Raw genomic sequence first — 71,790 nt, 5'->3', positions numbered from 1 at the left:
TACTGCACATGGCTTATTTTTCATCAATGCATACATGCCGTAAATACATATGAACTCTCTTTTTATTATTTAGAAAGTGCTTCAGAAATCAATAACATAAATGTCTTGACATTCATTTATAAACCAAAATAAATGAATTGTATGTCTAGCCTCCCTATATCTGTGTGTGAAGTTGTTCCATCCTCAAAAACAAAAAAATAATGCTTCTGCAGTCTAGCTGCAGCTTCTAGCAACAGTCTTCTGTTAAAAAAAGGACACTGAATGTCCTGAATGTGGCATCACACACAGCAGACAACAGGAGTATTTACAATAGCATACAAACAAAAATACTGCATGTGGGTGCACACTTACATTCTCTGTCTTACTGTTACATAAATCCCATGAATGTATGAGATTAAGTTAGCTTAATTATATTTCAGTAATTAAGTGAATAATAAAGTTTCTATCGGGTCACAATCAGCCTGTCACTCATTATTTTCAGGGAGGGGGCGGGGTTTGGAGGAATTAATAGAGGACATTCATACTCTGCAATCCAAGACTTAATTAAATCCACCAAAAACCTGACATGATTGTAACGCGATTATTTTTGAAAAACATAAATCCCTGAGCCGCAGCGACACGGAGTGATTCAGAGCGGGTCCTTCTGCTGTTAGTTCTGGACTGGCAACCCAGTCTCACGGCATTTCGTGTTCACCAACACGATTTTTAATCTATTGATTCGTGTTCCCCAACACGATTTGCCCCTTTTTTTCGTGTTGCACAGCACGATTTCTTTTCGTGTTGCACAGCACGATTTTAAAAGCAATGTATTTCTATTGCCTGCAGCACGTCTTTTTCTCCGGTCGGGTCGAGGAAGACCTGAAGCTGTGTGGTTCATAAAAACATGTTCTTACTCAATATCAAGCCACAATTATTGCTTTTATTTTAAATCGTATAATTTCGGACTTTTGTTGCCGTCTGTGAGGAAAATAAATGGGGCTCAGAGCCTCAGAATACTGAAATCTGTATTTTTTAAATATGTTTTTCCTTCTAATTTGTTATTTTTTTCAAAAATAACACACTGTTATTTACTCACCAATAACACACAATTATCCTTGCTTTTATTTATTGTTTTAATTCCATAATCTCGGGCTTTTTTGGCGTCCGTCAGGGACTGAATTTCAAAATAAAATATCCGGAAACAGATGTAGGACTATAAGGGACATTTCGAGCGTCATTGCGATTGTCAACCTTTCTGAGTTTAGGATGGCCGAAGACACTACACTACCCATAATCCCCAGCTATCGTTTAGGACTACAGTCCCCCGTAAGGTTACGCAGAGCGTCAAACAGCTGTGTGAAATGGAACGAAACCACGCCAGACTATCCAAAACTGGAATCGAACGCCCCCCCCAGAACTACACATGCTGGATGCTGGCTATTGTGTTTCGCCAAATGTTCTATGGGACGTCTCTACTGAACGTTTTCGTTTTTCCCACAATTAGAAGTTGCCAGTATTAAACACATTGGCGTTATCAAATGTAAAACTATTATATATTATTTATTATAATTAATAAATGGGTGAAAATCGCTATATATACCCACATGACAGCTCATTGTTACTTTGTAATTCTACTCCACTACAATTCAGAGGTTAACCTGGTATTTTTACTCCACTGCATTTATTTGAGTTACTTTGCAGATTCTGATTAATTATGTGAAATATAAACAACCCTTAAATCAGACTTTAGTTACACCTGAGTAAAATTCAGGGAAGGTGATTGTCAAGTGCCAACAATCAGGAGAGATATTTGATAGTTGGTGCTTGAGCAGACTAAACATGTATCTGCAATTGACATGAATGGAAACGAGTAATAAAGTATATTCATTACTCGTTATTCTCTACTAATAGTTCATTAAAGACTGTATATTATGGCTATTTTGCACATCCCTTTCAAGATTTTCAAAGGTTTATTGACATATCATATACACAACTACGGTGTAGTTATGCAATGAATGAAACACTTGGGTCACAGGTTCCTCAACAGTGCATTACAAGACACCTATCAATATGTGTGTACCTCCACCATTAAACTGTCATATTCTGCACATTTCTTATTCTATCTACATACATACGAGTATAATTCATATGTATAATATCAGTTAAAATAAGTGCTTCAACATAGTTAACATTGCAGGAAAGCAATATATTAGACGTTAAGTACTTTGTCAGGCTTAATATTTATCTGTAGATAGATACCCCCAACGTTTTTTTCTTATTTAAAAGAAGACCTTAATCTGTTATTTAATGTTTAAATAAAGGTTAATTCGTTTTTCTGTTTTGCACCTCCTCCTATTAATATCTTTGTACATCCTGCACTAAACTGTTTTATTGTAGAGATCACTTATAGTATCTTCTTGCTTTTTTATATTCTATATTTCTATATTTATACTTTCCCCCTATGAAAGTATGTACTCTTAATATTTTTTTAATCAAACACAATAATTCAATAACGTGCTTTAACCACACAAGGTACACAAATGTGTACAAATGTTTTCCGGATTTCATATCATATAAACACCAAATCCCAGCATGCATTGCGGCTAAAACATCCAATAAACGAGCTTAAAACCATAGCTGAGGATCTTGGGTAATGCCTATGTCCGGTTATTTTTATTTTTGAAATTCAGTCCCTGACGGAGGCCAAAAAAGCCCGAGATTATGGAATTAAACCAATAAATAAAATCAAGGATAATTGTGTATTATTGGTGAGTAAATAACAGTGTGTTATTTTGAAAAGAATAACAAATTAGAAGGAAAAACATATAAAAAAATACATATTTCAGTATTCTGAGGCTCTGAGCCCCATTTCTTTTCCTCACAGACGGCAACAAAAGTCCGAAATTATACGATTTAAAATAAAAGCAATAATTGTGGCTTGATATTGAGTAAGAACATGTTTTTATGAACCACACAGCTTCAGGTCTTCCTCGACCCGACCGGAGAAAAAGACGTGCTGCAAGCAGTAGAAATACATAATAAAATCGTGCTGTGCAACACGAAAAAAAATCGTGCTGTGCAACACGAAAAAAAGGGGCAAATCGTGTTGGGGAACACGAATCAATAGATTAAAAATCGTGTTGGTGAACACGAAATGCCGTGAGACTGGGTTGGGACTGGTGGTGTTGTGTTGGTGGATAAAGCAGACTGCTCCGTGTTTGGTGTTGCTGTGCCGATGTGCCGCTGTCACGTCTGTTCCCTGATCTCTGTGTCACCGACCGATTTGATATTAAAGTGACAGAAAAAAAAATGTTATAGTAAAGCCGCGGCCGGAAAATCAGGAAGCAACGTTACTACGCTATAACCGATTATCTTCCGTCACTGCATCGAGACCGAATCGTCCACGTCCGCATCGCAATGCATCGTAGAAACGATTATTTTCAACACCCCTAGCGTCTACCCATTTTAGTCCTGTGGTCAACATTGTTTTAGTGAGTTTCTCCTTTATAGTCAAGTTCATTCTCTCAACCTGGCCTGAGCTCTGTGGATGATAGGGAACATGCAATTGCCATTTGAACCCTAACACTGTAGCTAGACTCTGGGTTATCTTAGAAATGAATGCTGGACCTCTGTCACTGTTAATCCCTGTTGGAACACCAAATCCAGGGATAACATCTTTGAGAAGACACTTTACAACTGTTCTAGCGTCTTCTTTTCTGGTAGGGTAGGCCTCTACCCATTTGGAGAACTGGCACACTATTACCAAAAGATATTTGAATGTGCGAAAAGTCAATTTGCATATTTACAAAGGGCCCCGAGGGGGGCGGTAAGTGTTCATGCTGAACTGGACCATTTCTTCTTCTTGTCTGCTGGCATATCATGCATCTATCTACAAGGGTCTGTGTAGCTAGTGTGATGCCTGGAGCAAACCATTGTGACTTTATAATCCCATTCATCCCTCCTTTTCCTACATGTGATTTGCCATGTGCAACATGTGCCAAAACATGGAGGAACGAACAGGGACAAACCATCCGGCCGTCTGGGTGGAGCCACAAGCTGGACTCAGCGTCAAGTGTACAACCTCGTCTTAGCCATAAATCTTTCTCTCTAACATCAGCGCGGGCTTGCATGTCCGCGACATCATTAAAGGAAGGCAAACAAATGGTTTCTGCGGGTTGTGTCGAGGGGCATTGGAGCACCATAGAAGAGCAGGAAACTGCTGCTTGTTTAGCCGCGGTGTCGGCTAACGCATTTCCACGCGAAATAGGATCATCAGAATTTGTGTGAGCAGCACATTTAACTACTGCTAGCTGTGCAGGGAGCAGGATAGCGTCTAATAGCTCAGCTACTAACGCATGATGTTGAATAGGCTTACCAGCCGATGTTAAGAAACCGCATTTTCCACAAGACACCAAAATCATGGCACAAACCAAATGCATACCTGGAGTCTGTGAAAATGGTTGCAACTCTACCTTCAGCCAAAATACACGCCCTAAGCAGAGCATACAACTCTGCAGCCTGAGCTGACGTGCCATTTGGCAAGGCCCGGCTTTCTAAAACTTCCCAGTCATTCACAACAGCATAGCCTGCTAAGTGTACTGTGTCAGACGGCCTGCTCGCCGACCCGTCTGTGTATAGAATCATATCTGAATTAGGGATAGGGGTTTGCAACATATCAGCTCTGGGGGAAGAAGACATGTCAATCGTTGTGACGCAGTCATGTGTTATTTCAAAATCTGGAATTAGCACCAGCATAGCTGGGTTTAGGGGGGGGGAACGTTTAAGAGTGATGTGTGGACTTGAAAGAATTACCGCTTCATAACCAGATCGCCTTGCTGCCGTCATATGCTGAGTAGCAGAGGTGTTCAGAATATGCAAAACTGCATGTGGGACATGTACTACACAGTCACTGGCCAGTACAATGGGAGAGGATTGTTTTACAACTATCGCAACTGCGGCTACAGCCCGCAGGCATGAAGGCATACCAAGTACCACAGGGGAGAGTCGAGATGAGTAGTACCCAACAGGCCGGAAATTAGAGCCATGCTTCTGCACCAAGATGCCCGTTGCAAAGACCCCCTTCTCATGGACGTGCAGGTGAAACGGCTGATGGTAGTCAGGTAGACCTAGGACCGGAGCCGATGTGAGGGCTCGCTTTAAGTCCTGAAAGGCAGTGTGCATGTCCTCAGACCACTGAACAATGTTAGGGGCAGCCTGTAGAGTGGCAGCACGCAGGACAGAATCCATCGCAGCATACTCAAAAATCCAGTGTCTGCAATGATTTGCCATGCCCAAGAAGGAAAGCATGTCCTTCTTTGTGCGAGGTGGTGGTACTTTGTTCAACAGACAAATCCTTGCTGGCGAGAGGAGACGGTGTCCATCCCTCAGAATGTGACCCAAATACGTGACCTCAGTCTGGCAGTATTGCAACTTGGCCAGGGATGCTCTGTGTCCGCATTCAGAAAGTCTTTTCATGAGCAGAATGGAGTCGATGCGACAGGCGTCTTTATTGGGAGAAGCTAACAACAGGTCATCTGCGTACTGAAGCAAGGTACTACCTCCTGTCAGGACCAAAGTGTCCAGATCTCTCTTAACAGCTGCTGCATACACCGTAGGAGATTCAACAAACCCCTGTGGGAGGCGCGTGTATGTGATTTGTTTACCTTTAAAAGTAAATGCAAACAGATACTGGCTGTCTGGATGCAGAGGAACAGAGAAAAACGCTGAATACAAATCAATCCCTATGTAGTACTTAGAGTCTGGGGGCAGAGAAGCAAGGATATAATTAGTGTCCGGCACAATTGGAGCTGTCGGAATGACAATAGCGTTAATAGCTTGCAAATCTTGGACAAAGCGCCACTCATCAGGGCGATTGTGTTTAGGTATGGGTAGAATTGGAGTATTACACGGGCTGGTTGTGTAGATCAATACGCCCTGATCGAGCAAAGATTGGATGACTCCTTCAATTCCCAAACTGGCTCTATGGGGTAAATTGTACTGTCTGATAGCTGGCAATCTGGCGTTGGCTTTAAGTGTTACCCGATGTGGAGGGGCTGATCTGACAAACCCAACATGGTTTTTGTGTTTGGCCCATAATGTAGCCGGGACTTCTGAAAAATCTGAGGGGGGGCCATACTCTGTGGGGGGGGTTTGGTTGTAAGTGGAGGAATGTGCTTTGAGGGAGAGCTATTGGCTCAGCGAGATGCAGCAAAAAATGCTCCTCTCCAAAGTTAATTACTTTAGGTGTGTGTGTGTGTGGGGGGGGGGGGGGGAACTTTTGCAGCTTCCAGCCAAGCCTGGCAGCGGGCTGCCATAGCCCCCACCTCCTTTGGGTTACTCCCTGGGGTAACAGCCAGCATGACGTGAGGTATCGTTTTTTCAACATGGAGGACCTGCTGGGGTGTTGTGAGTCTGATGGGTAAAGCACAGCCGTGTGGTCCCAGAAACAGGAACTGCTCGCATTTCAACAAATCTGAACTCTTGCAAAAACCCCTTACTGATCGCGCATAGTCATCTGACGGGTTAAAAGCAGCTGTGCAGTGACAATTCAACACAGGTCGCATAAGAGACATTAAAGACGCACACACCGGAGAAATTTTAGCAATTTTCTGAATCCCTGTTGTAGAGAAAACAGAAATCATGTTGAAATCTGGAAATGACCAACAATAAAGGTTGTCTCGCGATGATTGAATTAATTGGACTGCCTGATAGACTTTACTGTCAGGAATTGTCAAAAACAATCCATCTGAAGTGCAATGTATTGTTGCCTGTAACTTACATAGTAAGTCCCTGCCCATTAGATTGATCGGGCTTCCATCTGAAATAATGAAAGAGTGTTGCACGTTTGATCCATTAATTGAAACATTAGTGCTCTCTGAAATGGGTTCGGACATAGAAATTCCAGCAACTCCCATTGTTGTAACAAACTTATTGGTTGCTTCACACACTTTCTCCTTAGTACGCACGGCAGACAATGTGGCACCGCTGTCAATCAAAATATCTACAGCCGTACCACTAAAATCAACGGGCATAATCGGATCTTCACGCGGGTTATTGGAAAGGCGAATTGTTGCTGCTTGAATGGGGAAATGCTGTGAATCTGATCCTATTTCTTCCTGGCACCCCTATCTTCTATTAGATCCACTTTGTTGACCGTTTTGCTCCTGGATCTGTCTGTCATACCGTGGGGGCTGCATTAATGCCGGATGTCTGGGCTGCTGGGGAAGGGGGGGCTGAGGAAGGGCGGGCTGAGAAAAGGAGGGCTGGGGCTGTGTGTGCTGCTGGACCCCCCACCGCTTATCACACTGTCCTGCCCAGTGGTCCGTTGCTCCGCAAACATGACACGGCATCAACTTTTTTGAATTTTTATTCTGCTGCTGTCTGCTCTTATTTTGATAATCCTGTGATCTTCCCTGATTTTGATAATGCTGTGTGTGGTTTTGTCCCTGAAACTGTTGTGTGTTTTCTGCAGTCTGATAAGCCTGCGTATTTTGAGGCACTTGTTGCAGCAGCTGTGCAATTCTGGGGGTAAGAAATATCTGGCTCCTATGCAGGGCCCGCATTGTGGCGATCGTCAGTTTCCAGGTTTTAACTTGCCATTCAGGAGTCGCCATCATGTAGGCTTGAGCTGTCTCTGGGATTAAATTATGTAACAAGGTCTGTATGGCAAACAAATCATTACCCTCTCTTTTAATGCCCGCATTATTATCCCACGCTGGATAAATTCTGGGACATTTTCTGTTGGGTTTTGTACACAAGCCGTCACTTGGGAAACATCTGTGTGAGTCTTAGCGCATGCTCTGATAGGCCGTACACTCAGGAAATGTAAACTCGTCTCTGCACGTGGGCCAATCTGCTTTGTATGTTAAGATTATCAGCTGTTTAACATCATGAACCAAACAGTTATAAACTGAGCAGACATTAGTCAACCATGACAGATACTCATCTGGACTTTTAGTGGGACTGGGAGCGTGGTTAGTGACATCAATGACCTCAGCGGGTGTCCAGGGCTTAAAAACTGGAACCTCTCCTATCAGAATTTTCGGGGCGGTCACAATTTCAGCAGAATTATTATTCTGAGATGTTTGCATTCTCGTGATAATTGTACGCTGGACATTTTTTGGAAAACTGCTGCCGTAGGGTGATCCTGGGTAATCGTGTAAACGGAGTGGCGGAATACGAGGAGGGGAGTTTCGCAACGGGCTGTCGTCTGAAAAATCCCCTTCACCCTCCGCTGCACTCTGCTCCTCTTGTCCTGAATCTAATTCTCTATATTGTCCTGTCTGATATCTCAACCCATTTTCATTCATGATAGTTGCAGCTGTCATTAACAGATCATCATCGGAGTTTCTCACAACGGGATTTGAGAGTTCTGTCGCGGGGATGTCCCCCCCCCCAATGTATATGGTGAATACGGCCTTGGTATATATATTAATGCTACCCATTATGGATACAAGAGATTTTCACCCATTTAGTAATTACATATTTTAAATGTGTACACACCAATGTGTTTCTTATCGCCTAAACCTCCAGGGGCCTGTACTACGAAGCTGGTTCAACCTAACCAGGATATGTTTGAGTTAGCCGGTTGGCCTAATCCAAAACATACGCGCTCTCGCTAAACGGACTACGACGCGGGTTATCAAGTGGATCGCTCAAGCCAGCCGTGTCCTATCTAGTTAGGTGCGCGTTCACATGAAAGGGGTGGTATTTGGAGCATTCGACCAATCACAAACATGGAGAAGCATACTGACAGCGCAGCGTCATACTTCCTGAATGAAAAGTCAACTATAATATAATATATATACATATGAAGAAGTTACACTTTAAACATCCATGACTTAAACACTTTATCCAGGATAAAAGCCACATAGCTGCACCTGCAAGGTGAATACAGCTGGCAAAAGAACAAGTGTTTGAATGCATACATTAACAGGTTTATGATATCACTGCCCCGTCTAAAACACGAGTGGATCTGACTTTAATTACATTTTTCTCGAGTGTTTCGTCAACTTAATGTGTTGCTTAAAATAATACTTCTGCATACAGTATGTGACACTGTGAGTGTTGCACGGCCAGATACGGCTCAGCTGACTCAGATAAGAAAATATATGATACATTATGAAGTGATATGCCGCGGACTGTACTTAGGCCCAATCCCAAACCACTCCCTCGACCCTCCCCCTCCGTGACGGAGTGAACTCCGTCTGTAGGCATACTCACAGCTGAATGAAGTTCCCTCCATTAAGGGTTAAGCGTATAAATACAGCGGCAAGCTTTGGGACGGCCTCCCCTCTCTCCGTAGGAAACGGAAACGGACGTCATGGTGTCCAACCCACATCTGTCGGCTGCATTGACCTGCGTTGCTATCCGTCGCCTGTTAGCGGGTGCAATGGCAAGATCCAACAGAAGGCGCAGAAGGTTGAGGCGCATTTTAGCGATGTGCCAGTGGCAGGTAAACATTTCAATATTGCTACTGCAACAATTATCTTCACTTTATTTCTTATATAGTAGCCTATGAACTTTGTATGTGTAATACAAATAGATATTTAGATATATTGTGATATACATTCATTTAGTCTTTCCTTATAAGCTATACGTGTATATCTGTATAGTGTCTGTAGAATTCCAACACAGATAAATGTTGTCAGTAGTTTATAGAATAAAAAAGGAAAGGTTAATTTGACTTGGTCTCAGAAGAATTGTGTGTGTGTGTGTGTGTGTGTGTGTGTGTGTGTGTGTGTGTGTGTGTGGGTGTGTGTGTGTGTGTGTGTGTGTGTGTGTGTGTGTGTGTGTGTGTGTGGTGTGTGTGTGTGTGTGTGTGTGTGTGTGTGTGTGTGTGTGTGTGTGTGTGTGTGTGTGTGTGTGTGTGTGTGTGTGTGTGTGTGTGTGTGTGTGTGTGTGTGTGTGTGTGTGTGTGTGTGTGTGTGTGTGTGTGTGTGTGTGTGTGTGTGTGTGTGTGTGTGTGTGTGTGTGTGTGTGTGTGTGTGTGTGTGTGTGTGTGTGTGTGTGTGTGTGTGTGTGTGTTTTTACAGGGGGGCCAAAGGTCTTTACATGCAGCTCAATGCTACTGCCCCAATTCTCGCCGTGTATGCCAACCCTGAAGCCTGTCTAAAGAAGGACTTTAGAGTTAAGCGATCTAGTGTGGTGTATTTAGTGCAGATGCTTTCCTCCCCAAAGGACCACGGATGGGGACAAGACATCGAGGTGCTTGTTCTCCTCTACAGCTTGGCCCATGGACTATCGCTCTCTGTGGTGGGTTCAGCATTCGGGATTCCCAAATCGACGGTCCACAGGATCATCAAACACGTCACCGAGAAGATAAAGGCCAACCTGAAGACCCTCATTTCCCTGCCAACCGCAGATGAGCTGCCAGAGATTGCAGATGGCTTCTGTCAGCTTGCAAAGAGTCCTGCATTTCACCGTGCTGCTGGTGCGATTGATGGATGCCATATTCGCATCAAACCTCCAGGAAACGAGTACCACAAGGAGTACATCAATTACAAGCTGTTTCCTTCCATCCAGATGCAGGCCATCTGTGACTCAACTGGGAGATTCCTGGATGTCTTCATCGGCTATCCAGGCTCCGTTCATGATGCCAGAGTACTGCGAAACAGCCCCATCTTCTGCCAGGCACTGTTTCCCCCAGCTGGTTGGTTCCTCCTTGGGGACGGTGGTTATCCCTGCCTGGAAAAACCAGTGGGATTACTCACACCCTACAAGGTCCCTCGCGGCCAGGTGCAGGCCAGATTCAACAGGCATCATGCCAGGGCTCGGTCTGTGGTGGAAAGAGCATTTGGAAGGATGAAGGCTCGCTGGAGGGACACCCTTTTCAAAGCGCTGGAGGTCAGTCCAAGCTTTGCCCCTGACATCATTGCATGTTGTGCATTTCTGCACAATCTGTGCATAGACATGAACGATGTCCTTGACGATGCTGAAGCCTTCCCCCCTGAAGATGGGGACCAGAGTCCTCCCCCTGCCGCAGCATGTGGACAGGAAAGTCCTGGACACCACCTAAGGAACAGGATTGCTGCACAACTCTCTGCTCCTGTCCAAATGGCACCACACCTGAGAGCACGATTACATCTAATGAACTTTGTTTTTTTGTGGTTTTTTTTGGCAAAACGTGGTTGTCTGTTAACTTGTGTTTTTGAAATTATGTGCACACATACCTGATTTAATTTTGTTTGTTTTAGTGAGCTCCACTTCTCACTTTAGAGAAAAGAGGTGAAATAAAATAAACCTGTGCACCGTTGATTTCAAACTTGGTTTTCCTCAATTGTCTTTCTGCATAATCCCAAATTGGAGACAAATGTCCTTACCTCTTGGATCATTCAATCACGAGCACAGAGCAAAGGTTCAGAAAATAAACACAGGTCTTCTAATACAATCACTTTTGTTTTTGAGTGTTTGACATGAGCAATTAAGACCGTAAATGTCATGTATATTTTAATGCCTTATACCTATGAAGCGCACAGACATATCTTTATTTAAAATGATGATATTCAGGGTTAATCTTCAGACTTTGGAAAAAACACTTTAGTTCCGTGCACAACATTACTTTGTGCAAAACCTTTCCTTCTACATTATGAAACCCACACAGAACAATGTAGCCATCTAACAATCAAGCAAACGCAATGTCACCTTCATCACCCGTCTACCTGTATTTACTATATCCTATACACTATTGAAGACATGAAGGACAGTACGTTAAATTAGGTTTATTGTCTTCCAAATAATAATACAAGCGAACAAAACAAGTCTTTTAAGTAACATCAATAATCAACATAGAAATGGCCAATGGTGGGGGGGAAAAAATAAATCACATTTTGACAACCATTTTTTCGAACAGGGTTAGAAATGTCTCTGAGTGCTGCATTATTTCTCTGTGGCGTTCGTCCTCTTTTTCTGCCTCGCGTTCTAGGCACTCCAGCACTCCCATAGCACCTTTTCTTTTTTGGGGGGGGGGCTGCTGGGTGGTTCCAGCCTCAGACAGTGATGAGGGTGGTGAGGTGTCTGGATCATCAGCCACATTTGGGGGGGGGGAAGGAAGAGGAGCAGGAAGCAGCCTCCGGATCAAAGAGGATTGTGGGGTTTGCCAAGGCTGAGGCAACAAGGACAGGAGGACTAATTGAAGGCCTTGCACCTATGGCCTCATCCATGGCCATGAAGAAGGGCCATATTGCAGGGGTTTCTTCCCCCTGATCAGTCCCTGTTCCAGTCCTTGGCCTTTTAAGTTCCTATTGCAAACAAATGCATGTTAGAAATCTTTGTTCAGCTTTTTCAAAAACAAACATGTTTTACAATAACAATACACCATTTACCTTGTATTTCTTTTTTAGGTTCTCCCATTTCTTGGAGGCCTGTTTGTGAGACACATGTTGCCCAAGGTCCAGTTCCTTAATGATTGACCTGTTATCATAGAATATTTAAACAATATATATTGGTGTTAAGGCAATGACCCACAGTGCACATTCATTACTTTCATTGCACAAAATATGAATTGAGTGCATAACTCACTCCCATGCTTCTTTGGCAGCATTGCGTTTTTTGCAGAACAGGTCATCCTTTTCCATTCTTAAAGCAATAAGTGCCTTGGTTTTTACCACAGTCCCTGAAATTACAAATCACACTTAAGTTTAAACCGATTTCGTAAGTGAATGGATACATGAATTGACACATGTGTTGTTAGTTTGATTCCGATTTAGATTTGTACATCTTCAAAATAAAAATCTAATGTAATCTTGGCAAATCAAATTAACACGTGTAGATTAATAAATACATGTTCACAAAGGCATGTTTTAGTTAAGGCAACGTATTATTTATCGTTTAAAAAAAGAACCACATGGAACTCACATTTGTATGACGTTGTTTCCTCCATGCCCGAAAAACGGTTGCACACCTGTGGAGTGAGATTATCAAGCCTGCATCCATGGAAACTCGCTGTCGGAGGCTTTTATAACCCACTACGCCTCCGCCCTGATTGCTTTGGACCAGCCCTCAATATGGCGGACCCTTCGCGTGAACGCGCAAACGGAGGGGTAGGGTGTAGGGGGCGGTTTGGGAATGGGCCTTAATGTTACTCTGATCCGGTTACTTATGTTGTGGCAGATATTTAAGTAAGCTTTCTTAACGCTAATGTTATAATAGTCAGATTGCTCTGAAGATGGGAGGTGATATTATATTAATGTTCACGTTCACACAGTCGGTGATTTTTGCCGGCCGTCTTTCCTGCGACGGCAGCTTTTCTGTATTTCCTCCGCACACTGAGCTCTGATTGGTCAGCAGGCGTGGTGCTTTCGCTGAGTAGATTTTAAAAACGTTTTATATAATAAAAGCTCACTGCTGGACGTTGTAGAAATGCGTGTGTGCACCACGACAAAGGAGCCTCATTCACTTTACATTGGGGTTGTTTGCGTGGTGCAGACACGTAAATGTAGCAAAGTTCGTGACTCCACCACGCAATGCAGTGTTAAGGAGTCGTGGTGGAGTCACGCATTCTGGTGAGATCAGGTTGCTCAGAGAGGTGACCAAGAACCTGATGGTCACTCTGATAGAGCTCCAGTGTTCCTCTGTGGAGATTCTAGATCTAGAAGGACAACCATCTGTGCAGCACTCCACCAATCAGGCCTTTATGGTAGAGTGGCCAGAAGGAAGCCACTCCTCAGTAAAAGGCACATGAAAGCCCCCATGGAGCACCGAGAGGACTCTCAGACCATGAGAAACCAAATTGTCTGGTCTGATGAAACCAAATTTGGCATCATGTCTGGAGGAACTCAGGCACCGCTCATCACCTGGCCAACACCATCCCTACAGTGAAGCATGGTGGTGGCAGCTTCATGCTGTGGGATGTTTTTCAGCAGCAGGAACTAGGAGACTAGTCAGGATCAAGGGAAAGATGAATGCAGCAATGTACAAGGAGATCCTTGATGAAAACCTGCTCCAGACCTCAGACTGGGGCGAAGGTTCACCTTTCAACAGGACAACAACCCTAAGCACACCGCCACGAGTGGCCCAGCCAGAGCCCAGACTTGAACCGGATTGAATATCTCTGGAGAGATCTGAAAATGGCTGTGCACCGACGCTCCCCATCCAAGCTGATGGAGCTTGAGACGATCTGCAAAGAAGAATGGGAGAAACTGCCCAAAGATAGGTGTGCCAAGCGTGTAGCATCATACTCAAGAAGACTTGAGGCTGTAATTGCTGCCAAAGGTGCTTCAACAACGTATTGAGTAAAGGGTGTGAATACTTATGCACATGTGATATTTGAGTGTTTTATTTTTAATTAATTTGCAAAAATCATTTACAAACTTTTTTCACTTTGTCATTATGGGGTATTGTGTGTAGAATGTTGAGAAAACAAATTAATTTAATCAATTTTGAAATATGACTGTAACATAACAAAATGTGGAAAAGGTGAAGGGGTATGAATACTTTCCGGATGCACTGTACATGTCCCTCTGTGAGGGAAACTAGAAAACAATAAAAAGTTATTCAGAAAAGAAGAAACCCACTAACTTAACTCCCTGGGATCCAAGCCCTTCTTCAAAGAGGTCAGCGTGCACACTGATCCCCGCTGAGGTTGGCTGATTTTGTTGAAAAAAGCCAGCTCAGAGTCGCTGCTTCACCTTCACTCTGAACAGAGGGGAAGTTCCCTCCTAGTACATAACGTAAACTTGGCTCCAATAAAGGCATCCGTTGGCACCTCGGTGGACAACAGGAAATCTTTGTTTATCGCAAAACATCCCGTTGTTGGCCTCAGGGTGTATGACCCTTCATGCTGTACGGCGGCAGAGCGTCATATAGCAGCCGCAGTGTTTACTGAACAAAGCTGCCGTATCCTTAAGATAAACAATGAAGGCATGAAGTATGTAGTTCTGCGTCAGACCCGCAGGACCCCGTCTGTTTGTCAAAGTGCCTTTTGGTATGTATTGTTTAAAATAACTGTGGACTTCGTGTCTGACTCCCCTATGTTCAGGGGCCACAACACCTAAAGATAGAAGTAGGCAAAACAAATATAATTCATTGTATAGTACCATATTCACTCCAGGAGCTGTCAAAACTGTCACATTATGAAGACAATACTTGAACACAACGTCAGAGCTCTTGAATCTGTTTAGTCTACCCAGTCAATGGGTTTTTATTATGTTTCCAGCAACAGATCCATTTCATTCACAGTGAGAGTTCAACACATTTCCATTTCCATACACGACTACATCCTTACATACATTAGGGCTATATACCAGAGAATGGGTATATGGTTGGGTAAATACATGTTAAACAGCAGAACATCCTAGATCTCTTTTATTGCATCTGCTATCAGTTGATTCTACAATGATTTGGGGGAATACAAGGCTAAGAAAGACTAAAGAAGTTACATTTTGAGAATATTTAATAGACTATCACTTTTCTTTACTTCTGTAGATCGACATAAAAATACTAGAAACCATGGTGATTATTATGGTACAGTCAGTTTCACATTTCCATTAAAAATGCACATCTGGAGATGGAGAAAGTCAGTGAGCCTGTACAGTACGAGCAGTACCTGAGGTCAAGTTTTTGGTATCAATATTTGGTACAATCAGTTTTTGGTCAAGGTGCATGTACATCTCATCACTATTTTCACATTATATCTGTGAATGCTCTCCTAACATAAACACCAACAGCTAGTCTTCTCTGTGAAGTTTAGTTATGTCTTCTATATTCTTGGGAGGTTGAGGTGTTGCATTTCTGACACTTGTCCTGCGGATTCGCCTCGGGCGGTGCTCTGAGAACCAGTTGGAGACGGTCATGGCAAGGCGGAGGAATCCCAGGCTGATGCAGTGCACCTCTGAGGTGAGTGGGATGTCAGAAAAGAGGGCCTGGTCCCTGCACATGAGGGCATTGCTGCATTCAAAGTCTTTGACAATGTTGAGGATCTCCTGGCGCTCTGCCTGGCGCATCATCCCTCTGATATTCAGCAGGGTGGAGACGTGCTTCTTCCTGTAGGGAGGAAGGATACAGGGAGGAAGGGGGGTAGACGGGTGTTAATGGAAATTGGGTCTGTTTGGTGTTGCCAAAGGCTGTCATCAGTTTGAGCAACAGTCACATTGCTCTAAGTAATAGCATCTGTTTCTGGGAAGTAACAGAACATTTGGTACCACTTTGGTACAAGAACATCTAATTGATCTATTCACCTCATGTACCCCCGCCCCTTTACCCACTTGCGGTTCAAATGCTTTCATATATGTTCTTCCAGTTTAGCATTATCAGCATTGTTTAAAATTATTTTTATTTGGACACATTTACAGCTACTGTGGCAACGGAATGGTTTTTACCTCCATATTCTGTAAGCGGCTGGCAGAATTATCATTTAACACCCTATGGTTAGACTTGCAGTGCAGACCTGTGTCTGACGTTACGGCAGTGAGTAAATATAAAAACCGTTGTTTTTATAGCCGCTCTGCTTATCTGCTCTGATACAGCTAGCAGCTCCTAACAGCTCCAACCTGTAAATTCTCGAAGATGCGTTTTTTATGATATGATAAAAAATGGTTAGTGTCTCGTCTGAATAAGTGTTTTTACTTAAAGGTCCCATGTCATGCTTTTCTGGTAATTACCCGTCCCCTTGTGTGTTATGTAGCTTTTTATGCATGTAAACGGTCTGCAGAGTCAAAGACCCTCAAAGTACACCCTGTAGGGAGTACAACTCTAACACAGAGAAGACCTGTCTATGCTGCCCCAGAACGCCTCGTTGGGGATTTCTCTTGCTCCCATTGTTTTCTTCTTGGGTATAGTGACGTATTTGGGTATAGTGACGCAATGTAACGTCCGCGGAGCCGTTAAGTTTGGACCAATCCGCGGACTTCCTTACACACACACACACACTCGGCGCGACGTTGCGAGGCTCGCTGCTGCGAGACAGCGAGACACCGCGGAACTCAGCCTGGGCACACACACAAACTCCCAGCCAGGCTGCGGGTGTGTGTGTGTTTCAGGCTGGGTTTAGCTGTGTCTCGCTGTCTCGCAGACGGCCACTGGGCTCACAGGGAGGGGGGGGGGGCAGGAGCTCCAACAAGCCGTTTAGGACAGAGAGTGAATGCACATACTATACAGAGATGCTGTATGAGAAACCAATGTGAGTTTGGAAAATTGCACAATATAAATCTATTTTAGTAGACCTCAACAATGGAATTATGATCAGTAGAAATGGCAATGACATGGGACCTTTAATAACAATTAATTCAAAAGCCAAAAAACTGGTTCTTTGGCAAGTAAAGGTTGATAAAGCTGGCAACGGCATAACAAAGTAATAGCACTTACGCTCTAACAGGGAGTACCAACACATATTAAGGCAGTGTGTAAGCGCCCTAGCACTAGCAGGCAAAGCATTAAGTAAATAAAGCATTTGTAAATTGTTTTGAAGATAAATCTATTGGCATTTAAGTACATGTTTGGATACGTAGGATCTCTGTTTAGAGGATTCAATTGTATGCCCATGTGTATGCGCACATGTGCATGAATGGAGGCTGGCAGTCTTTGATCTCCTAAAATACCAGCAGGGGATGCCATACAGTAAACAGAAGGGGTGAGTCAAGCAGTGAGTTAGCATGTCCGTTCTGAACTTCTATGTTTTTCTCTCCTCTTCCACACCTCTCCCTCTTTGTGGCACCAGTCTGTCTCCTGCAGGGTGGCAGGAACAGGAAGTACTCGGCAGCAGCTTCCTGTCTGCTCTGTGGAGAGTTATGCGTCACACGCGGCCGTAGGTTGACAACGGTCACCTTAATCTGTGCACAAACAGCCCCCCTGCCCCCTCACTCCCAAAGGCCTCCCGGCCACATCCATTCTCAAAACAGACCCACTCTCGTCTCCAAATATAGCAACGTTAATGTACGCTAGATATGTTTCCACGCTCCTTTTCCTTGTTTTGATCCTTTGTGACCAAAAAAAAACTAAAAACAAAACATACCTAATCTGACTTTTTTCCTTGCTTTGGCTAAGTGCCAAGAACAGCGAACTGTGAAAATGCAGCAATAAGCATAAAAGAAAATAGGACCTTCGGGGGTACAGTAGAGAGAATATCTGTTTTTATAGATGCTTCCTGGTTGCAAAATAATAGTTCCAACACTGTCACTTTGTTAGTCTTTACCGTATATCTGGAAACTCTTTCACTAGGACAGCGACTTCCATCTGGATGGAGGGAGTGTCTTCCAGGAGGATGATGTCAGCAAGGTGGCAGATGACGCTGTCTAACCAGGATGAACTTGATTCCTGAAGCAGAGTTGTAGACAAGCAGAGGACAAACTGTTTTATTATTGTGCAACAGATTTTAAGGAAACTTAAAATGTATCGATAAATTGAAATCTGTTTGGAAACTATACTCAGTGTTTCTCACAGATCTGACATATACTTGGGGGGGTGGTGGTAGTGGGGGGGGGGGGTTGAGGTGCCGTGCCTTTGTGACGTGCAACAACATTAACATTAACCTTTCTGTTGGTCGCTTGTTAGCAGACCCTTCACGCGATGGCAGAGCGAACAGGTACAGGCAGGGCCCATAGTGATAGCCCTATAGTTTAAATCTACTACCCACAAATAAACATATGGACATGGGTTACCATTTTAAAAAAATGGTAAATGTATTTAGGAACCTATCAATGTCATTTTAAGTGGGGGTGGACCTCAAATCCTCTTGGGGAGTCCGGGGGCATGCTCCCCCGGTAAGATTTGTTTTTAAATGTTGGAGTTAAATGCATCAATCTGGTGCACTTTGAGGGGAAAATAAAGAGACTAGATCTATGGAAACACCTATATGAAACAGAACTGTATACATTTCAATAATCTTAAAATCATGGCCATAACCAATAACATACAATATGAAAAAACACTGAAACTTGTTTATTTATTTATTTTTGGTTCATTTATAGTTGTGAGTGTGTCTGTGCTCCTGAATCAGCCTCCCCCTCTCCATCCTCTCCCCCTGCTCCTCTTTGAGGCAGCAGCAAAGACTAGTTTTAGCTCTCAACAAGTTTTAACCAGTTTAGCCCTGAGCCTGTTTTTCAGGTCTCAGGCTCGAAAATGACATTCCCAGAACAAATGACCATATCTTCCCTTCTAAAAGGGTTAAATTAATAATATTTGTTCTCAAAGTAAGGATAAACCTGTGAGTTGTATGTAGAAAAGTCAGAATCAATATAGATTTTTTTTATTTTAAAGAAAATTCAGATTGAACACAGTAAAAAACTGTAAATTATAGTGTCCGTCCAAAAATTATTTTTTACTTACAGTGAAAATTACCCTTGGATGATGGTAAGGTAGACTAAAAGCTTTAGGAATCCAAAGTACAACATATAATAAGTACCCTGTATCAAGATTGATGCAAAACAAGTGAAATTTGACCTTTTTAGAGAGGTTTAGCAAAAACAACTCCACCTCTGAGGTGATTTGGGTAGAAATGGGGGCTTTACCGTTTCTCTGGAACCCATTGGTCGATTTTGGGGATTGACATCTCTTTCTGACCGTTAGAGGCAATAGAATGGAAGGGGAATCTCCCCACTCACACAAAGTCTAAAACAAAAAGGTGTGGGCTTTGCGCACATAGTTTTGCACCAGAGTGAAGCTGTCTCTAGGTCTGACTTCTAGAAACGGAAACGCAGGTTTATTGCTAATGGATTATCAGAAATCATTTCAAAGGGACACAGACACATTGGATTAACCTATGGATTAACTTCAGCAGCGTTGTTATTGTTTTAATGCCATTGAAGACCACTTTTGACCAGACTACCACACAGGTGAGCCATGTTAGCGTTTTTAGCTACCTAGCGCCATATGTTTTGATGTATTTTCTTGTTATCTCCGCGAGTTCGTATAATTGAGTGGTAATGAGGGTACCCTTCGATTCTGTGTCTCCTCACGATGTGAAACGGTGGGTTGGATGTGCAGCAAAGGTAAATAATAAGGTTTTGTGAGTGAATTTCGGTGCAGTCATCTGTTAGCATTTTTTGCTCGTTGCTAATTCAGAGGCTCAGCGTTAGCATTGTGGGTGTTTTTGTTGAAAAAAATGATCAGTTAGATGAGTTTCTTCCTGTTACATGAATATAAAACATTCATAGTTTATTAAATGAACATGCCCTCAGACACTGTTTCCTGCAAGATGTTGCGGCAGTGCCCCGGTACCGGGGTCTCTCGGTGTAAGTGTATCTTACCTTTTTTCACCTAGTTAACTTTTTTATTTTTTATTCATGCATATTTTACTAATCACTACCCTCTCAAATGGAAATATGTGTTTACATAAATGGTGACCAAACCGTTTGAGACCCACTGAGAACTATCTAAGTTAACTATCTAAACACTCGAGAGTCCTTTACCTCACCTGAGCTGAGGTTATCCCGAGCTTGAATGACACACAGATACCAATCAAGGGCTTTGATTTATGATCTGTATGACAGTGGACATGTCGGCAGGCCACATCATGTAGACAGCAAGTCACCCTGTGTGAGGCAGGCCACTTAACAGGCCGGGACTGGGTACAGGAGGCGTAGAGCGAGGGATCAGTGTCCACAAGTTAATCGATCGCAGATGGTGTCGTGGTCGCAGACAAAAAAAAAAGAATCGTTTGAAAAAAAAAGGATATATATATATATATATACTTGGGCGGCCGTTAATATACCTGGGCGGCCCGCCCAAGTATAGTCTATGTGTAGGAAACCCTGGTACTGCATTCGTAAACGCTGTTCATCAAAACGTTTCTTTTAAAGATAAGGCATGTCTACCCGTGAACAATCAACCCGTCAGGGGAAACGCAGATTAATACCTCCAAAGGCCAGAGGCCAAGCATTAAGGTGATTTACTGAGTGAAAAACAAAACTCCACCTCTGTTTTTCTGGGTCATGTTTTTCTTCAAACACTCAGGAAAAATAAATTATTTGGCTTGGCATGCACTAAATATAACGACGTCTTTTTTAGACAGGCATGAACCCCCCCCCCCCCCCCCTCTAGTTTCCACAGACACTTCATCCCGCTCCTCTGCGCAAAAAGGCCATCAAGGCCACCCCAGAGCCACATCAAAGCTGGCCAGCTGACAGGAACAGGAAGTTCCTTCTGAACACAGCAGCTTCCTGTTGTCAGCCGAGGTGACGGACACTTGTTTGAACTCGCTCACAGAAAGGGGGCAAATGCCACGCTGTCAGGTCTCGTTGTTTTACACCCTCTTCCCTCCTCTGACGAGTGCTAACGTAAGCCTGCTCCATCCATCTCCATCTCACTGACGGCAGCCATTTTTCAGAGCTCAGTCCTGTATCAACAGTGTGAGTTATTCCTGACCTCGGAAGTTAGGGGGTCAGGCTCCATGTACAACCAACAGACTCTGCACTCCCGGCGCCAGCTCTGCTCAGTGTTTTTGAGAATCAGCATATTGGAATTATATACAATGCTCAGCATCTTCTGAGAAGCAATTATTAGCTCTGTTTTGTTGCAATGAGTTTTGGTCTCCTTCTAGAACCTTACTGTACTTTGCCACACTAAAGAGTTAAATCCGACTTTAAAGACAATGTCTGAATAATTTATAAATGTAATGTTTTGAGTGAAGTCCAGACTTACCAGATCCTTAAAGAGTCCTTTGAGCTGTTTGGCTTCATCTTGCAGACGGAAAGCCATCCTCTTTCTCATTTTGGAGGATGTGCAGATTATCCGTCCCCTCATGATGGCACGGACATACTCCACCAGGACCCGCCGGTGCACCTCTCCCACCAGCGTCTGTCAGGCGTTCAGAAAAACAAATCACTGACATATCACCTTCTGTTACATGTAACCTTTTAACACAAGTTATAATTATTTTATCAAAGAAATGTTACCTGGTAAGGTGGAGGGTCCATCCTCCTGAACTTCTTGAAGTGTTGTTTGATGCTGGCTTCGATGGCCTCAAAGGCCTCCGTGTTGTTCAGCCATTTCCTCTTTATCAGTTTCTCCAGGAAAGGCTGAGACAACAACACACAAGTTCACACAAAACTGGAATTGGACGGGTCCAGCCCCCGGGTCCAGCACCCCGGCTCCAGCTCCAAAATATCAAACATAATATGACTATTAACTTTATTGTGAAATTAAAACAGAACGGTAAAGGAAAATACAGTTTCAGTCTCTCGATGTGAAGCTTATGCATTGTACCATGAACCTGTATAGACCTGTAACAGTCAACTGAGTGAGGAGTTGGAAAGGCAATTAATTAATTAATTAAAATGTCGAACTCAGACTTCATTTTAAGGACATTTCGGCCAGGGATTTAGAGCTATATTTGTTTAACCACCGGATTGGCAAAACAGGAGAGTGTGTGCACCAGTCTGCCTTGATCTATGTATTCATGTCTGTGACACTCACAGTATCTGCTGCCCACAGCTGTTTTATAGAAGGAAAACCTCCTTTACTTCATGAAATCTCTGCAGCACCAGGAGGCAGCGGGAGGGTTAACTCAGCCTCTGAGAAGACGAGCGTGCAGTGCCTTTCACGCACCGCCTTCGCTGTGTTTACCTTCAGAATCATGCAGAAAGGCTAAGAGCGACCGCAGGCTGATGTGTTTCAACCAGAGTTGGGTGTAACGCGTTACTGTAACAATAATACTGTTGTCGGTAACGAGTAGTGTAACGCGTTACTTTATAATTTAGTAATCACACTACAGTTACTAACATTGCCCCGCCACGCGTTACTGCGTTACTTTTATAAAAATAATCACACTCACTGACAGACAAGAGGGGTTTCCGCCGCAGGTTTACAGTCTATGGTTTATATACATGTAGGCCTATGTAATCTGCGCGATTTGCGAGACCACATCTCCACGTGCAGTGCTGCATAAACATGGCTGAGTCTTTTCATCTGTAAACTCCCTCAACGGGGCCGCTCGCTCTCTTTTGTTGATCGCCCTCTCACGGGTGAACAGTTCAATGTCCCGCTTCATTGTAGGAATTCTGCCATGTCTCTACCACATTAGTTTGACCATCTCTGTTACTAAGTTATGGAATACTAAATACATAAGTCATTAGATACCTTACCGTTACTGCGCTCATAAAGAATGATAAGAATAATGCGTCTTGAACTGGTTTCATTAATTAGTGTCTTGACGTTTCACAGACTGTTAGCTTGTTGTGGTATAGCTGGTAGCCTATTTTAGAGCATAAAGAAAGACTTAATGCAATAGTAATTGGGGGTGCAAGTGGAGTCTCGCAGAGGCAAAACTGTGGCGCGCTTACACTGTAGGTGCGCCGCAGTCTGCGTGATCTGCCTGTAGGGAGGGGCGGGCCGGCCCTGCGAGTAAAGTAACGAGTAAAGTAACGAGTTACTTTATGTAGAGAGTAACGAAGTAGTGTAATATATTACTTTTTTAAAAGTAATATGTAATATATTACTTTTTTATAGTAACGACCCCATCTCTGGTTTTAACCTATGGTTTTAAACACACACACACACACACACACACACACACACACACACACACACACACACACACACACACACACACACACAATCACACACACACACACACACACACACACGATTTAAACGCAGACTTCTGTTCCTCCATGTTTCGTTGTTATCGTTTCACTGAGCGGACCCGCCCCCTTTTTTTTTTTTCAAACGCTCCCTTTTTTGGTCCATCTGCGGCGGTAATAGGTTTTGTGCGTTGTGATGATTCGGCTGTACCTTTAGTAATGAATATTAAATGTTCATTTGATCATTGGTTTTATTCTGAAAACGTCGAGACCGGAAATACTGTTTTCAACCCGTAACTTTACATGGAGGCTCAAATCATCTTCGTAAGATCTATCAAACTATATATCCTACATATCGACTGGACGTGGATTCTAAAAGTACAATATACACTTCTCGCTAGAAATCTAATCAAAAAGCGTTTTAATGGCCAAACTATCCTACAATTTAGGATTTTCCAGAGAGGGTTATTTGTGAATAAATGGGAGCATGTTGTTTCTTACACGACCACTAGAGGTGCTACACTTTAAAACGTGGCTATGGGTCGTAATCTAATGGCGCGTTTCCACTGCAGCGGGTAGCTCGCTTTAAGCGTGCCGAGCCGTGCGGGGCCCGTTTTTGGTTGCGTTTCCACTTGGCCTAGTTTTGGCCCGGGGCTACTTTTTCACCTTTTTTCTGGCCCGACTAAATCGTGGTTCTAGGGCCAGGAACAACCAGGCTGAGTCGGGCTGAGTATGCTAAACTAGAGAGAGAATCGCTGGCAAGGGGGCTACAACTACAACAAGATGAACATATTTGACCGTGAATTAATTGTAATACACGTTTCAAAATGATGCCGAAGTAACAACATACTGATACCGGTTAGTAAAAACCATGAATTAATGCTTTGACATGTCTGCAGACAGACGGCAGGCGAAAAATCCTTTTAAAATGCGTGTTTTCTAAATGTAGCTTGGCTAAGCTAACGTTATATATGCTCCGACCGTCCACACTCACAACAACGGCCTATACAGACATAAATAAACCAGCGACTGTATTCGCCATGACACAGGCAGTCTGTGGTTTGTACTTGTTTAACTTTTGTCAAGTTTCTGAACAGATATGAAGAGCTGTGAGCTCTGAGTGCTAAGAGCTAACGGCTGTGTTGTTTTTCTGGGGCTCTCATTGAAAATGACGTCACGGCTCCGCCTACACTGCGTGACTATAGTAACTGCCCCAGTTCCTAAACTGTAATGGAAACGCAGCATTAAAGTGAGCCGGGCCTAATAAGGCCTAACCAAACCGAGCGAGGCCGAACGAGGCCTGCAGTGGAAACGCGCCATAATGTGCTTAAACAATCCACCTATTTGGTCGTATGAGTTGGAGGACTTGTTGAATATTTAATGCTGCCGGGGGTCCTGAGGCTTCATAATATGTATACTGCATAATGTATTACTTATCTTTACTTCATTTGGAATGAAACATGTTTTCGGTTTCCCTAACTGTTGGAGTTGGCAGGCACATAACTCAATTGGTACTGACATTAAAGGTGGGGTAGGTAAGTTTCAGAAACCGGCTCGAGTGCACTAAAATTTGAAAGAACACAGCCGAAAAGAATCCGCCCCTTCCTTCAGACTTACAGAGCACCTCCTCCAACACACATGAACGCGCACATGACTTAGGTTGGCTATATAGTTCAGGGGAATTGTAAACCATACAAAACAGATAATTACCTGTCCAAGAGAAAAAGAGCGACCACGGCGTCAGATTTCAACTCGGTGTGTATGGGGGTTATTCCCTATCTTTATTCAAGAGCGTGGTATTTAAATTTGAGAGCATACTTTATTGATTTCCTTCACTCAAACCCTGTCATCGCACCAAAGACAAACCAAAGAGTAACCGCCCTTACGGGATGCTGTAATAAGTCAAGCGAACGCACCCGCAAGGACACCTGGCCTCCTATTGGTTGAGGGATTTTGACAGGATTGTTGCACAAAAGTTTCGAGCGCACACAGAATACATCTGAGAGCAGAACAAATCTGTAAGCAGCAATATATCTGAGTGCAAGCGTACAGTTTGAGCAGAAGCAGAGCAAATCTAAGTGCAAGCAGGCACTATTTGAGTGCGAGGACAGGGTTTGAGGGAAATAAATACATAAAGTATGCTCTCAAATTTAAATACCACGCTCTTGAATAAAGATAGGGAATAGGTGTGTTCCATCAGTAGTCGCCATCGTTGAAAAGCAACTCCGATATTGACTCTGGTTTTAATTCTCCTAGTTTCCACTTTGTTTTTGTTCCTAATTTGCTCCGTTCCATTATTTATTTTGCCACCAGTAGACGATGTTGAACCTAACTCTGCCATGGTGAAAGTGGCCGCCTGTTGCTGGCGAGTCATTGAAGTACTGCTGCAATGCACGCCCAATGAGGGCACGAGATACATTTGTGCGTGCACGAGATGGAAGGCTGACAGACAGGGCGGCAATCATTGGTCGTACTTTTTACAGTATTACGGGTTCCACAGATGACGTTTTTTTATGGATTTTTTGTCAAAGCACTTCAGATATTCATTGCTATCGGGATGTTAAGAGCATTCCATTGAATATAACAACAAGTGTATCTCGAGCCGGTTTCTCAAACTTACCTACCCCTCCTTTAAGTACCAATTATCTCCCCATTTTCAAATCACGCCTCAAAACATATCTCTTCACACTCGCATATCCACCCTGATCATTATCCATCACACATCCTCTGTTTTTATTTATTTGGTTATTTGATTGATTTATATACTGCATTGTCTTGTTTATGTCTCTTATGCTGGTGTTATGTATTGTGTATCTTGTTTTTTATGTGTTTGTACGGCGACCTTGAGAGCCTTGAAAGGCGCCTATATAAAATAAATGAATTATTATTATTATTATTATTAGTACATTTTTACGTTGTAGGATTGCTATTTTTACTTATTTAGTGATCGGAATACTTTTTCCAGTTCTAAACAGCAGACATGGATCGTTTGAAATTGAGAAACCCACATATTACTTTCTATTTCAATAAAATACGTTTACGGGATTTTTTCAAATGTGTCATCCCACTGGTACGTTGTCATATTTCCTGGCCATGAGCCTGGAATTTGCTTGTGTCTTACTCACCCTGATGTTCTCGAATAGCCTTTCTGTCAGCACCCTCACTGACTGGTTGATGATGCGGTCCAGGGAGGAGTTGGCTCTCTGTGCAGTGTCCTCGCTGCCCTGTGGGTCACACTGCCTGCAGCGCTCCACTAAGGATCTACACAGGAGACATGAAGCTAAACCTTCAGAAAATGACTGCAGACAAATCCCCAAATGTATATTTCTAGCTAAATAAAAAATATTGTGTCTACCTGAGAGGAGGGCAGCAGTTGACCACAGATATGGTTCTGGACACATATCCGTCCCCTCGTTCTCCGAATTCTTCCTGAGTATCATGAAACATCTCCACCTTCCTCTGGAAACTGGACAGAGTTTAACAAAAAACATGCTGAATGCTAAAACAATCAATAAATGGACACTCCTGTCCTGTCCTGTCAAAACACTGCTTCGGATTGAAGACATCCTTAAATCAATAAAAATACCAGAATATTAAATAAAGGCCTGATTAGATAAAGAATAACAAATGTATTATTTTTAGTAAATGCAGATCACACCATTTTTCACACCAAATGTGCAATTGAGTGCAATTATTTCACATTTGTAATAATAATAATAATAATAATAACACTCACTAGTAGAGAAAGTCAGCCAGACCAACGAGACTGCAGCGAGCCACTCTTGCCCCCAGAAACTGGTTCACAGATGTAGATCGGTCCAAGTCCACCTTCAACCTCTTGAATAGTGAAATACATTAGCGGTAAAACAGCTGTTTCCTAGGCTAAAAAGACATTTACTAAAATCCCCAGTGAAAACAACATGTGACCTGTACCTGGATGACTGAGCGTGCCAGGTGGGACTGATACTCCTCTATGTGCAGAGTCTGGGCCCATCGTCTCTCCTCCTCATCCAGAACCTGAATCAACTCTATTGTCACCTTCTCCTGAAAGTCACAGAGTAAAATATCAATTTGAATCCAGATTTTCAACAAAAAAAACCACAGCTGTGTTGAGAGAACATTTCTTACCCTGACGATGCTGATGCAGTCTTCCTCCAGCCTCTGCACTGTGTCTTGGGGCAGAATGGGCTCCAGTGGAGAGTAGTTGATGGGTGTCTTTGTCCCGATGGTTCCCAGCACATCCCTGGTAGAACATTTGAAATCATTACTAAACCAGTCCAGTTTCCAGGTTTGTTACAGTTGAATACATGATTGGAGCATATGGATGTCCACGGCCTTACCTGTTGTAGATGTTGTAGAACCAGTCCAGTAAAGAGTAGACATCGGTGATCTGCAGCGGTCCGCTGGTGATGCTCCGAAGACGTTTGGCCACGGCACGATGGTAGCTATCCACATACACCTGGAAAGCAGCAAACTCCTCTGGGTAAATGGACACGGCATTCCTCCTCGCTGCGTCCAGGTCATCCACCATGCGAGTCCTCAGGCGTTCCAGGTATAAGGCGAGCTGACCCGCCTGGGTGTCCACCTCATGGGGCAGGCTCCAGTCTGCGGCCTCCATCACAGCCTGCCTCCACTTCAGCTTCAGTTTCCGAGGACGATGGCTGGAATGGATCTGGAGACCTTCTTGCTCTGGCTTGGTTGCCTCTATCAGGGCCCAGGTAGCATCGGCATGCTCCTCCTGTTGGATCACCAGCACCACCAGCCCCAGGTTTGGACCCGCACTGGGCTGGCGGAGGGACTCCCGCACAACGTCCCACATCTCTTTCTGCAGGGCCTCATACAGGAGCTCCACGTCCTTAGCCTTCCGCACGCCTGAGTCCAGTGTTGCGTTGGAGCTGAGGGAGTCGTCTAAGGATGAGGACGAGAAGGTATTCATGCCAAGAGGGGTGCTGGGAGAAAGAGTCGGAGTAGGGTTGGAACTAGTTGTGGTTGTAAAGTGAGACAGCAGCTCACACTCGCGCTCCAGCTCCTGAATGTGTGTGTCGGCCAGGAGAAGATCCCTGTGGTTGACCAACTGCAGGATCTCTAGTACTGTGGGCAGCAAGAAGAGAAAATACAGCTATTTCTATTTGTCACAAAATTAAGGGTTAACTAACAAGGATGTGTTTTTTTCTTTATTGAGTGGTGTGCGTGTGCCTGACTGACAAACAGGGCTATTTGTTGCTCATCCTGCACACTCTTCTATTCCTATAGGTCCCCTGTGGAGTCTGTGAACAGTAGCTTGGTTGAACTTCTATCTAAAAGCAACCTGGGGTTGGAGGAAGTGTGGTCATTTCCTGGTTCACAGTCTGGTGGTGATTGAACCCAGTGACTCAGGGACCTGGGGACTTCTCGGCCTCACAAGAGAGAGTTGTCTAGGATTGGAGGAAGTGCTGCTGAAGCTTAACCAGGAAGAGCTAAGTTCTCCAATGTAATGGGAACTCCTGACAAAAGGTGTGTTTTTTTCAATCAGGACCTGGAGTGTTTACACCTGATGCTTCCTTGATTGTTACCTGAGAGGGGCTCTCTGGTTACCACCACCGGCTCCTCCTCATCTGTTTCCTCATCAGCCTCTTGGGATGCCTTGTCTGACATGGACTCCCTCTTCAGCTTGCCCAGACTCACCATCCTGAGGAAGGAGGGCTGCCTGGAAGCGTCCGCCTCGCACTCTGTGCTCAGGTTTCCGCAGGGCAGGCTTTCTCTGCGCTCTTCCTTACGTCGACCTGTGAAGCTGAACAGTGCAGAGCAGCAACCAACAACATGAATGACTGCAGCAGAAAAGACACCAGAATTCTTAACATAAAAGGGTTACTTCCATACATCGCTGCATCTATGGGACTTGAGGCTTGTATTGTACTCTACACAGTATGTTTGGAATGAAGCACACATCTGTTAAACCGTGCGCATGCCTCGGTTAAATATAGTCCCTTTGTAAGCAAGTAATCAACATATCAGGGTAAAACAAAAGAGGTAATGCATATTACATAACTCCTCAGGAAATAAGCTAACTATATATTCTATCCTATAACAGGCCACGGGAGTAACAAGGGATTTTCCTTTTCTCACCCTCTCCTCTGGGACTTTGAGGCTAATTCAACATACTATAAAAACTGTTGTTGTGCTACCATTCAAAACTGCCTTGACTCGCTTAAGTGTCTTGTAGTTTTCCCATCATAGTTACATCAGTCCTTTATTTGGATTCTGATTACCTTTCATTGATGTTTTAGGATATTATTAGTTGTTTTTTAAACGATCTTGCTTTTGTTTGCAGACAACCTTTATTCGTATCTTTATTCTACTCCATCAGAGAATGGTTGATGGTGGATTGTAGCGGCGCCCTTACAAAAGCATTACAAATGCATTTTTACATGTTGCATAAATGCATTTTCCTTTGTAATCTTAAGAAATGAGTTTGACGCCTGGTCCCAAACTGTTCAATCAGCTCCCCTCTTACAAAAACAGTTTCTTCCTGTCAGCAACTGGCCTCATCAACAAGGCCCCGGACCCCCACTGAAAAGGATTCCCAACCCCTCCCATAGACACTATGCCTTACATTTACACACATCATCAGAAATACTGTGAACCTTGCACATTCCTTTGTATATGTTGTACATTCCTGTTCAATGCTTCCTATTTAAAACCACACTGTTCTCTTTTTTAGACGCAGGTAAACTGCACAAATGCATTTTAAAGTAATTTGTCATACTTTTCTTTAATTGTATTTCCTTTTATATATTTATTTAAAACAAATTAAATACATTTTTATAAATTGTATATATTTCTTTAAAAGTCTATATTCACTCCTTTTTTACACCCTCATTCGTTTGCTGTGTTTATGTATGCAACGTTACACACTAAAGCAAATTCATGCGTAAACCTACTTGGCAATAAACCAGATTTCTGATTCTAATTTGGTTATTTGTGTTTACACACTATATATAACAATAATACCTTATACGATTTTCACTCATTCTGTGTGCCCTCCAAAAGATTATCCTCCACAGCTGCAAATGTTTTCTCTTTGTATTAGAACTTCTTTACAATTCATTGACCTACAGCTAACGGCTAAAATGTTTTTGTCCCCCCCTCCCCCTCCTCACCGGAGCAGGGACATAATTCCTTCAGAGCCCCTGCGCAGTCCTTTCCTTTTCTCCCTCTCTGGTGGGAGACTGTTTGAGTTTCCAGGGCTGAAGTGAGGAGAGTTGCCCCCCCATACATTGCGTCCCGATATGCGCAGCCCCTTCCCCAGTTTTCCCAGGGTTTTAAGCGGCGACACTCCACAGATCCGCTCCAGGGTCCCCCTTAAGGGCTTCCCTTTAGGGTTCCCCGCCCCGTGCCTCTCTGCGTTCACCTCGTTCTCCTCCTCTTCTCCATCGCGGGTGGACCTCAGCTGGAGGTTCCCCCTGACCTCCCCCATGAAGAGGCCCATGTCACCATCCTTCCTCTCATCCTCATTCAGGTCAATGTCCTCGAAGGGGTTTAAGTTCTTGTTCAGCTCCTTCAGGTCGTTCAGGTTCTGGAGGTCCAGGTCCAGCCGGGGCAGGATCAGCTCCCCGTTCGCTCGGGGGAACTCCTGGGAGCTCTTGGACCGTCCCGGGAGCTTCTTCAGAATCGGCATGGTTGTACTTGAGAGTTTACCAAACTGCCAAACAAGGACAACGTCAGATTTAGTCATACTGTTATTAGCAAGGTCAACTACACTGAAAAACTGAAATGTGACTTTAATTACATGTATTATGTCAACAGATTTCACATACCTGCATTAGGTTAGTTGAAAAATAACATTAAGTTGAACCTATTTCATATTTTTATTTCAGATGTGATATTATTGCTTTCAATTAATTAATAGAGGTGTGTGAAATCTGTTGACATAATACATTTAATTAAAGTCAACGTTTCCGTTTTCAGTGTATATTAGCATCTGCTTATCAAATTAACTTCAGAAATAATGCTTGCTCAGACTCTATTAGGGACTTTTTGGTCATTTATAACATGACACATAATCCTGTGTGGCAACACTGACACCACAGAGCTTTAATAAGCAGGATATCCTACAAAATACCTGTTAAATCCCTGTGCAGAAGACATGTCTCCATCCTCTCAGTGCTTAGGAAATTGAACTTGTGGAAAACTTTTTCTGCTGGTGCACCAGCCATCAGACGGTTTATATATAGTTGGAAGCAAAAACATCCGTTCACATGACGGTTATGCAAGGCACTTCACTAAGTCAATAAGGAAATATGTATTAAAAATATTTCTGCCTGTTCACATGCTGAACAACAGCTTATATAAATATTATAATAGTTAATATTATAAGAATTAATGATGTGTGTCTTTCTCCTGCTTATTGTAGGAATGTGTGAATCCATTTTAGAAATCACATGAGCCCAACTTTAATAAAAATAGATACTCAAAAAGCACAAAACAAACACAATGATATGCATCTCAAGAGACTTTTGGGGTCAAATAATCACAAAAGAAGGTGAAACCAGTCAGATGATGCCAAAATATTCCTTGTTGGAATGTTAACTATTGAATCTCAGTCGTACCTGCTATACCACTCTGCTCAACATATAATGATTATTATAAATTATAGAAATAATGTCCTGTTTTCACATTAACAACTACATGTTCTGATTCACATCAGAATTGCTCTGCTACAAAGTCTTTATGTACTTAAAACGTATTTGTTTTCTGTACTTCAGCTAAATCCTGAGTTACCATTATTTGCATAAATGCATTCCAACCAAAGCTAACATAAATCTGAGTTAGACAAACCAAGTGATCATTTCACTATTAATCTCTATGTTTTAGCGAACACTGTTCAAAGAAGACAGACTTGTTTTAAGCTACACTGTAGCTTTGGATGAGTGTCAGACGGAAGTCTGGTGTTAGCTTTAAATGTAATCTCTTCACAACACAAGCACAGGAGGATTGATTACATCCAGTTTCAATTTACAGTAAGTGCGCATGTAAGAGGCAAATCAAGCTATCATTTAAATTGGTGTTTGACATTAGAGAGCTTAGTAGTCACAACATCTCCGAAACACTTGATATAAAGCATTTGAAACACTAGATGTTATCCAAAAAATAACGATGAATAAAGTTTTACTAATAATAAAAAAGTATTATGATTACGCCTCAACTCATCAATTTAGATATAATCTTAGGGTGTGTGAAATTAAATATGCTGTATTTCTCTCTCAAATAGGGTATAGCAACAAACTAAACATGTCTTAGCATTTGAATGTTTAGGTCACCATGTGGAGAGATATAAATGTATCCATGACAAATAGAAGAGATGAAATTGTTATTTTGATGAAAGCTGATCTACCTCAAAATGACTGCCATGAAACAGACCTCAGACCTCTGAGTGTCCCATTTCCACATCGTTCAGGTTTGGTGATCATCTCTGTGTATTTGTCTCTGTTAATAGAATCTGGGAGCAAACTCTTTAAAACTCAACATCAGCATCAGCTAGACGTCCTCTCATTGCTGTATAAAGGTAACTCATCTTCTATACCGCTCATCAGATATCTGAATGGTGGAGGACAGGGAAACACTTGATGGTTGTAAAAAGGTTTACAACCCTTTTCAAGCAAAACAGTTCCTTGAGAGAACAAAAGGTGACATGAAGAAAGCAGACATTATGAGGGCCTCTTCGTCATTATAGAACAATTCAAATAATTCAGCTCTCATTATGTTCACACACTTAGTACTCTAAAGTCTAATTGGGACAATCGCCTTTAAATGTGAGTTTCTACCCTATAACGTAAGTGCAAGTGTGATTATTTTTCAGTTATAAGACCAACACTTACACCATGTTTTCCTATTTCTATCAATGCCAAGTACTGTTTCAAACCTATTTCAAGAACACAGCAAGTCAAGGCACCAATTTCTGTAAGGACAAATAGACTGAAAATGTCCAAACGCAATCATTTCTACAGAGAAACATTATAATATTGAACATTGACATTAATAAGTAATGGTAAGTTAACTGAGTGAATGAGCAAAACCTGTTATCTCCATGAGCCCAGATGAAAATAAAAGCTTCACATTCCAAACTGAAACACTGAGTGTGAGACTTACCTGATGAGATTGCCTTGCAGTGTTTCACTACAATGTCATCCTGGAGTGTGCTGGCGGAGCGAGCTGCCAGGCTGTGGACACTGTGGATGTGTGTGTGTGACTGATGAGTGTGAGAGCGTGTCTGAGAGTACTCTGTGACTCAAGAGAGCAATGTGGCTGCCTGTGGTTTCCTGACGGCCTCTATTGTGGTGGAAGGTGATATGTTTTCCTGAGGAAAGGCCCGTCCTGTCCTTTCTCCCCCTCCTGTGCCACCAACCCTCCAACCCCACGTCCTGCACCCTGGGGACCCTTCTAATCAGGCTAATTGCATTAAAGGTGCAGTTTAGGATACAGAGCATTCCTTTGCAGTGTTTAAAGTTTTTATTAGCTCTACACACCCTGTCTGTCTGTCTGTCTGTTAATGTGTGTGTGTTTAAGTATGTGTGTGTATGTGTGTGTGTGTGATTTCTGTTAGAGGAGGAAAGGGAACTATGAGGATGATTCAGTGTCCACGGCCTTGAGTTTTAATCCCGTTGGTACGCCATCAACCCGTCATCTTCCTCAGCGGAAGACCTTTAGTGGACTAATCCCAGTTAAAATGCCCATCAACTCTGGTGCGGTCGCTATATTGTCTTTGCTTTACTGCAGAGCTTCAAGGTCACTAAAGGAATGACAGAGCTCTATTGTGACACAAAGAACAGAATCGTAAAGCTGAGGGATTTACGAGAGGAGTGTGTGCTAATGGCTCAGCGCTGTATTGTGCAATTAAAAAAAATAACCAGGCAAAGAAACAAATCAACAAGGTAAGAACTGCTCTGGTGAACAGTTCCCAAACACAGCTGAACTCTGTGGCCCCCATATGCCACCTAGTGGCGGCACCTGGAATATGGTTGACATTCACCTGGATCCATCTTTTTTTATTGCTTATGTTATAATTTGTATCTATTGCATGTCCTTCCTGGGAGAGGGACCCCTCCTCCCCAAAGTAGTAGTAGTAGTAGTAGAGTCAGAACAGAAGGTGTTGTATGCTGGATAAACTTGAACCCACCCTGAGATAAATGTGTAATGGAATATTAAGCTTTTTTAAATGTTTCTTTTGTAATGGAGTATTAGATTTATTGATTATTTATGGTATTGCGGCAGAGATAGGTATCCAGCTGGAATCAAACAGGAATGCTGTGATTGTGGTTGTATGGTGTATCTGATGAGAGGTTAAGTGTGTATGAAGCTGTGATGACTGATACTTGAAGGTCTTTCATGGGCTGATTCGCTGTATGTGGGCAGTATGGGAACACTGAAGAGTTCCTGCGGTCAGCAGAAATATAATACTTAGAATTTGCTTAAAGGTTGATTTGAGTTTCTTTACACAGCTTCTCAATTACACAATTGAATAGATTTGTTCACCTGTAAGTTTAGAGAGTGTTCTAAATAACCTTATCTTTATACATACAGGCCCAGATGTTTCATGTAATAGCCTGCTTTGGTCATTCTGGTGTGGGAAGGGTGGAGTGTGGGCTGTAAAGAATTTGGCATTTATTTCATGTGTTATATTTCTTCCCCTTGTACTCAATTTGTCTGCATGTATTGACTCGTGCTACTTTTACCCTCCTGCTCAAATTGTGCACATGCATTGGACACTAAGTCATGGCCATGCTGCATCATTAGTGTGACTATACTGTGACACATTAAAAAGAGATAACAATAAGAGCTAGTGACCCGTTTCCCACTCTGTTTTAGGATACAAAACAGTATAAATCTATTAAATTGAACCTTAAAAACATTCAGCAAAAATGTAGATAATTATAATAATAATCAGGTAATCAGCGTCCTTTGTAAACTGTTCAGGTAATCCACATTGTCAGTGCTTCCTGACCTGGGGAACACCATTTGTTACATGAAACATGAACCGACGGAGAAACACATTTTTATTTAGAATTCCTGCAATTGAAAGGACTAGTGTCACTTTGCAACTTAAATAGTAGTAACACTATGTCTCAAAAACAGAAGGGATGGATGACAGTAAAGAATGAAAAAGCAACAGTGTGTCAGCAATGCAACAGGATTACTTCCAGTGTCACACATGTACTGTGAACATGACAATAAATACTGTAACATTCATGACATCATAATCTAACTAATGTTAATTGGTCATATGTGTCTAAAGTGTTAAACATGATATTGTTATTCAGTGACTTGATCAGTTAGTGCAGAACTGTTGCATCTAACTTGGGGACAGGAGGATAATATCAATAAGAGCAAGATAAAATAGTGTGTTCCAGACGAGAAAACGTGAGTTACAGCTTATAGTGCTGCATATAAAGGTCGATACTGGGAGTGGAAGAACATATTTGTTTCTATGATGTATTGATATATTAATGAATTTCTATTTCATTTAATATTCTTGACTATTTAGCACATGAGATAAGTCAAACATTTTCATTTCTTTGATGAGTGGTTTAAGAAATAGGAATAGACATTTTGGGACCATAAACTTTGTTGTTGTTATTTATTTTTGCTAGGCTATGTACCAGGAGCACTTGAGATATAATGCCTTAGTTAGTGAGTTGTGTCCGTCTTTGCCTTACATAGTTCAAAAGAACAGCCAGTCTGCAGCAGTGTGTCCGGGTGGAGGGGTCTTCGGAGAGCCTGGTTTGGGGGGGGGGGGTTAGTGGTGGTTGTTGAAGTGGTAGGGCTCGTGGCGGTAGTGGCTGTGGCTGATGATGGGATGCTCGATGCCTTCGCTCTGTAGCTCCTCCTGCTTGTGAACTCCCTCCAGCTTCACCACCAAATCCCTGATGAAGGCCTGAGGGGAACAGCGTCACAGGAAGTAGAGAGGGATTCATGTTCTACAATTAAAGAGTTCCAATGGGTCTTTTAAATGTGTCAATACGACCCCTATATGTTATTTGTTCATAAGTATAATGTCTGCTGTCACTAATGTAAAGTCAAGTATATTCAATATGATTCATGATCCCAGATGATCCAGTATCCATGTTAAAGTGGCCCTGTTGTATTTTGGGGGTTTTCCCTTTCCTGTAGTGTGTTAGAGTATACAGTATAGGTTTCATGTGAATGTTCTGCAAAGGCTAAATTCCCAAAGTTCCCTCCAGAAGGAGTTTCTCTCCCCTCCCTGCCTGAAACGAAACACGTTCCTTTAACATTTAGCAGTAATGGCTAATAATTCCTTCCTTTCTGTATACTTTAACCTATTTGTATCCAGGACAAGGCAGTAGGACAAGATAAATAAGGGCCTGTTTCTCTGCTACATTTAGTACTGCTAAACTAAACACATCTGCTTATTCCCTTCCTCAGCACTAGCTTCAATTAAAACATTGCTGATTGCCACATACACATGGTGATATGGTCTGTGAGCATAATAGCAGAATTGCAGCATAAACAATAGGATGTGTAAGATCTGAGCCTGTCTCAAGAGACATTAAACAGTTTGCTATAGAACCAACATATTATGGTCAGTACATACATTGTGTATTTAAGCTACTCAGAACTTGAAAGATTTATTTTAGAAATTGATAAATAGTGTTGGTGAAAAAAACTAAAACAAACAAACAACAACATACTGTTACCAAGGAGTGACAGGTAAAAGTCAAAAAAATTGTTAAAAAAAATAAATTACTATGTGTTATACATCCAGAAATCTCGAGATATCGTTTCCCGCAGTCCCACAGTGTAACATATGTACATAACACAAAACAAAAAGGGCCTAGATAAACGGGGTATACAATTTAAAATGTTAATAATATATTTTAAATGTTCAAAGTACAGTTTCAGTGCAGTGGAGATGGGCAGAAAAGTGACTGGTGCTGGATGAGGGAAGGTTGTGTGTGTGTGTGTGTGTGTGTGTGTGTGTGTGTGTGTGTGTGTGTGTGTGTGTGTGTGTGTGTGTGTGTGTGTGTGTGTGTGTGTGTGTGTGTGTGTGTGTGTGGTGTGTGTGTGTGTGTGTGTGTGTGTGTGTGTGTGTGTGTGTGTGTGTGTGGGGGGGGGGGGGGGACCATTTGGGGCAGGGGGGAAAGGTGGGAGGCAGGCAGGGTGGAGAGTTCAGGGGAGAAACTTGACTACCAGTGGACAATTGCAACATTAAGGAAACCACCATTACAGTAAAGACATTTGAAAGGATAAGTATTCCTGCCTCAATGTCAAATATATATATAAAAAACAGCAATTAGTATCATTAATAGTGTCAATCAATTTAGTTTGTCCTTTTCCATCCCTTTTTGTTGAATATATTATGGGAGAATTACTATTATTGTGCTACTACTGCCTTATTAGGCCCATATTAAGACCAAAACTAATGTACAACAACTTCCTTACTTGCAATAAATCAGCACTAATTTGAGGGTTATTGAGGAAAAACTCTCAACTAATGGCATATTACTTGTAGAATATGGTCATGTAGAACAAGGCATTAATAAGTGTTTTATAATGACTAATAAAGAGCCAATATACTGCTAATATGCATGTTAATTAACAAGTAGTTCATGGTTAATTTGTGTACCTTAATATAAAGTGTTACCGTGTTTTTTTCTGGCATGTCACAGATCACATTCTGGTAACTTATTTTTAGTGATTTATTTTGTCAGTTTTGAGAAATGATCATCACATTTACGTCACAACACAGAACACAGATGGAACTGTTTCTCAGCCTTCAGTTACAGTCCTGGGACCTCGCTGCTCTCCAAGGGCTTTTTCTATCTATGGACATTAAAACATCTCAAATATTCAACAAAAAGGGATGGAAAAGGACAAAAAACTAAATTGATTGACACTATTAATGATACTAATTGCTGTTTTTTTATATATATATTTGACATTGATGCATGAATACTTATCCAAAAACACTTATTTGAGCATAAACTTTGGGTGACCTCTTCTACAGCTTACTTTGTAAAATACTGAGTATGAGCGTCTTTAGCCTGATAGGAATCACAGTGACATGCTGTGTTATGGCAACAACACAGGTACAACTGGGAAAGTTATCTTGATACTGACTGTAAACATTTGTTAGACTGTAGATTCATTTGTTATAGTTTTATAGATATTAATCAGCAGTCAAATAAAAATAAATATTTGTCCTCTTTTCATACTACTTATCAAGAGATTCCCTTTAAAACCTTTTCAAAGAAAGTGTTGAGAGGCAAATTCTGCCATTCATCTGATGTTGAAATAAGGTTACAACATTTACATAATTCTAATGTTACACACATTTCTGTAACAAATGATTTTTCTTCATCCACTGCATGGGAACACAGAACCTGTTTTATAAGATTTACTTTGAAAGATGCCCACTTAATTTGAAAAACTCAGACTGTTGAAGTCACATATTGACTTCAGATACACTTTGGGATAAATCTTTACACTGAGCAAGGACTTTGAGTTTCGCAATCATTACCATCTGAGGCATATAAGAAGGAGATCTTTATATGTCCAGTTTAAACAGGAATGATTTTAGTGTACACACATACATGTTATTTTAAGACTTGAAAAAATTATGGACTTCTCTTAACAATGCTCCCCAGCAGAGTGTGAGTTAGAAAGCAGCAGCTACACTAACCCTCGTTGCTCTTTTGCCAGCGTTTGCATCTCAGACCAGGCCACAGCGAGGCCAACGCCTGAGTCCAGAAAGACTCATTGTTTCAGTTTTAAATGAACAGAAAAAGGCAAGAGAGCACAGAAAGCCATTGTTAAAGCATGTGGAGAAACTATGGGATGAGGTGTCAGAAGCTGCAGCTTCCCTTTAGGTCCATGTGACCAGTGTGTGTATTTGTACACAGACACTTAAACTGCACATTTGCATATAAGGTATGCATAATAATTACAAATCTAAAAACATCCAAGTTAAACATACCTCTGTGTTGTTGTTGCACGTTCGAAGGAGCTTCTGTCAAAGAAAGAGGGATAATGTTTTAACAAACCAGACACAAAGTAATTTTAAGACCTAACAATATCAATCACTGTTACAGTATCAACTATAACATATGTATATGAGTGAATTGTTGAACAGAATAGTCCAAGTAATTAAGATTAAAAAGAAATAAATAAAATCATAAAATAGCAATGATGTGTAAGGGTTATTGTGAATATGTGTGTGTTAATGTTGGTTCTCTTCACAAAATATCTTCATCTTGGTGCAGAAAGACTTCAATCATGAGCATGAGGTGAATTTAAACCATTATTTAACACTGCACTATTAAATATTCTTAAAGTTTCTCACACGCAGGTCATGTTACCTGTAACTTGTTGACTCGCTCATCATCGTTAGGCAGGCCAATCAGGTCGTCAATGTTCACCTCCTCTGGCATGTCACCTTCCTGATAAAACAAAACCGTACAGACTCTTAATTATCATAAACATTATAATAAAGTATCATACTGAACCATATAAATAAACTTTGATGATGATGATGATGATGAAAAAGGTTCGCTCTCTTTTTGTCTTGATCTATCTATATAAAAACCTCTCTAAAAATTAGCTGATCAGATTTTGGCCACTTTGTGATGTCACAAGGTTTTTATGGGTTGTGCAACCATTAGCCAATAACCAACCTTATTACCTAAATCTCCTCCTAGAGCACCTTTGTGTTTTTTCAAACTAATCACTTTTCAGAGGGGCGTGGCCAGCAGCAGTTCATTAGCATTAAAGCTAAATACACAGAATCGGCACTTTTGAAACATTGCTGAAACAGAGGGGTTTATGGCATGCTAGATGCTACAATGCATGATCTGTTTGGTATTTCAGCCAAACTCTTCAGAGACTTGTTTTGTAAATAATTAAGACCTATAATATATTGTTGAAAAAGAGTATAATAAGCAACCTTTAAGCATCATTAATTTTGATACACTGTTAAAGTGAAAAGCCTGAAGGTGTGTTGCCATGCTCGTGGCTCTGTAAGGCTAAGCTGTCAACATGCTAACAATGCTAGCCTGCTGATGTTAAGCAGGCGCCTTGGGGGACTTCTTGGAGGAATTAGATAATCTCCTCTCACACATCCCTGAAACTGGTCCTCCCGCTGTACTTCTTGGAGACTTCAACCTCCAGACAGGGAAGATAGACGAACTAACATCTCTGTTAACCGCCTTTGCTTTCTCACTGTCTCCGTCCCCACCGACTCATAAAGCTGGCAATGTCCTTGATCTCATATTCTCAAGGAACTGCGCTACTTCTAACCTCTCTGTAAACCCGCTCCACACATCCGATCACTTCTTCATTTCATTCTTTCCAAACATAACAAACTAATCTCTTCTCATCCTGCACTTGTCCGCCGTAACCTTCGTTCCCTCTCCCCCTCTACCTTTGCCTCATCGGTGCTCTCAGCCCTCCCTTCCTCTGACTCGTTCCAACTCCTGCCTCCAAACTCTGCTGCAGAAACTCTCCTCTCTACTCTCTCATCCTCTCTGGACTCTCTCTCTCCTCTCACATCTCGGCAGGCTCGTCAGTCCCCTCCTGCTCCCTGGCTAAATGATGCACTGCGTGCTAATAGAACCGTCCTTAGGGCAGCAGAGCGGAAACGGTGGAAATCCAAACACCGTGACGACCCTCCTAACCTATCAGGCTCTCCTCTCCTCTTTCTCTGCTTCGATCTCTCAGGCAAAAAGCACTTTCTTTCAAGATAAGATCCAATCTTCCTATTCCAATCCCAAAAAACTATTTTCCATCTTCTCCACCCTCTTGGACCCTCCCAAAGCCCCTCCCCCTCCTCACTTCTGTCAAGCGACTTTGTTATCCACTTTGAAAAAAAGGTTGATGATATTCGCTCTTCTTTTTCTGACTCACCTTTACTCACCGCTGGGTCACCAGACCCTCCTTCCACCAACACACTAACCTAATTTTCCCCTCTCTCTCCAAGTGAGGTTCTTACCCTCATTACCTCTGCCCGCCCTACCACCTGTCCTCTGGACCCTATCCCTTCAAACCTCCTTCAGACTATCGCTCCTGATATTCGACCGTTTCTCTCCCATTTCATCAACACTTCTCTAACTTCTGGTCACTTTCCAAACACTCTCAAGGAGGCAAGAGTAAACCCTCTCCTAAAGAAACCCACTCTCAACCCGTCTGATGTTATAAACTACAGGCCTGTCTCTCTACTCCCGTTCCTGTCTTAAACACTTGAACGTGCTGTCTTTAAACAACTCTCCTGTTATCTCCATCAGAACAACCTTCTGGATCCGCACCAGTCTGGTTTCAAGGCAGGTCACTCCACAGAAACTGCTCTCATTGCTGTCACTGAGGAACTGCACACTTCCAAAGCAGCATCCCTCTCCTCTGTCATCATCCTGTTGGACCTGTCTGCTGCATTCGACACAGTGAACCATCAGATCCTCCTTCACACTCTCCAAAAACTTGGAGTTTCAGGCTCTGCACTTTCCCTCCTCACCTCATACCTCAAAGACCGTACCTACAGGGTAACTTGGAGAGGGTCTGAGTCCGACCCTTGTCAATTAACTACAGGGGTCCCTCAGGGCTCTGTTCTTGGTCCCCTCCTCTTCTCCCTGTACACAAACTCGCTCGGATCAGTCATTAGCCCGCATGGTTTTTCATACCACTGCTACGCTGACGACACCCAATTATTTCTGTCCTTTCCCCGCTCAGAGACCCAGGTCGTCGCACGCATCTCTGCTTGTCTAGCTGACATCTCTCAGTGGATGTCTGCTCATCACCTCAAGCTCAACCTTGACAAGACTGAGCTGCTTTTCCTTCCGGGAAAAGATTGTCCCACTCTTGACCTGACTATCAACATCGGCACCTCTGTTGTTTCCCCGACTCAGACTGCAAGGAATCTGGGTGTGATCCTAGATAACAACCTGTCCTTCACTGCAAACATCGCTGCTACAACCCGTTGCTGCAGATACACGCTTTCCAACATCAGGAAGATACGTCCCCAGCTGACACAGAAAGCGACGCAGGTTCTGGTCCAGGCTCTCGTCATCTCACGCCTAGACTACTGCAACTCCCTCCTGGCTGGTCTACCTGCATGTGCCATCCGACCTCTGCAGCTCACCCAGAATGCAGCGGCTCGTTTGGTCTTCAACCTTCCTACATTTTCCCACACCACGCCGCTCCTCCACTGCCTTCACTGGCTTCCGGTAACTGCTAGAATCCACTTCAAGACACTGGTACTTGCTTACCATGCTGCGAATGGATCTGGCCCTTCGTACATCCAGGACATGGTTAAACTGTACACCCCAGCGCGTGCACTACGCTCTGCATCAGCCAAACGACTCGCTGCACCCTCGCTGTGAGGGGGACCCAAGTTCCCATCAGCAAAAACACGTGGGTTTGCTATCCTGGCTCCAAAATGGTGGAATGAGCTCCCCATTGACATCAGGACAGCAGAAAGCTTACACACCTTCCGGCGCAGACTGAAAACTCATCTCTTTCGACTCCACCTCGAGCGATAGATTTATTAACAAAGCACTTATATACTGATAAATGACTGGCTTATCTATAGCCAGTTGAGTAGCACTTGAAATGTTTGGCTCTATGAAACCTGATGTACTTATATGATTCTGTTTTCTTCAAGGTTGTGTCTTCCTGGTCGAATGTACTTATTGTAAGTCGCTTTGGATAAAAGCGTCAGCTAAATGCAATGTAAGGTAATGTAATGTAATTATGATCTAACGGTCTAGGACCTAGGTCTTTGTGCGGACACACAGCTAGTGTTAGGATTAGGAAAATATCTCAGTATCTGTAGATAAGTGCGTCTGTGAGACTGCAGATAGTTTAGCATGTTAGCATGCTAACGTTTGCTAGATAGCATTTAACACAAAGTACAGCTGAGGCTGATAGGATTGCCATCAGGTATCAGGTCATAAGTAGGTCTGGGGATCACAGTTACAATTGCCACAGTGCAGAGACGTGCACACATAGACTCTAGGTAGTGCTTGAGCACCTGCCCGTTTTGCCCTCAGGACAGCAATGTGCCCTTTTGAAAGTTCGTTTTTTACAGTTTATTGTATGTGGCTCATGGTAACATCGATCAATTCTGGATTAAAAGCTTCTAATATATACAACAATGCCCCAAATGCGCGATGTAATTTTGTCAGACATCCCCACACGTGCCCCGCGGCACTCCCGTACGTGCCCTGGCTGCAGCCCCTCCCTTCCCTGCTCTCAACGTGAACGCTTATCGCGCAGAGCAGACAGTCAGTCACTCAGTCAGACAGGCCACGGCGGGTGTGTGGTGCAGCAGCACGCAGCAACACGAAGTGCCCTAGTGACGACCAAGTAAGTAACCACCAGGTAACAAATACAACGAGTGTATTGTTTAGTCCCCTAAATCAGATGCCAAACTAAACTATAACTTTACTTATTTTCTTGCATCCATCCATTTAGTCTCGTTGTGCACTTTTGAAAATAGCAGATCTACACGCTCACAATGCGTCATTATGCTAGGGCTGAAGTGATTAAATGTATGTTTTGTAATAATCTTAATCAAAATCCACATAGTAACTAGTAACTAAAGTTTTCAAATAATTGTAGTGGAGTAAAAGTAGAATATTTGCATCTGAGATGTAGTGGAGTAGAAGTAAATGTATTGAAAATGGGAAATACTCAAGTAAAGTAAAAATGCCTCATAAAGTACAATATAAGTAGTAGTAACCTTATAGGTTTACATTAATGCTGCTGTTAAATGTTTCTAGGAGATTAACCCTTAATTATCATGCACAGCAGAGCAGTACATTGATTTAGCTCATTTACATTTACCACTTGTAGAATAATGCCAAGAAGAGTCAGGATAAGAAAAGAAAAGAGAGCTACAGCAGGCAGCCCGGGGAAGCAGCTCTCTGCTCTCCTGGGTAAAGCAGCCTGAGCCTACCAGCAAGGAAGTTGAGGATGCAGATGTGCCTGATGAACCCTTACCCATCATCAATGATGAAGATGAAGAAGAAAGGTCAGAGTCAATACCAGAGTCATGTTAAGGGACACACTGTCTGTCTAGAGCCCTTTCATGCTCAGATTTGAACTGTGATAATAATAGTAGTAATAATAATAATAAATAATAATATAATTGTATTGAGAGGCCCACAATTTATTTTAACCACACTAAGTGATACTAAATCAGACATGAAGCTACTTACCAAATGACAAAAAAACAACAACTATGTGGTAGGGTGTTGAATTTTGGCCATGACAGTTAAAGTCTGGTGAGTCTTAATGTTATCATGCATTGCATTGCCTTACCCAAATAATTGAAATAAACATCATATTCTATATTGTTTGTATTCTAGGCTGCTACAGCAGGCTCAGGGAAGCAGCCCCCTGCTGTCCTGCAATAGTCCATCTAAGATGAGGGAGACAAATCCATAGAAAATATCTCTGAGTCAGACACAGATGAAGCAGAAATGTCAGAGTCCAGAGCAGCACCATGTTCAGAAACAGTGCTCTCTGATGATGACCAAAATGAGGGAGAGATGGAAGGAATAACCAAAAACCGAAAAGAAACTAACAAAATCCGCCATTATCCGGCAAATTTCCGCGCACAATTTCGCGCGCGGGGCGAACGCCAGACCGCCACGACGACTCAGAAGGTGCCCTTTTTTTTCTCTTCCCTGCCCCTATAAATGTCTGTGCACGCCACTGCCACAGTGGGGATCACAGTCACAATTGCTAAAATCATGAATGTCTGTACCAAATGTCACAGAAATAATTGTTGAGATACTTTAATAAAAATAGAAAAAAATGTAACCCTCTATGGCAGGGGTGGGGAACCTCCGGCCCCCGGGCCATATATGGCCCGCGAGACCATTTGATACAGCCTTGGAGGTAATTTATAAACACACGCAAAAAATAAATAAAAATCTAGACCGCAAAATAATTAAAAAAGCGAGTGCCTGTTTTTCCTGGCCACGGTCAGGGTCCTTGAACACAACACAAGCCTAACGTGTCATCACGTGGTATATATCTCGTCTGACAGGGGTGCAGTTCTGAGCACCAGAACGCCGCTCCGGTACTTCAGAAATGTCAGTACCCATAAGGAGCCGTACACACAGTGGCGACAGGCACAGCCCCACCCAGTCAGCAGAAAGTATTAAAAATAATGATTACAACAAAATAAATAAAAATATATATAAAATATATTTTAAGATCACGTTTAATCATCTGATTCGTCTGTATATTGCTGTTTTAGTCTGTGTTATTCTAATTAGTGTCTACAGTGTGTGCCTATTGAGACGTTTTGAGCCATGTGGGACAAAACCCGATCATGCCCCTCCCTCTCACTGTCTAAGGTGACTGTAAAAACTACACTGCGCATGCTCAGAGTATTTTTCAATTTAATGTGTGTGGCAAAAAAATAATGACCATCGGGGCACTGAGCTGCCATCCCCACCATACGTCATCTCACATAATTCAGAGCTGATTGGCTGTAAGTACGTGTGCTGCGAAAAGTGGAGTGTGTGAAGAGGAGATGAGAGAGTTGCAGTGACGCATCCTAAAACCCGGAAGTAAGCTGCGAATTGTTTCCCTCGACAAAAAAGCAAAGAGATTGTCACTAGCCGATCTGTCCCCCTGCCCGATCTGTACTGCGCATGTGCGAGATGGTCCGCCATATTGGACAACTCCGGACGGCAACCCACGTAGGACACTTGATGCAGTGGCTTTTAGCAAAGCTCAAAAATAAAACTCGAGAGAGATGAGTTATTTAAAAGTTTCACAAATATATTTCTCATCCACACACAAATAGTTACATCAAAAACACATTTGAGTGTTGTTACATTTATATAAAAAACGCTTTCTGTGTGTGAATCTCTCTGCATTTGTGTGTGGATCTCTCTGCATTTGTATGTGAATCTCTCTGCATTTGTGTGTGGATTTTTGAGACTCCCCTGACGCAGCTAGATTCACACACACACTTTGTTCCACAATGTTTATCATCATAAAATTAATATCTATGTTATACTATACTTGCACTGCTTACCGTTTTCATACTTTATATATCTTAGCATATTCATACACACTGTTCATACTGCTCACAGGCTGCTGTGTATATGCATACCCCTCACTGTTTATTCATCATTCAATTCATTCTATATTTTATTCTGTCTATTGTGTACATTACTTTTCACTTTACTGCTTGTTGCACCTGGGTAGAAGCTAAACTGCATTTCGTTGTCTCAGTACCTGTAATATGTGCAATAACAATAAAGTTGAATCTAATCTTGAGCAGGAACAAATGTATTTACTTAGTACATATCTGACATTAACGATTAAACACATTTGTGCATTCTTTATAAATGCAAACCGAGTCAAGCCGACTCCGGAGGTGGCGGTATGCACCTTAAAGTTGTTTGCAATCCGCCAAAAAACCGAGAGAAGAAGAAGAAGGCGAAGAAGAAGGCGAAGAAGAAGGCGAAGAAGAAGGCGAAGAAGAAGGCGAAGAAGAAGGCGAAGAAGAAGGCGAAGAAGAAGGCGAAGCCGACTCGGAGCTGTCCGACTTCAGGCGAGCTTTTTGAGACCTCCCCCGGCTGCGATCGGCTACTCTCGTCTACTTTCGTGGCGAGCCGCAACGCGTCTCAAACAAGCCTACTGACTCCTACAGTCAGCCACTTTGACACACTTCACACATGACACGGAAATGTTTAAGACACCTTAACTAAAGGAAGGTTTCATTTTGCACCTTACTCCTGTTGTCCATCTCTTTTATGTTATGGCTTGACTCTGAGGAATCTAGCCATATTTATACAGTATATGAGCATAGTAGATGTATCATTTATCTGTAGGCTTCAAGGGTGGCCCGCATGTGTGGGCGGCGGCCCGGTGTGTGGGCCCGGCCGGTGCGTCTGAACCATAGACTGTATATATAAATGGACGTAGTGTCCGTGACGTCACCCATAGGATTCTGCAGAGTTGCCGTGAAGCCCTTAGTAGGCGGAGTCGGCCACTAACGGCTCGACTGTGACGTCAGAGTCTAATCCCGCCTGCTCCAAATAAGGGCAAAGAGGCGGAGCCGAGGCGGGACCTGCTGCCTCCGGAAGTAAACAGAGCTAGCTCAGGCTAAGAAGCTAAGCTAACATGAAATACATGCATACCAAGTTACTGCTAACAGTGTAGTTCCCCTATATAAACGTTACATTCATAATCAAATGAGACAATCTGCAAGAGAATTAGCTATATTTTGTTATTCTTAATGCTTGTCATTCACACGTTGAGAAAAGACGGACTCCACCGCCCGGACCTAACGGAGCCGCAGTGGGCTAGCTCCGGGACGCCGGCTGGAGCTAGCCCCCTGCGGCTCCGTTAGCTCCGGCGGCCACCAATTGGGTCCCCTATTAACATTTGCTCCCGTTTAGCATTATGGGCGTCATAGCCATAGACTATAAAAGTCTTACCCAAGGCTGAATCATAAACTAAAATGTATATGTATGCATAAAGGGTTACGTCCTTAGCTGGCTAATAAGTAACAAGCTAAGCTACCAAGCACACAAACACCTGCGAACGGGGTTAACATGTACAATATTATCATTTTAGACTTCTTGGAAGTTCTGTTAGTACATTCAAGCGTACAGCACGACATTTTAATTGTCTGGTATTTGTAACAATATTCCCTAAAAGGCACAATCACCACGAACACGGCTAAAGCTAAAGGGTCAAGTACAGTACTATGACTAACTAACGTTGTAGCCTGCCCTCTATGGTTGTAGCCTAGCAGAGTGGACAAGTTGCTGTTAGCTGACAGTGAGGCATGTACGTGTCCATCAACGTGACCACGCCCTAATGTATGCACAAACTTTAAGACCTAATATAAATAAAAGGGTCGTGTTAGAAAACAATTCACCCACAGATTCATAATCATGAAGGTGGAATCTAACTATATCGATAATAAAAATGTATGGAGCCAGGGGTAGAAACATGTTTTTTTCTGCTGTAAAGTTGGCCATTTTAACATGGGGTCTATGGAAATTGCTCCTTTCTGCAGCCATCGCCTATCGGCCAATATATGAACTGCAGTGTGTGGCACTTCCGTATTGGCTTCCCGGCTGTTCCCCAGAGTTTGCCGCTTGGTCTGAACGTCCCGGGCTGAATTTGTGTCCCAGTCCGCCCCTGCTGCATCCACTAAACTCCTGGTCCTCACTTTCAAAGCCTTCCACCATCTGACCAACCTCAGCCGGTTTGCTTTCCATCCCCAAGGCCAAACTCCGGAGCTTCGGGGATACAGCCTTCTCTGTGGCAGCCCCGAAGCTCTGGAACTCCCGCCCCCAAGACCTCCGTGAGTCTGAGTCCCTCACCCTGTTCCAGTCCCGCCTCAAAACCCACCTCTTCAACTCTGTATCCATAAGCCCCCCCCCCCCCCCCTCTCAGCCAACTTCCTCCTGACTGCTTTTCTGTTTTGTTTTGTTTCTTTGTTTCTTTTTGGCTTTGTTTTTGTTTTTGTTTTGTTTGTCTACCCTCCCTCCCAAATGTAAAGCGTCTTTGGGTTCAAGAAAAGCGCTATAGAAATCAAATGTATTATTATTATTATTATATGACAGTAAAACAAAGTTATTATTAATAAACAAGAATACAGTTTAAAAGGGGAGTGATTAGTAAAATATTCATAAAGAAGAAGAAATCTGTTTACAGTTCTGTTTCATATGGGTGTTGAGAGATGTATCCATAGATCTCTTCATTTTGCTCTCAAAGTGCACCAGATTGATGCTCTTAACTTCAATATTTAAAAAATAATCTTCCCGGGGGAGCATGCCCCCGTACCCCCCTAGAGGAGGTTAGGTCCCCCCCACTTAAATAATGTCCACATGGACAGGAAACTAAATACATTTGCACACATCTTGTGTCCATATCTTTCTGTTTTGGTGGTCATGCCACAACCGTGCACGTGCATGCATATGCGAGTCATGGTAAGATATCTGGATTAAGAGTTTAAGGTTTGCACATTATGAAAGAAAGGCCAAATGAATGGGCTGTGATTTTAGTTTTTTTAAGCAGAGGTCAATAATTTGTACGGCCCTCGGAGGATGTTGTAAAAATGTAAATGGCCCTTGAGAGGAAAAAGGTTCCCCACCCCTGCTCTATGGCATGACTTTTTATTTTGAAATAAAAAATGTCACCATGTGTTTTAGGAGCTTAGGGGTCCCTGATATCATATCAATTTTAAAATGTGGTCCGTGTCCTGTAAATATCAGTAGATGTAAAAACATTGACTAGGTTTATCATTTTACAGCTGAGCACATTTGCACACTTGCATGATATTGCCTGGAAAAAAGTGGTCTAAGTGCACAGTGTTGCCCTGAGGCAACGAACAAAAAAACATAGTTTTAGCAAATTTATAAATACATAATAAGCCTTTAAACAATCAAATATACTTCTTTACGTATTCATGCACATGCATATATTTTTTATTTTAAGTTGTGTACATTTCTAATATGTTAAAAAGTGAAATGTATCTTACCAAGTGGTGGCCCTGAGTCCCCTGCAGCTTTGCTTGCAGAAAGGACTGCTCCACCCCCAGACAAAATGCCACACCCATATCATTCCCTCATTGTATTGGAAACCAGCATGTCAGGTGACATTGTGTATATTTTTAAAAAATTAAATATTTAGAGGGCCAGTGTGAGGTCGAAAGAAGTGGTTTGTTGCCTGAGGGCAACAGTATGCCATAGGGTTACGCTGATGGTGGCGCAAGAGGAAAGGTCAGAGGACAATTGACTTTCTGAGAACCACTGATATCTAAAAAAACAATCCTTTTCAATCCATTAATAGCCTAAATGTTGAAATACAGTTGCAAGAAAAAGTATGTGAACCCTTTGGAATTACCTGGATTTCTGCATAAGTTAGTCATAAAATGTGTTCTGATCTTCATCTAAGTCACAACAATAGACAAACACAGTCTGCTTTAAACTAATACCACACAAACAATGATATGTTTTCATGTTTTTATTGAACACACCATGTAAACATTCACAGTGCAGGGTGGAAAAAGTATGTGAACCCCTAGGCTAAAGACTTCTTCAAGAGCTACTTGGAGTCAGGAGTCAGCCAACCTGGAGTCCAATCAATGAGACGAGATTGGAGGTGTTGGTTAAAGCTGCCCTGCCCTATAAAAAATACACACCAGTTTTGAATTAGCTATTCTTAAGAAGCATTGCCAGATGTGAACCATGCCTCGCACAAAAGAGCTCTCAGAAGACCTACGATTAAGAATGGTTGACTTGCATAAAGCTGGAAAGGGTTACAAAAGTATCTCTAAAAGCCTTGATGTTCATCAGTCCATGGTAAGACAAGTTGTCTATAAATGGAGAAAGTTCAGCACTGTTGCTACTCTCCCTAGGAGTGGCCGTCCTGTAAAGATGACTGCAAGAGCACAGCGCAGAATGCTCAATGAGGTGAAGAAGAATCCTAGAGTGTCAGCTAGAGACTTAAAGAAATCTCTGGCACATGCTAACATCTCTGTTGACGAATCTACGATACATAAAACACTGAACAAGAATGGAGTTCATGGGAGGACACCACGGAGGAAGCCACTGCTGTCCAGAAAAAAACATTGCTGCACGTTTGAAGTTTGCAAAAGAGCACCTGGATGTTCCACAGCACTACTGGCAACATATTCTGTGGACTTTTTCTTGCAACTGTATGTATTTAAGATGAACTCTGACCAACTGGTGTTGCAAGAGGGAAAGTCAATGGGTCAAAGGGAATGTTCATTTATCATCCGTACAGACATTGAATAACTGTAGCAAATGTCAGGGCAATCCATTCATTCGTTGACAAGCTATTTCCCTCTGCACTGCAGAATGAACCTCATGGTGGCCTAAGAACAAACTGACTGACCTGCAGCCATAGAAATACCACGGCTACAAATATTGGTGCAACTGTAAATATACGCAGGAGCCATGATCCATTTACACAAACAGTTCATTCCAGGGAACCCTCAGGTACTGGTGGAGATAATAGCAGAAGGAAATATTTAGCATCCTGTAACCATGTGTCGAGCAACTGAAGACTTTAGAGTCCGCCTGCACACATTGCATATCCATCACTTGCATGTTTAGGCTCTGAGGGCTGAATGGTGACAATGTTCACTTAGCAATGAGAGAGTGGCTTGTTCTGTTTGAACAAACAGTTGTTGTTCCAGTTTAGCTGGGCGAAAGGGACAGTGGAATCTGCCCAGGCTACCACTGAACTGTGTAATCCCATTGACACAGACAGGACTTCTGCTCTCCAGCCCCACAGATCACATTCAGGTCACATCGTCCACATCCAGGTCCATCTCACTGGAAAAACACACCTCTGTTAGTGTGTTCAACAAAATAAATCCTGTCTAGAGTAGTTAGAGAATACAAAACAGATATGAACCATTACAATGAAAATAAGAGTTTCCAAAGTGACCATTTTCTCCTAATACTGCATCAAATCTATGTTTTGATGTGAGGTTCATGTGAATATGCCATTGATTTTGGGGAAAATATTTTATTGAAGGCTTCATTCTCTGTGTTTAAATTACACTGTTACTCTGTACATCTATTCATTCCAAAAAAACACATATTTATATATTATTGAAATGTTTATTCTACTGTATAATATGTAAAATTAACTCATATTAAATGTATGTCGTCTTATTCCTGCAATGTAATGTCTATTGCACTATTGTGTGTATTTTTCTTTTTATGTTAAGTATATAGGGAGGCGTGTGGCGCAGATAGAGCCTTGGTGTTGGGATCAGGTGGTCACAGGTTCGAACCCCACTGCAGTCAGCATGTCGTTGTGTCCCTGAGTCACTTCACCCCAAATTGCTCCTGTGGGGATTGCCCACAGTATTGAGTATGGAAGTCGCTTTGGATAAAAGCGTCTAACAAGTGACATGTAATGTAATATAGTAAGTTGCATTGTTGGAGGAGCTTGGAACTTAAGATTGTCCTTGCTAACGAAATAGCTTTATGCATAAGACAATTAAAGCCTGTGAATTCCTTGAATCCATTGAGCCCTGTTTGCTCCTTTTGCTTCAAAGAACTGTCTTATTATTGAGATGATCTGCCGATATGTTCTATAATTTAACATACTTGGCTAAACAGCACAAACACACACTTCATGTCCAAAAATGTCCTCTTGAGAGACCCTTAACCCCTGTCAGTCGCCTCAGAGTCCAGATGTGAGGTGTCCTCCTGGGATTTGAACAACAGCTCCTTCTCTGCTCCGTATCCTTTTTCACATAAATTATGTTCTCTCTCAGTTCCACAGTGACCATGTAAGGCAAGCCCAGAGACATATACAGATCTCTGGGAAGGGGACAGCTGTGGAGCACAGGATGCTTGGCCTTGTAAGGAGAACCAGGGTGGGCCACCTCTCCTCCTAATGATCATCCCCTCAGCCCCCCCCCCACAGGAGGCCTGCAGCTCAGGACTTTGTAATCTCAATATACCAAATTATTGAAATATAATAACTTTATATTGAAAGCGTCCTGCTTCATTTCCCATACTTCAACTATGGAGTCACACCTTCACAATTGTACATAATCTTTAATGACATGTTGTTTGATTAGGATACTGTCTTATTATTAGCGGTGGAAAGTAACTAAGTTCATTTGCTTAAGAACTGTACTTAAGTACAATTTGAGTAACTTGTACTTCACTTAAGTATTTCCATTTAATGCTACTTCATACTTTACTACATCTCATATAAATATTGTACTTTTACTCCAACAGATGTACTGTCTGACAGCTTTAGTTACTTTTCAGATGTTGCATTACAAACCAGTGGAATATCAGTTTAAGGTAAAAAGGACAAATAACCAATTGCATGACAAGAAAGTACAAAAAACAACAATAATTTATGTATCTGTGTATTTATGTTGTTTGTCCACAAAAGTAAATTGCTTATTAATGCAACACTATTAACATTCTAATAATGCCATGCATAATAAAATATCACATATGGAGGCACATTTTCTGCAGAATAAGTACTTTTACTTTTAATAGTTTAATTACATGTTGCTGATATTACTCCTATAGCCTGCTTTTACTTATGTGATATTTTAAATGCAGGACTTTTACTTTTACTGGGGTATCTTGACGCTGATGTATTTGTACTTTTACTTAAGTAAAGTAGGCCTATCTTAACATTTGTCCCACCACTGCTTTTTGTACAATACAGACTTGTTTTAGTATTTAAGGTCGCTCCTCCACCCACCTGCCCCGCGTACAGCCGCTCCAGGCTCTCGTCGATCCACTTCTCCACGTCCAGCCGCCTCTGCAGCTCCTTCCGGTTGTACTTCACGGTAACCCGGGCATGTCTCTTCGGGATGTTACCACCGTGTTCCTGAAACTCCAAATCTGATGAATGAACCTCGTCCGTTTCCTCGAGAGCCGCTCCGGTGCGCTCGGCTGCCATGTCTGCTGTGCGCTGGTGTGACTGGTTCCCTTCCTCTGGAGGAGTGGGGGGACGGGGGGACGGACATTCTGTTCCGGGATGTTTACGCACGGGGTATACAAATAACCATCTGAACCAGTGCATGACTTAAATGGCATTTCGAATTAAACTACAAGGTAACATAGTGTATTTACTCCAGCACTGCAAAGTGGAATCATTATGGCTGACTCACAACTAATAGCATCCGACCTCTGCAACATGGATAGCTATGTATACCTTTTTATTTGTACATTGGTTCACAGCGTCAATACAAATCAATAAGATGATTGATTATACCGTTTTTGAATTCCTTTATCATATAAAAAGTTCCTACAGCACTGCTCGGTTCTCCTGAGTGTTCACTTTCCTTATGGGCACTGGCATGATATATTTTATATTCTAAGTGGTTTTTGAGGGTGTACGTTTTCAGTGGATAATATATTAAAGGGCCCTCTTGTGCAAATGTTCATATTTGTATTTAGTGTCTCTACTGGGACATGTCTCCATGCTTTAATGTTCAAATAGCTCTTTATTTGTCTCATACTGTGCTGCAGCACCTCTTTTCACCCTCTGTCTGAAACCAGAGCCCGGTCTGCTCTGATTGGTTAGCTGGCTCTGCTGTGATTGGTCAACCACTTACAGATGTTTCACAATTTTGCTTATCACGTACGATGTGTTGAGGTGCTAGGCAGAAGAAGCGCAAGTGTATATAGTGATGTCACTGGGGGTGTGTGAGAGGAGCTCCCTCTGGAAGGAACTTTGGTAGTTTAGCCTTTGCAGACCATTGACATGCACAAACACCTAAATTGTAAGGGAAACTTCTGTGTAGCAATGCAGTGGGAGTCACCGACTCAGGATGGAGACACGGTAGGAGCAGTAGCTTTGATGTCAAAACACTGATGATTTATTGGAGTTTCGGCCGGAGCACTCACATCACAAGTCACAGCAGTCCCGGTGAGACTGCACGGGTGGGTTGCCACGTCAATTCTAAAGAACTCTACCTCAGACCCCTGTATTTAACTAGTTCTGAGAGCATCATCAAACTGCTGCATAACAAGATAAAATCATAACACCTCTATCAGCTGACGTCAACAGGCAGGAACATAGAATCATAACACCTCTATCAGCTGACGCCAACAGGCAGGAACATAGAATCATAACACCTCTATCAGATGACGCCAACAGGCAGGAACAGGGAGACAGAACACTGAGAGCACAGCAGCCAAGGTTACGAGGTGCGTGTGCTCAGTCAGGACAGTTTGAACTGATAAACTGGGTCAAAGTTATGGGCCTTGGAAAATATTTCCACAACCTACATAACAAACCACAGGAAAGGGAAACCCCAAAAAGCATAATAGGGCCCTTTAAGTCTTCTTGGTGACACCTGATTATACACAATGTTATCGGAAATCTCATCTTATTTCCCTTATGTATTGAGAGACAAAACCAGAATAGCATTAAAGCAAATTGTTTATTTGACATCACAACAACAACATGATGAAATTAAATAATATGAATGAAAACATAACACAAACTTTGGCATGAACATAAAATGGCACATGAAGGAGCAATTGAATCAGTAGTATATAAACTATATATATATAAATTACAGTAACGGCTGACTTTGTGTAAAAGCACATTGTCTTCATATCCCTGCTCTGAATATCTTTGGGATATTTCACACAGCCGTAAAACATCCAGCTACATCAAGTGTCGGTCTTCATTCAGCACCATATAAATATATCTCTACATCTTTGACAATCGAAGAGAAGACATTAATAACAACATTTTTGTAAATAAATAAATAATATAAATTATAATTATGATGGTACGCACAATGAGGAAATAAAGTCCAAAGGAAGATTGAAAAGCAAACACAAAAATCAGTGTTTAAAAAATGAGAAACAGCCAAACAAAGTGAACATATTAAAAAAACAATAACTCATTTATACATATTTTTCCAAAGAGTTTTGTGACTTCCTGTATTTGGTTTGTGTTGTAGGTCCTATGAAAGGTTGATCGTATTATTTGTTTCTTTGGATCTTAAACGTGGAAGAGCTTTGCCCCATACACCTAGTCCAAATCTTTGAAAATCATCTTCAACAGAATAGTTCATTTGTCTTTCTTTTTTTTGTATGCTTACATTTTTAATGGTACATCTTCTGTATGAGTGGTTTTCAACTCATGGATTCGCTCCTTTCTTCACTGTGCATGACAAGAGAGGAGCAACAAGTGCTAATATTTCTTTACCCCTGTATGAACGTCCCATGTTCCTTCAGTGTTTCATCTCAGCCCTGCTGCAGAGCCCAGGCTGGCCTCGTCCCTCCACATAAAGTCCTGCCGCTCGTCTCTGGCCGGTCTGCTCTCAGCAGGAGTGGGTCTGTACCCGGATCTTCCGTCTGGGCAGAGGGAGAGGCTGAGGCGAGCCGTGCCGTTACTGATCTTGAACAAGCCGTTGGGACCGAGGAAGGAGTCTCTTTCGCTTCCTCCAACATTGTTGACATTCTCTAAGTCATTGTAGACTGCAACGTCGCTGAGCTGCTTCCTCCCCTGCAGCCTCCTCCTCCTCCTCCTCAGGAAGATGATACCTGCCAGCAGGACCAGCACCAGGACGGCCAGGATGCAGGAGACGGTGAGGGTGGCGGAGGAGGGCTGGGAGGTCTGACGCAGGGCGGGCTTGAAGCTGGGCTGCAGGGTGAACTCACAGCTGGGACCCATGAAGCCTTTGGGGCACTGGCACACCGGCCCGGTGAAGTGGGTGAAGCAGGTGCCCCCGTTCTGGCATGGGAGGACTCCACAGGCATCTGAGCGCACGCTGCAGTTCTTGCCGGTGTACCCCAGGGTGCAGGAGCAGGTGTAGCCGTTCACACCATCTTGGCAGGTTCCAGCGTTCTGGCAGGGGGTGGAGGCGCAGTCGTCGATGTTGACCTGGCAGTTGGCACCAGTGAAGCCGGCCTTACAGCGGCACAAGACGCTCTGGCCGAGATCCAGACAATCACCACCTGCAGGAGAGAGAAAAAACTGTTGAGCATCCAAGAGATCTGAGACGACTCTTTGTTAAAAGGGTTGTTAATGTGATTACATCTTAACACTCCCTTGCAGCAGGTGCAATGATGCTGGAGTGTTGACAGTGATTCAGGAAAACGATTTGATATTTTGCCAAGTAACTGCTGGGTTGTCTTTCAGCCACTAGATGTCGCCAGAGGAACACTCACCGTTCAGACAGGGCCTGTTGCTGCAGCGGTCCAGCTTCTTCTCACAGTTGGAGCCGGTATAGCTGGGGGGGCAGCGGCAGGTGTAGCCCCCAGTCATGGCCTCCACACAGGTGCCTCCGTTGAAGCAGGGACCGTCCGCACAGGTCATGGCGATGATCTCGCAGTTTTTACCGTAGAATCCCTGAGGGCAGCTGCATGAGTAGTCGTTCTCCAGGTCCTGTGGACAGAGGGAGATAAAAGGTCTATGTTAAAAAAAGAAATAGAGTTCGGGATAGATGTGTGGCGCCATGTTGTTTTAATGTTAGGTAAAGCGATGATACAAGCTCTTCATTTTCAATATGCATCAAATGAGTCTACATGAAGTTGTACATTGCAGTTCAGCAATCTACTTGTTTATTGCAAATGAATAGTCTCTTCACACGACTTAAATGCAAAATAATCTATATACTGGTAGCACTGTAAGTTAATAGACTGGCACTATGACATCATCAGCAGCCAAACCCTTTTAAACTGCAGTGCTGCATTATTATCTTATTAATACTAATACCCCACTGTATATATTGCAATATACATTTTAAATATTGTAGTACAATGTGCACCCTTCTACTTAAGCTTCTTATCTTTATATACATATTTGTATTACATTTAATTTAATTAAACATTTACTTTCATTTCCTCAGTTTATATACATTTTTTTATTTGTATTTTATAAAGTATTCCACTTTGTATTGCACATTCTTACTTTAACTTCTCATGTGTATTTTTATTCAATTTTCATTTATTTCAGTTTCTATATAAATAAAGTATTCTGATACTGTTCTTATTTTTCTGCTGTTGTGGCACTTGATATTCCACGCATGGGATCCTATCTATCCTATCTTTAAAGCTTGTGTTTCTTTATGCAGGTGTTTCAGTATAATTGCACCTTCAAATCAAACGAATATACTTGATCCCCTTGTACTCACGTTGCAGCTGCCTCCGTTCTTGCAGGGGTTGCTGTCACACTCGTTGGTCTCCAGCTCACAGTTGGTCCCTCCGAAGCCGGGCCGGCAGGTGCAGGTGTAGCTGCCCTGTCCCGTGTTGGTGCAGGTGGCCCCGTTGGCACAGGGCTTGTGGTTGGTGCAGTAGTTGAGGTCCTGGTCGCAGAAGAGGCCCCCCCAGCCCTCCTGGCAAGTACACTGCCAGGGCTGGCCGCAGGTCCCATGGAGGCAGCCTGGGTAGCGAACACACTCGGTGCAGAAGGGGCCCTGCCAGCCCATGCGACAAGTACAGCCCCCAGGGGCCTCGCAGTAACCGTGCTTCTCACTGCAGTCCGCCGAGCAGATGGCTGGAGAGGGAGGGGGGGGGCATGATTACAATGGGAATGCCTCCTCATACATCTCTCTCACACAGACACACACACACACACACACACACACACACACACACACACACACACACACACACACACACACACACACACACACACACACACACACACACGTACAGGGCCCCTTGTCTGACCCCAGCGCTACTCCAGACTCCACTGTTGGTTAAGTATTAAGCCAAGCAGCTGGTCGGCACACTGCCGGAGAAAACGCTTTCTTTTATCTCCAACTCCACACACACACACACACACACACACACACACACACACACACACACACACACACACACACACACACACACACACACACACACACACACACACACACACACACACACACACACACACACACACACACACATTTCAAGGTGATTTGAGTGTAGGTGTGTGTGTGTGTGAGTGTGTGTTTGTGTGTAATAGGGGCCACAGCTCTTTCTCTCATTGTAACAGTGAACAAAAGGCAGATGGAGCACCACAGCCGGTAACACACAGCACTACGGGACATCACTCTGATAAAAGAAAATCTATATGCTCTGAACACATATCTAACTGTAAGAGATCAACCTGAGTGCTAAATAAAAAAGCTATGTTTATCTCTGCTTTGACAAAACTTGGGTGTAATTTTTCAAGCCTTGGGAGGACAAAGAGTTGGGTTTCTTCCTCCATTTAACAGATTTTTGAGCAGCAAATGCCTACATTTGTCTCCACTCAATAAATGCCCTACATTTCTTGACTTTCTTGCCAGATGTTTGTTGGTGTGTTTTGTGATGTATTGTTTTGTTTAGTGAAAAGAGTGCACAGACTGGAAACTCCTAGAATTACAGTAAACAGTCTCCAGAATGATGACATTTAATGTGTTTTTTTCTTACTGTTTTTTTCTTGTATTGCATTGTACTTTATTCACTTTTTACATGTGTTTTGGTAATCAAATGCAGTGTTTTCTCTCATATCTTAGTCCCTAAAGTGCCTCAGCAAACTATTATAAGGCGCCTTGCTCCAGAACACTTTGGTACTTATTATTAAACTTACGTTCAGAGCAGTAGTTTCCCTTCCAGCCCTCCAGGCAGATGCGGCTTCCCTCCTCGTCGCAAGTGTAGTGGCCCAGCGTGTCGTCTCTCGGCCTGCAGTATTCGGCACAGCCGTCTCCAAAGTAGTACTCATCGCAGAAGACGTGGTATGAGTAGCGCAGCTCGCTCTGCTCTCCAAAGTGAACATCCTGGGACCAATCCTCCCCGATGGCAAGTCTCCTCCGGGTGGCCAGACGGCTCACAAGGTTGTTTTGGTTGTCTGAAGAGGGAATGAGCACAATTGTTATTACCCTTGCCTGCGTCAGCCCAAAGCCTACGTGCACTTGTGATTTATATCAGAATCAAGTTTTAGTGATATACATAAAACTTCGATTCAATGATTTAGCATCTCGTAGAATAAACAACCCACCTGTGTATTCAGTCGGATTCTCGGCATTCCAGGCTTCAATAATCAACGAAAATGTTCCCTATAATAGAGAAAACGGAATTGGTCAATGGGGGTATTTACGCACGAATCTGTCATTGTTACATTGCCCGATTTCAAACCTTAAACTTCCGAAATCTAAAACTTGTAATTGTTTAAGTATGATTTTTCCATTTACCGGCCACTTGAAGTGGAAAGGCACCCTGATAGGAGCGCTGCTAGAGATGGAGGTGTGATCAGCCCTGATAACATTGGTGTGTCCGGTGCCAAAGGTGCATGGTGGCTCGGCTGAAATCACATCCTCGGGGTGTTTAAGGCAAATCCTGAAAAATATGTGACAGTCCCTGTGTCTTCTGCAGATCCGCTGCGCCGTGTGGTATGAGTTTATCTTCAGCTCAAACACACCGGAGGAACAAACCTGCAATGACAGAAACACATGATGTCAGACACGCTGTGCGTAAAGACATGTTAAGATTATTTTATCAGGACATAAAAAGGTAGCCAACTTACTACGTGCACTAAGGCCAGAGCTAATAGGTATCTCAGGTGCAGATGTGCCATTTTCTTCTCTGAGTTTGATTTCCAGTTCTATGTGAATGTTCGCATTCGTCGCTTGCGATAATATTCCCAAATTATTTTGGATCAAAATTAAAAAAGTGTCATCCCTTTGACATCTGTTATCCTGGTGGTCTATCCTAAATCCTTGTCTTCTGGTGACAGGCTTCTACTCGGTCCTGGTTGGTACTCCACTTGTTTTGGTTCTGCTACGTAAAAGGCGCAGAGTGGTTTTATACTCTTTGTTGCTGCGCGTCACTGGCAAAGAGGAGGAGCAGGGGCAGACCTCAGGGGAGCAGCCTGACACGGGGGCCCAGCCTGCCCTGGGATTTAGAAACCCACATTACACCTGGACTGAATTTGTAATAAGGATATGCATAAGCTAGTGCAAGGCAGATATCTAAGCATATCTGTATGCATCCTAATGCATGTGGGTGGTGGAATTGAATCAAACGCGCCACAAAAGGTCTATCCAAGTTCGTGAGGCCAAACATGAAGGGTCTTCTATCTTATAACTGAGTGGAAGGAAAACTGTAGATTACATACCTTATATAACACACACGCCATACAAATATGTACAAATACTTTTACATCCAGATTTGTGGGAATGTGTCAAACAATGAGCGTGCCAGGAAACTATACAATCAATGACTCCTGCATTACATCATCACTACATTAAATGTTTCACCAATATACAGATCATTATTTGTTTTTTCTTTGGAGCTGGCCTACACAAAGATCAGAAGGAAGCGGTGAAGAATAGCACATATAACTTTTCTTTCTTCATGCTCAACGCGTGTGGGGTGACAAAGAAAGTGGGCAGGTCCTGGAGAGGGACTATTGTGCGTCTGGCGGCTATTCAGACCTCTGTCGCGCTCCTGGAGAAGGGTGCGGGGGTATACAAGAAGGAAGGGGGAGGCGTGTGTGTGTGTGTGTGTGTGTGTGTGTGTGTGTGTGTGTGTGTGTGTGTGTGTGTGTGTGTGTGTGTGTGTGTGTGTGTGTGTGTGTGTGTGGACGCTTTGGGGAGACAATAGCCGGTTTGGAGCCCCACACGGTCGACCATGTGCCGTTGATTACCATACAGCTGTTCGCATGAGTCCAGACAAAAGCAACATGATAGTCCAAACTCTGCAGGACCCCCCTCTCCAACTCCACACACACACACACACACACACACACACACACACACACACACACACACACACACACACACACACACACACACACACACACACACACACACACACACACACACACACACACAGTATTGATTTAGGAGGGTTCTGGCTGGCCGTCGGTTTCAGCAGCTGTCGTCGCTGGATGGTGGAGGGTAAACACACCTAAACGGTTATTTACTTTAAAGCTGATCCACCCGAATGACCGATTCAATAGTGAATAGCATCAGATTTATATTATAAGGTCATTTAAGTTTCACAACCTTAAAATAAGCATTGGTGTTCTGTTCGCTACTTTATGGTTATGGTCGCTTGAAGGTGCGTAAACTTCTGTATCCAAACAGCGATGGTGGTGAAATACATCGACACATAATCACTAATAGATATAAAAAGCAAGTTTGATTCAGAAAGGGAAGGAACAAATTCAACAAACTGACATAAAGTCAGAGATTTCAAGATGACAACTGCATGACATTTCTGTGTTTATTAATTCCACCCTGGAACGCGTGTGTTGTGCATGGTGGTAGTAGGCGGCTGGGGGTGGGGTTCCATTGATATTGTAATGAGGGAAGAGGACGCGTGCCTGAGGTGGCCCCCTGAACATCCTGCACGCTTCTGTGCAGGACAGAGTCCTAAAGGAGGAGGAAACACACAGTTGTATGCAAAGTATGTGAAGATAAAAGACTGGAGCAGCCTCTTGTTGTTATTCAAGGTTAGCTTACTAACTTTAATGTCAAACCTCAAGCCCAGAACAGTGGTCCCAAAAGGGGGGCCAAGGAATTCCTTTTGTTTTCTAAAGTTTCATTCAACTTTTGGAGAGTACATTTAAAAACATGCTTAAAAATGAAAATGGCTTGTTTATAGCATTATGTATCTTATAAGGAGAAGAAGGTCATCAAAGTACACTTTTTGGGAACACTACAATAAGGGACACACAAAGGAGTTAACAGGAACAAAGGAGGGGGAAGAGGAAATAACTGCTGGTGAATCCTAAGTTAACGAGTAACTCCTTTTCACATATTATAGCTAATGATTAGTCAAATAAGAAACAAGAGAAGAAGGAATTTCTTAAAAAGCCTATGATTTTCTGTCCACCCAAGTAAAGTGAAAAGTGGTTCTTAAGTTCCTAAGCAGTCCCTCGTGCTTAATCATTATGTCAGGATAACAACACCAAATCATTTCAACTTGACTATCTGACAAACAGCTAATAATCATACAAGCTTCAGAACTAGAAACAGTGACAACACATTTTACCAGAGATGGGAATGAAACAGACGGCTCACTTGTTAGTAACTTGAGACATCATCATCATCAATCATCATCATCATCATCATCATCCTCCTCCTCATCATCCTCCTCCTCATCCTCATCATCCTCATCATCCTCCTCCTCATCCTCCTCCTCATCATCACCATCCTCATCCTCCTCCTCATCATCCTCATCCTCCTCCTCAAGTTTAAATTATTCTTGATGCATTCCGATGAGGTATATGCTGTGAATATTCTCTACAAGAGGAAATACTCTTTATTAAACATCGCATTTTCACCCATCTCACTTATTTCCCATCTGTGTTGGTTGAGAGTTGCACATATCGCTTGGCTTCAGGTAGGATGTATAGATTGTTCACCAACAGTCAACTTACATTTTGTATGAAGATAAGATGGTCAGGTTGAGTTTTTATGTTCCTTTATTCAACCTCAGAAAACAACTGTTTCCATGCAACAACAACTTGTGACTGAAGTGAACATCTTAGCATGCTAGGCTAACCAACATACGATAATGAAGCCAGAGTGTGTGAAGTTATATAATGTTCATAATATCCATGTATGTTATTGTTAACGTATATGATGAACAAAATAAACTTGTTAAAGAAACCCGTCTTTGATTCCTCATTAATAACTCATTGTAAAGATAACGTGTCACGGTAGAGCGAAGGAAGCAGGACCCAAATGCAGATTAAACTTATACACCTTTATTTCAAGGATACCGAAATAGAACTAGGACAGACAGAACACTCACCGGTGAACACAGTCAACAACAAAAGACGAACCGACAAAGACAGAGAGAAAAACCAGAACTTAAATACACACAAGACTAATCACACAAACAAGACACAGGTGAGGAGGGAGGAGAAAACACAGAGGCACCAGGTGAACACAATCGGGTAATCAGGGAGGGAAAACAGACAGAAAGCAACAGGCAGGAAACGGGGGTGAACAATTTACAAAATAAAACAGGAACCCGAAAGATAGAAAAAAAAAGACAAAACAACAACACAGACAGATCGTGACAGTACCCCCCCCCTCAAGGGACGGATCCCAGATGTCCCAAAACAAAACTAAAAAAGTCCAAAACCTTAAGCAGGGTGGGTGGAGGGGGTCTGGAGGACGGACTTGGGCTGACAGCCCAGGGGCACGGCAGAGGACCAGGAAGGGGTCTCGGGCGGACGGCCCGGGGGCAAGGCAGAGGACCAGGAAGGGGTCTCGGGCGGACGTCCCGGGGGCAAGGCAGAGTCCAAAATGGGGGTTATGGAGGGGCGAAGGCCACCGCGGGCGAACTCAGGGGGCCGAGCATGAGGGCGAGGACTGCGGCCGGAAAAGTCAGGGGGCCGAGCATGAGGGCGAGGACCGCGGCCGGAAGGTTCAGGGGGCCTGGCCCGAGGGCGAGAACAGCAGCAGGAAGAGTCAGGGGGCCGGGCTCGAGGGCAAAGACCGCGGCTCTCAGGGGCCCGGGCTCGAGGGCGAAGACCAGAGAGCTCCGGAGGCCGGGCAGGAAGGCGCTGACGGGACAGTGCCAGAGACCGGGCAGGACCCGGTGTCGGAGCTGGTGGGACAGGCCTCGGCAGGATCCCCCACGGAAGAGGACCAGGACACGGGATTTGCAGGATCCCCAGCAGGAGAGCAGTCGGCGGGGCCTCCAACGGCACAGTACATAGGATTGGCAGGACCCCCGGCAGGAGAGTAGACGGCGGGACCTCCAACGAGACAGGACAAAGGGTTGGCAGGACCCCCGGCAGGAGAGTAGTCGGCGGGACCTCCAACAGCACAGGACAAAGGGTTGGCAGGACCCCCGGCAGGAGAGTAGTCGGCGGGACCTCCAACAGCACAGGACAAAGGGTTGGCAGGACCCCCGGCAGGAGAGTAGTCGGCGGGGCCTCCAACGGGACAGGACATAGGATTGGCAAGACCCCCGGCAGGAGAGTAGACGGCGGGACCTCCAACGAGACAGGACAAAGGGTTGGCAGGACCCCCGGCAGGAGAGTAGTCGGCGGGGCCTCCAACGGCACAGGACATAGGATTGGCAGGACCCCCGGCAGGAGAGTAGTCGGCGGGGCCTCCAACGGCACAGGACAAATGGTTGGCAGGACCCCCGGCAGGAGAGTAGTCGGCGGGGCCTCCAACGGCACAGGACAAAGGGTTGGCAGGACCCCCGGCAGGAGAGTAGACGGCGGGACCTCCAACGGGACAGGACAAGGAGCTGGCGTCGTCTGGGGAGCCAGCAGGAGACGAGGTGCTGGAGTCGGCCGGTACGCCCACAAGACTCGGGGAGCTGGCGTCGGCTGGGGAGCCAGCAGAAGACGAGGTGCTGGAGTCGGCCGGTACGCCGACAAGACTCGGGGAGCTGGCGTCGGCTGGGGAGCCAGCAGAAGACGATGTGTTGGAGTCGGCCGGTGTGCTGGAGTCGGCCGGTACGCCGACAAGACTCGGGAGCTGGCGTCGGCTGAGAAGCGAGCCCTGTAGCCGAAACTGGAGTCGAGCCCATGGCTTCCGGGGGCGGTACTGAAGCTGGAACCATGGCTGCTGGGGCCGGAACCATGGCTGCGGGGGTCAGAATTGAAGCCAGAATCATGGCTGTAAGGTCCGGTTCTGGAGCCGGAAACATGGCTGTAAGGTCCAGTTCTGGAGCCGGAAACATGGCTGTAAGGTCCGGTTCTGGAGCCGGAAACATGGCTGTAAGGTCCGGTTCTGGAGCCGGAAACATGGCTGTAAGGTCCTGTTCTGGAGCCGGAAACATGGCTGAATGGGCCGGCTCTGGAGCCGGAATCATGGCTGTAAGGTCCGGTTCTGAAGCCGGAAACATGGCTGTAAGGTCCGGTTCTGGAGCCGGAAACATGGCTGTAAGGTCCGGAGCTGAAGCCTGGATCATTGCTGTGTGGGCCGGTACTGAAGCCGGAACCTCCAACGGCACTTCAGTAGGGACTGGAGAGGGAACTCGAGAGGGGACTCGAGAGGGAACTTGAGATGGGACTAGAGTTGGGATTTGAGAAGGGACTAGAGAAGGGACTAAAGGAGGGACTGGAGATGGGACTAGAGATGGGACTAGAGGAGAGACTTGAGAAAGGACTTGAGAAAGGACTTGAGAAAGGACTAGAGAAAGGACTAGAGAAGTGACCTGAGGAGGGACTTGGGAAGGGACTAGAGGGGGAACTCGAGAAGAGACTAGAGAGTGGACCAGAGAAGGGACTAGAGAAGGGACTTGAGATGGGACTATGGCAGCTGGGGCAAGAGCTGGGTCTGGAACCATGGCCGCTGGGGCCAGAACTGGGACTGGAATCATGGCTCTTGGGGCTCGGGCTGCTAGCCTGGACTTGCGACTCCTTCTCTTAGAAGCCGCCTGAAGGCTCCGTGGACCTCCAAAAGCCAGACGAGTTCCAGAAAACGACTCCTGGACAGGAGCAGGAACTGGGGCAGAAGCACTGGTTGACTCCAAACGGAACACACAGAGACGTTTGTATTTAGCAGGCTGTAAATCACACACCCAGAGGAAGTTCAAAATCCAGCCAGGTAAGAATTTTACCAAGTCTGGTTTCTCCATAGCCAACCGGTGCGCCTCTACCAGAGCGGCCTCCCTCTGCCGAACACTGGACGCTCCCTTCCACCAATCACAGCAGCAAGCCAAATAAAAGGAAAAATGTTGTAGTTCCACCTCAAATGGATCATCTGCTGGGTCCATTTCTTGGTCGGTTCGTTCTGTCACGGTAGAGCGAAGGAAGCAGGACCCAAATGCAGATTAAACTTATACACCTTTATTTCAAGGATACCGAAATAGAACTAGCACAGACAGAACACTCACCGGTGAACACAGTCAACAACAAAAGACGAACCGACAAAGACAGACAGAAAAACCAGAACTTAAATACACACAAGACTAATCACACAAACAAGACACAGGTGAGGAGGGAGGAGAAAACACAGAGGCACCAGGTGAACACAATCGGGTAATCAGGGAGGGAAAACAGACAGAAAGCAACAGGCAGGAAACGGGGGTGAACAATTTACAAAATAAAACAGGAAACCCAAAGATAGAAAAAGACAAGACAAAACAACAACACAGACAGATCGTGACATAACGAAATGATATATCACCATTAACGCATGAGTACTGAATAGTTACATAGGATGAAGTAACTATTCAGTACTCATGCGTTAATGGTGATATATCATTTTGTTCGGTCGAATGTATTGATTGGACGGCCAACCTAAGATTATTATGGTGAAGTGGTCTGTAGGGGTTGTCAAAATAGCCAACATTAGAACTTTGTTCGCTAAATGTAACAACTTTTGAAGCTAGTGCTGATGGCTCTTATTGCTGGAAAAGGATTGGCGGCATTGAGCTAGGTTTTTTGTTTGAATAATTTTAAGATCTTACCTACTCTTACTGCCTTCTCAAATGTACCTATCCAAGCATTCATGAATCAAAAGCAACTCAAATGTGATAAGGAATTAACTTAAGGTTAACAATTGGTTCTGAATTCATTCCTCATGCGTTCCCTGGCAATTGCTCACATTGTTGTTAGCTTAGTGTAAATGATTAACACATTTTGAAATGTGTTCTACTGACTCTGTTATGAATATGGTATCGTATCAGCATGCTTTGCTTTTCATTATTTGAGGTTGATGTTGTATGTTGTGTGTTTTCTTCACAAAGATAAAAGGCATTATTTGTATATAGAACTAAACAGATAAGTTGCAGCTTCTCGATGATCTTAGTAAATAGCAGGTAAAATAATTGTGAATAAAAGGGAACTATAGTAAGCACAGGCAATCTGTGGCTGCTCTACAGCATCATAATGTTTTCATCACAACTTGATTCCAAATAATACAAAATAAATCTTTTTGTGATGAATATTGGATGTGAAAAGATAAAGACCCCCTTCTGCTCACATCCCCAAGGATTACATTTCCTTCAGCATAAAGGAACAAATAGAGATATATCCCACTTCCCATAATGTGTGTGTGTGTGTGTGTGTGTGTGTGTGTGTGTGTGTGGCACATGTTCCTATACATCATGTTATATATCTTACCACCCTCATGCCACACACACACACACACACACACACACACACACACACACACACACACACACACACACACACACACACACACACACACTGCCCACACATCCTATTGTACACACACACTAATGCTCAGCGTGCAGTTACAGTACCGCTGCATCTCTTAGTGTCTTTGTGTCAGGGGAGCAGATGGACAGTGCACCCTCTCTGCTGTTGTCATCTGTATTACTTGCAGGAGTGTGACATGAGTGTGCTACAGGGCATGGGAACCCAAGAAGAGTCATGTCACCCCCACCCTCGGACCTCCCATTAGAAAGAGTGGCCAGCATCTGCCTCCTCACAGCAGCTTGGAGATCCCTCTCCCAGAGGACACTGGGAGAAAGAGAGGGGGAGCTGCTGCAGATCTGACCCTGCAGGCTCTCGGGGGAGAAGTCCGCCTGTTGTGGCCACTTCTGGAGCCCCAGCCTGCTGTCTGACTCTGGGACAATAGAAGGTGTGGATGGGAGGGTGGCAGGCCAGGATGTTCGGTTTGTGTGTGCGTTTGTCTGTGCATACATATATCCTCAAATGTATGCATGTCATTTGGTTGATTGGTTGAACTCATTAAGATTCAGGATGCTTTAGTGCTGTTGGGAACCTAAAGATGCACACAGCCCTGCAACATCACCAAAACAAAATGCTGAGTCAGAGGAGGGTGAGGTAGAGGTGCATTGGCAAGCAACATAACATATTGAAATACTGTGATATATTACATTACATTTAATTTAGCTGACGCTTTTAATGCAAAGCGACTTACAATAAGCCTAAATATATGTACAGTAGGCTTTACTTGTTTTGAATCAGTGTTTTAAAACAGTGTAGGCCACTCTTGATTCCATCTGTGTTTAAATACTGTATCTCCTTTCCTTTAGCCCTCCTCCAGACACCTGCAGGACAGCTGACTTCCTGTTAAACAGTCAGAGCTGCTGCACTTTCCTTGTTCTCTCTACTTTCACTTCAGATGTCCTCCACGTTCTAAAGTCTTCCTCCTTCTTATTCCTGCAACACATATAGAGCCCTCAGTTCCTCTTTCAGTCTGATTATTACACTTGTTTAGATAGTAGAGCAAAGAGGACTTATAGATGGAGGTAATATAAAGAATACCACGTGATTAGCAAAGTGCTTCACAGAGACACATCTACATCTAGGGTTAGGGTTCTAAAAACATGCCAACACAGTCAAAAGCAACATATTTCTGTGTCAAATGCAAAGAAACACACACATTTCACATAACATTTCATTCAAATGGACACATTCCCTTAAACGCTCAAGACCTGTGATACACTGTATACAGATATGAATCACTGTGCTTGTGGATCTTTAACTTCCTGACAGGCATGACCCAAGGACAAGCTTGCGACACAAGTCTTCCACATTCGTCCTTAACACCGGGGAACATCAGGGCTTTGTTTCGAGCCCATTGCTGTACTTTGGATACAAACAATACTATGTTGTCCTTTTCGACTCAAACACCATCATCAAGTTTGCTGAAAACAAAGAAATGGTCTACCTGAACAGAGTGGAGAACCTTACCCGCTGGTTTCAAGACAACACCTAATCCTGCTCGCTACCGACCGGAAGAAGCAGGACCAGCAGCAACTGTGATGTTGTTCTGATGAAAACAGCACTATAAAAATAAAAGTTATACATGTTTTTTTCACTATTTAATACATATACTACGATGCTGCAGTCAAACAGCCTCTTTTAATTTTATTAGGTTTGTAGAAACAGTCGGTAATGATTTGGTGCCACAAACGAGATACAAATGGCAGTGAGAAAGGGCTATGGGAATGATTGATACACAAACAAATGAAGGGTCCTGCCCATCCAGATAACGGTCTTTTCTCTGTGTTGTTTATGTGTGTAAGTAGGATCAGGAAGAACTTCTACCTTCAGGCCACTACGTTCCTAAATGAGGTCGCTACCTAAGAATGATTGATTTCTCTTCAAAAACAGTGAAATTGTTGTTTTTAATCATCATTTTCAGTGATACCAGTATGATGAGTATCTTCACTAATTATAAGGGCTGTCAACATTAATGCTTAACGCTCTCAATCAATCTGGAAATCTTAGCGCGTAAATAGAAATTAACGCAGATTACCAAATTTGACCCAAACTTTCTCCTGTAATTCCGCAGAATGAATTACATGGCAGTGAAAAGGCAAAGAAAGCAGATACATTTGCACAAGCTACATACTGTATGTTGCACTGACTTGAGAATAAAGCAGTAATAGACGGCACACCTATTTGCATACATTTGCTCTGACAGGGTTCCCAAATAGTGCTCGCAGTATGATAGCACCAGAGATAATATGCCCTATGTAGCGCACATTACACAGATGGTTTAATTGATTGACAGCACTACTTATTATCCATCAGCTCAGATTTTTACCGTATTCCAAAATGCACCGGCAAAACCTCATTCAGTTACCACCATGAACATCAGGGCCACCTTTTCTCTCCTTTGCAGGGTAAAGGTTCTATTGTATTTTCAGTAATTGTATTTATATTGTCAGTATATTGGTAATTGGAGTCATGCAGGCCTAATAGTTGATACCAGGGCTGGGCTCAGGTGGATCCTGTTCTTCCCATTGTTCTTGAACAGCTGGTTGCTGTACTTCGTAGCCACCACATGGATCATCGCACTGTAACATTTCTGTGCCTCTGTACCTTGTTTCATTGACTCCTTTTGGCTTGATGATCCTGTTTCCCAAAGCCCATACAGATGCAGACAGCACAGCAATAAGGTTGTTTGTTAGTTTACTATCTACGATATGACAAAACAACAGTATTCAGACAAATATACAGATTATTTACATAAGTAAAGGTTGAGATACCACAATGCAACAATACTCTTTCCAGCAAAGGTTTAAAAGTAACAGTATGACGTAGGTTGCATTGTTGGATTATTATTACTGAAGATTAATAATGTGATCAGCATTTTAGTGCTGCAGCCTGTTGAGGCAGTCTCGTTTACCAAGCTATAGATTGCTAACCCTGGGGCTGCGGAGTGATACTGGGTCTTTGGGAATTTGTTAAATGGACGCAAGTAAACCATATGTTTCAGTTTAATAATTGAAGATTAGGGAATTACAGGTTTATTTTATTGCCACCATTTCCTTGTGGTGTGGTATGATTTTCCTCTTCACCCATGGTCCTACCATAAACAACAATACACTGGAACTAAGATTTGGTTGGTTAGAAGGGAACGTTGAAGTGAATGCACTCTTTGGAAATGACCTACACTGTTATGAATATCTCAACAGAGTGGACAAGGGCATGCTAACACAAGGCTATCTGTATAAAACTACCATGAAACAGGAGGGCTTGTTATCGGTTAAAACATCTACAAGTGGTTATCTTCCCTATATCTTTCAATGCCTAAGTAAATCCTTTGCATGATAACTGAGAGGATGAGCAACAGACAGAGCCCGGCGCTCTGAGATTTTTGGCCTGCATGATTATCATCCTGACAGAGCGCCTCTTCCCCCCCTGTACTAGGACACAGGCTCCATTGACAGTTATGATAGGGCAAACTAGCAACTATCATCCCCAACAACCAAGTGTGCTACTGCTGAACAGATTTGCTCCACATATTACACATATCAGACATGTACTACATTGATACTGTGGACAATACCCACAGGAGCAAATTAGGGTGACGTGTCTTGCCCAAGGACACAACGGCATGTTGACTGCATGTTGACTGCAGTGGCGGTCAAGGCGGGATTCAAACTGGTGTTCCCCAGTGCCCGTGATCTGAGGATCAACTCACCAGCATCTTTACACAGCAGGGTAAGGA

General features: G+C 43.3%; 4 protein-coding genes across 4 annotated transcripts in view; 1 reads left to right on the top strand and 3 right to left on the bottom strand.

Moving 5' to 3' along the window:
- The window catches only part of LOC117552912 (putative nuclease HARBI1), a 19,694-nt gene extending 7,858 nt beyond the window's left edge, over window positions 1–11,836 (top strand). The window contains exons 2-4 of the mRNA XM_034226594.1: window positions 9,284–9,433; window positions 10,178–11,052; window positions 11,831–11,836. Coding sequence (XP_034082485.1) covers window positions 9,284–9,433; window positions 10,178–11,052; window positions 11,831–11,836 — 1,031 coding nt within the window. The remainder of the gene's footprint in view (window positions 1–9,283; window positions 9,434–10,177; window positions 11,053–11,830) is intronic.
- A 3,253-nt stretch (window positions 11,837–15,089) lies between these two features.
- On the bottom strand, window positions 15,090–33,670 carry exoc3l2a (exocyst complex component 3-like 2a). The gene is made up of 13 exons (XM_034226695.1): window positions 33,561–33,670; window positions 30,572–31,113; window positions 28,985–29,202; window positions 27,773–28,523; window positions 27,561–27,675; window positions 27,366–27,476; window positions 27,169–27,269; window positions 26,788–26,898; window positions 26,558–26,693; window positions 21,807–21,929; window positions 21,553–21,708; window positions 18,107–18,228; window positions 15,090–15,960 (listed from the first exon to the last, which is right to left on the bottom strand). Exons 2-13 carry the CDS (start codon window positions 31,087–31,089, stop codon window positions 15,645–15,647), a joined length of 2,778 nt encoding a protein of 925 aa, XP_034082586.1. The 5' UTR covers window positions 31,090–31,113; window positions 33,561–33,670; the 3' UTR covers window positions 15,090–15,644.
- A 1,773-nt stretch (window positions 33,671–35,443) lies between these two features.
- ppp1r14aa (protein phosphatase 1, regulatory (inhibitor) subunit 14Aa) lies at window positions 35,444–53,897 on the bottom strand. Its single transcript, XM_034226693.1, has 4 exons — window positions 53,673–53,897; window positions 39,785–39,865; window positions 39,403–39,435; window positions 35,444–36,342 (listed from the first exon to the last, which is right to left on the bottom strand). The coding sequence occupies exons 1-4, from the start codon at window positions 53,871–53,873 to the stop codon at window positions 36,205–36,207; spliced, it is 453 nt and encodes a 150-aa protein (XP_034082584.1). The 5' UTR covers window positions 53,874–53,897; the 3' UTR covers window positions 35,444–36,204.
- Window positions 53,898–55,343: 1,446 nt separating this feature from the next.
- Window positions 55,344–60,677, bottom strand: dlb (deltaB). Its single transcript, XM_034226573.1, has 7 exons — window positions 60,435–60,677; window positions 60,103–60,342; window positions 59,910–59,967; window positions 59,502–59,759; window positions 58,072–58,433; window positions 57,107–57,323; window positions 55,344–56,893 (listed from the first exon to the last, which is right to left on the bottom strand). The coding sequence occupies exons 1-7, from the start codon at window positions 60,483–60,485 to the stop codon at window positions 56,175–56,177; spliced, it is 1,905 nt and encodes a 634-aa protein (XP_034082464.1). The 5' UTR covers window positions 60,486–60,677; the 3' UTR covers window positions 55,344–56,174.
- Window positions 60,678–71,790: the final 11,113 nt, after the last annotated feature.

This window comes from Gymnodraco acuticeps, unplaced genomic scaffold, assembly GCF_902827175.1.
Source record: "Gymnodraco acuticeps unplaced genomic scaffold, fGymAcu1.1, whole genome shotgun sequence".
Classification (NCBI taxonomy): Eukaryota; Metazoa; Chordata; class Actinopteri; order Perciformes; family Bathydraconidae; genus Gymnodraco; species Gymnodraco acuticeps.
Note: the sequence above shows the minus strand (reverse complement) of the source record. Positions and strands in the feature narration are given on the sequence as shown.

What these genes read in the sequence shown, in the direction of transcription:
- exoc3l2a (XM_034226695.1), bottom strand. Translation starts at nt 31,089, where the DNA reads ATGCCGATTCTGAAGAAGCTCCCGGGACGGTCCAAGAGCTCCCAGGAG. An exon ending in AACCAGAGAGCCCCTCTCAG is followed by an intron (nt 28,524 to 28,984) that starts GTAACAATCAAG and finishes TGCTGCCCACAG; the next exon opens with TACTAGAGATCCTGCAGTTG. An exon ending in AACTGCTGCCCTCCTCTCAG is followed by an intron (nt 26,694 to 26,787) that starts GTAGACACAATA and finishes TCTCCTGTGTAG; the next exon opens with ATCCTTAGTGGAGCGCTGCA.
- ppp1r14aa (XM_034226693.1), bottom strand. Translation starts at nt 53,873, where the DNA reads ATGGCAGCCGAGCGCACCGGAGCGGCTCTCGAGGAAACGGACGAGGTT. An exon ending in AGCGGCTGTACGCGGGGCAG is followed by an intron (nt 39,866 to 53,672) that starts GTGGGTGGAGGA and finishes TTGTTTTATCAG; the next exon opens with GAAGGTGACATGCCAGAGGA. An exon ending in CGTGCAACAACAACACAGAG is followed by an intron (nt 36,343 to 39,402) that starts GTATGTTTAACT and finishes TGTTCCCCTCAG; the next exon opens with GCCTTCATCAGGGATTTGGT.
- dlb (XM_034226573.1), bottom strand. Translation starts at nt 60,485, where the DNA reads ATGGCACATCTGCACCTGAGATACCTATTAGCTCTGGCCTTAGTGCAC. An exon ending in CTTTCCACTTCAAGTGGCCG is followed by an intron (nt 59,968 to 60,102) that starts GTAAATGGAAAA and finishes TCTCTATTATAG; the next exon opens with GGAACATTTTCGTTGATTAT. An exon ending in CAACAGGCCCTGTCTGAACG is followed by an intron (nt 56,894 to 57,106) that starts GTGAGTGTTCCT and finishes TCTCTCCTGCAG; the next exon opens with GTGGTGATTGTCTGGATCTC.